This window comes from Panthera onca, chromosome D1 (assembly GCF_046562875.1).
Source record: "Panthera onca isolate mPanOnc1 chromosome D1, mPanOnc1 haplotype 2, whole genome shotgun sequence".
Classification (NCBI taxonomy): Eukaryota; Metazoa; Chordata; class Mammalia; order Carnivora; family Felidae; genus Panthera; species Panthera onca.
This window is the reverse complement of record NC_138348.1, coordinates 54,243,076-54,295,523: the sequence shown is the minus strand read 5'-3', so window position 1 is coordinate 54,295,523 and position 52,448 is coordinate 54,243,076. Positions and strand designations below refer to the sequence as shown.

General features: G+C 35.9%; 3 protein-coding genes, 1 non-coding gene and 2 pseudogenes across 4 annotated transcripts; 3 read left to right on the top strand and 3 right to left on the bottom strand.

Annotated features, from left to right (window-relative positions):
* Window positions 1–9,312: 9,312 nt before the first annotated feature.
* Window positions 9,313–10,256, top strand: LOC132662374 (olfactory receptor 52E4-like; annotated as a pseudogene).
* Window positions 10,257–22,759: 12,503 nt separating this feature from the next.
* On the bottom strand, window positions 22,760–23,779 carry LOC132662375 (olfactory receptor 52E4-like). The gene has a single exon (XM_060607849.2). It carries the CDS (start codon window positions 23,777–23,779, stop codon window positions 22,760–22,762), a length of 1,020 nt encoding a protein of 339 aa, XP_060463832.2.
* A 9,064-nt stretch (window positions 23,780–32,843) lies between these two features.
* On the bottom strand, window positions 32,844–36,647 carry LOC132662376 (olfactory receptor 52K2-like). Its single transcript, XM_060607850.3, has 2 exons — window positions 36,559–36,647; window positions 32,844–33,771 (listed from the first exon to the last, which is right to left on the bottom strand). Exons 1-2 carry the CDS (start codon window positions 36,645–36,647, stop codon window positions 32,844–32,846), a joined length of 1,017 nt encoding a protein of 338 aa, XP_060463833.3.
* A 3,118-nt stretch (window positions 36,648–39,765) lies between these two features.
* LOC132662377 (olfactory receptor 52E4-like) lies at window positions 39,766–40,710 on the bottom strand. The gene has a single exon (XM_060607851.2). The coding sequence runs from the start codon at window positions 40,708–40,710 to the stop codon at window positions 39,766–39,768; it is 945 nt and encodes a 314-aa protein (XP_060463834.1).
* Window positions 40,711–44,696: 3,986 nt separating this feature from the next.
* Window positions 44,697–44,781, top strand: TRNAR-UCU (transfer RNA arginine (anticodon UCU)). Its single transcript has one exon. It is a non-coding gene; the product is annotated as a tRNA-Arg (tRNA).
* A 2,234-nt stretch (window positions 44,782–47,015) lies between these two features.
* LOC132660602 (olfactory receptor 52A1-like) lies at window positions 47,016–48,861 on the top strand (annotated as a pseudogene).
* Window positions 48,862–52,448: the final 3,587 nt, after the last annotated feature.

Sequence of the window (52,448 nt, the reverse complement as noted above, 5' to 3'; positions counted from 1 at the left end):
GGGTGCCTGGGTGGTTCAGTCAGTTAAGTGTCCAATTTTTTATCTCAGTTCAGGTCTTGATCTCAGGGTTGTGAGTTCAAGCCCCACACTGGGCTCCATGCTGGGCATGAAGCCTACTTAAAACAAAAACCAAAAACCAAAAAAACAAACAAAATAAAATAAAAATTGATTTCTTTACATTTATACATTTTTATTTTTATAAGTTGATTTTAAATCTCCATTCAATACATGACCCCCTACCTTCAAAGCCACACAGGATTACCAACATGATTTCCTCAAATAAACTAAATTCGATGTCCTACCTTTTGAGGGAAAGTTCATACATATTTCCAGTTGGTCTGATTAACAGGATTCAGATATGCTAATCTGTAAGTAGTGATGTTCTCTATTAAAATTTTAATGGTTTCTTTATATTCATGTCCTAACTGTGTCTTTTATAGTCATAATGTTCATTGTCTCAAATCATCCCCTAAATTTCTTGATATAAATTCCATGCACTACGACTAAAAGCTAAGCAGTGTTTAGTGGCAACAACACTAAAAATATATTTAAACACTATATATAGGGTCAGTTCCCCTAACCCCTATGTTGTTGGGGATCAAGCACTGTGCCCCCCCACACCGATGCAGTTGAAAATCCACTTATGACTTTTGACTCCCCCAAAACTTAACTACTAACAGCCCACTGTTGACTTGAAGACTTGCCAATAATGTAAACAATTCAAGCATATTTTATATATGTTTTGTCTACTGTATTCTTACAATAAAGTAAGCTAGAGAAAAGTGAGTGTTAGTAATAAAATCATAAGGAAGAGAAAATATATTTATAGTATTGTACTGTGTTTACAAAAAAATCCACATGGACTCACGCAGTTCAAATTCATGTTGCTCAATAGTCAACTGAATATATATAAATGATATAAAGCGCACAGAAGAAAATTTACAGTTCTAAATTTCTAGATATCTCTGTTTATTAAATAAATTTCATCATTAATTCATAACCTTCCCCTCAAAATCAGGTTCTGATCGTTTCACTGATGAATTCTTCTGAACACTAAAGAAATTATATCAATCCTCTAAAATCACTTCCAGATTATAGAATCATAAAGAATATTGACTCATTTTATGAAGCTGGACATATCCTAACACCAAAGTCAGTTAAAGATATCCAAAAATATATACAGACCATTTCTCAAACTTATATCTCATGAACAGATGAAAAAATCCTCAATGAAATGTTAGTAAATTTAAGCTAATAATTTATCAAAATAACTATACAACATGACCAAATGGTGTCTATTTTTGGTATATAAGACTGATTTAACATTCAGAAAACAATGTAGCCTAGAACATCAGCCTACAGAAGAAAAATCATATCGATCATATAAATGGTCAAAGGAAAATTTTTTTAAATGGCAACAGCACATATTTCTAATAAAAATATGAAGCAAACAAGGAATAAAGGAGAGCTCCGTCAATTTGATTAAAAAAAATTAAAACCTAGAACTAAAACATATGTAAATTTAAAAAGTAATTAATAACCCAGTTAAAGCTTGAGTAAAAATTTTGTCCAGACACCCCACAAATAGAATATACAGATTGAAAATAAACACATGAAAAGACGCTCAGCATATTTTTCCATTAAGGAATTACAAATTAAAAAATGCAATAAGATTCCACTTCACACAATGGCTAAAATTAAAAATAAAGCAATATCAAAGGTAGGTCAGGGTGCAAAGAAAGCGAGAGAACTTTTCACTCATTTTTGGTGGAAATGCAAACTGACACAGTCACTTTAGAAAAACATATGGAGGGATGTCTGAATGGCTCAGTCGGTTAAGTGTTCAACTTCAGCTCAGGTCATGATCTCTCAATTCATGAGTTTGAGGTCCACATTGGGCTCTGTGCTGACAGCTTGGAGCCTGGAACCTGCTTAGATTCTATGTCTCCTTCTCTCTCTCTGTCCCTCCCCTACTAGCACTCTGTCTCAAAAATAAAAGTAAACATTAAAAAATTATTTAGAAAAGAAAAACATATGGAAGTTTCTTACAAAGCTGAATATTGTCTTACCATGTGATTCACAATTACATTCCAAAGAATTTACCCAACGGGTTTAAAAACTATGTCCACACATAAACCTGCACATGGATACTTACAGCAACTTTATTCATAAAGAATTAGAAGTAACCAAGATGCCTTCCAATAGGTAAATGAATATCCAAACTGTAGTACCTCCTACAATGGATATATTCAGCATTAATAAGATACCAAACCATGAAAAAACCACAAATGAATCTTAAATGCATATTCTGAAGTAAATGAAGTGAATCTGAAAGGGCTTTATATTGGGTGACTCTAGTGAAATTATATTATGAAAAAGCAAAGCTATCGAGACCACAAACATATCCATGCATCCCAGGGGGAGCAAGAGTGGGGAGATGTTGAATATGTGAAGCACATGGAAGGTTTTAGGTTCTATATGATACTATAAAGGTGGGTTATGATATGCATTTGGCAAAACTCTTAGAATTTGAGAACACAAAAGATGATCTTAATGTATGCAAATTTTAAAAAATCAACAAGGAGTTCAGGGGAATCCATGATGAAATACAAAAATATGAGAAACACTGTGTGTTAAAAATGTAGGGAAAAACCTCACTAAAATGGATGGGGAAAATGTTTTAACCTAACTAACTCGGGAAATGAGTGGAGTCTGTGAGACTAAAAGCAAAAGACCTATACATACAGCATTGTATTCTAGTGGATAATTTTTCCCCATAGGGTTATAGGTTAACAATTCTAATACAGCTACACTACATATGCATAGTGTTATTGAACAATTATGTAACTGTAGGGCATATAGTGGGGACCAGGTTTCTCAGTTTTGGAACAGCAGTTTACAGAGAAACATGAAGGGATACTAGAATAATTCTCGTGGTGACAGATTAGAGTTAGCCATTACTATGTTTAGTATTAGATAGACAACAGATGACAGAAAGATGATAGATAAATAGATGATGGATATTTATATATGTGTGTACATACACACAGGCTAGGATACACATATAAATTTCCTTGCTCTGCCAGCTGAGAGGGTCTTAAACCAACAACAGTCCAGTAGCAAAGCACACCCAGCATCAAAACTTTGTTTCCAGTAACCTTATCCAATTAAAGGAATCAGTAATCCTTGGAGAAATATCACAGTCTAAGATTGGGGCAGGTGATATATAGGATACACCTGTAGCAATTTATGGTTCCAAAAGTAAGGAGGTGACCCTCCCCCCCCCCAAAAAAAAACCCCACACAATTGTGAGGTTAAGTCAAAGGGACACAGGAGTCAACTGAAAGAGTTCCTAATAGCCAAAGCTGGTCAGTGTGAAAAAATAAAGTAGTATTGGATTACGGTCTAAAGTATAAAATAAATATTAGAGCCCATACTGATAAAAATAAATGATTGAATACATAAACAACTAAGGGACTAGATTAACTCTCATGCAAAATATTCCCAAACAATATTATGAGGATGCTCTATTCTAAAGGAGGTGGAGCGTAACTAGTCACTGTTTAATTTGTGGGCTACACATTGCAACTTACTGCCAAAGAGTAAACTTGGAAATGGGGGAGAGAGAGAGAATCCTGACAAACACATCCTCAGCCAGGTGATGAAGCTTAATATCAATAGTGATAAACTATGTTGATAGTATATACCCTTGATATGTTTTGACATAAGTAGTAGTATACCTCATCGATCTCCTTCTCCAATAATATAACTTTAGTCTAATCATGGAGGAGATAATCATACTAATCTCAATTAGGGGATATTTTACAAAAACCTAACTAGTACTTCTAAAAACTGTAAAGTCATCAAAATTAAGAAAAGCCTGAGTAGTAACTGTCACTGTCAAGAGAACCTAACAGAACTAACTAGGTATCACTAGTAACTGTAATTTGGTATCCAAGTACAACTAAGGGAATCTGAGTAACATATGAACTTTAATAAAATATGAACTTTAGTTAATATTGGTTTATTAATTATAAAAAATAACCATATAATGTATAATTTTACTGGTAGGGGATCTTGGGCAGGAAGGCCAGCCTGGTACTGCAAGAGGAGGCAGAACATTGTCCTTGGGAAGGTAGCCCAGGTTATATTTTTATACTTGTGGAAGGTCTCCCATGAAAAGGTTGAGATAGGCAGGGCAGTTCAGCACAGTAGACACTGAGGAGAGTTTTGGGAAGTTGTGCCAGGTAGTACCATTTACAGATATATCACAGATGAAAGGGCCCTTTATTTTCAGCTGCCCCACAGAAAGCAAGCACCCAGGCACTCTATGCTATGGTGAATTTCGCTGCAAATGTTAGCCTGGGTGAGTGATCAGAACCCAGAACCATGGAAATGGTTGCAAAACCATAGATACAAAGGAGAGGACTGACTTTCTCTCTGGATGTTAACAGAAAAGAAGCTTTCACCAAGTAGCCTCAAAAGTCTGACCTTCACGTTTATGATTCTCTTTAATTAAACTTTAAACCACTGAAATTTCCAGTTTCAAATGGATGTACTTATTACCAGATTATCAGCATGATTACCAGGCATCATCAGCACAACAACAAATAGAGTTGAGATACAGTCTTAGAGAATGACACGTCATATTTGCTATGTTTTAATTCCAACACCTTTTCCTAGCCAAAAATAGCTCCCTGAAATTCACTTGCCTTTGCTTTGTGTAACCCTTCCCTTCCCCCAAAAAGTCAGCATATTTTCATTGCTCTAGTTGCCAAGGTCCACTGAAATCCTCAGGCTTTTCTTTCCTTCCAGTCTTAGCTCTTCCTGGCCCTGGGAACACCCTGGACCCCCACCAAGTTTAGATCAGATGATTAATGGTCTAAATTGTCAACCTCTTTCTTCTTATTCTTGAAGAACACACATTACCTTTTTTATTTTATTGTCTGACTGTTAAACACTACAGAAAATAAAACAGGAAGAAAAAAATGAATATTTTACTATATAAAGTAATTTCCATACTTTACTATATAAAGTAACTTCCATGGATCTATAGGCTTTAAATAGCTGTACAGTTTTAAATAGAAGATTTATTTTCTTTTTAACTTATAAATTTACCTCTATAAATACTTCTATATTTACCTTAGCAAAAACACTATTGCTCAAGGTGAATTTAGTAACAGGGAGAGAGACACATACTCAATTTCTAATCATACAACTTATGTTTATGAGTTATCTAAGACAAATGCCTTAGACTCTCTTAACCCTAGCTTTATACTTGGTTTTATACTTTATACAAATTTATACTAAATTTGACTTTAAATCTGCTATAACAGCATCTACCTCAGAGAGTTGTTTTGAAATTTGAATGAGAATATTTATAAAGCATCAAGTAGTGTTTGGTAAGTATTATTTTCTTTGATTGACTTTTGCTGGCATAAAGTCAGTCAAATAAAGCAGAACAATAGCTATGTACATAGCTGAAGTAGAGAAAAATATACATCCCAAAGGCCATCTCAATTGGTATATTCCCAGTTGATGAAGGCTCTGGCTTCCTAAAATAAGTTTGAATTTTAATAATAGAGTAATATAAAATTTGATTGAGTGTGTCCAGGAAGATGTTTGAACAATTTTAGTAGGGCACAAAAATACCATACTACTAGCAAAACAAATGATACATTTAAGAAAGCTCAGAGGGAATAGTTAAGGCACATCCTCGGATATACTGCTAGCATGCTGTGTGGTTGTATACTTCCCATCGGATGTCATTATTCAGAATAATTTTGATCAGATTATTTGTTGCAAATAATCATAAAGAATATACCATGTTTAGTATTTGACTTAAAAGCTTATGTATGAGTATGAATAAAAAGGAAAATATCAGGAATAAATGTTAAGTTCTATTCCAAACAAAATCATAACCTTAAGATAGGTTATTTATTTTATTTTATGCTCCCTGAGTAGGGCTGTGAAATATTTTAGTTGGATTTTTAGCTCTGTATTAATTGAGGTAAATAATTCTGTATTTAAAATAAGCTCCAGGGCACCCTGGAGGCTGAGTTGGTTAAGTGTCCGAATCTTGATCTCTGCTCATGTCATGATCTCACAGTTTGTGAGTTTGAGCCCCACATAGGTCTCTGCACTGATGACGCAGGGCCGCTTGGGATTCTGTCTCTCCTTCTCTCTGTCCCTCCCTCCCTCTCACTCTCCCTCTCTCTCTCTCAAAATAAATAAACTTAAAAAAATAAAATAAAATAAGCTCCAAAACAGAATATTCTATTAAAGCAAATGATACCATACTTCATAAAAAGATGGCACTTATTTTCACTAGTTTTATGTATCAAACCATTTAATTATGGAGCATTTCAAACATCTACAGATGAACACAAATGCATAATGCTCTCATCATACAATGTCAACAACTGTAAACATTCTATTCTCTCCTGGCTTGGATTTTATTTTTTAAAGTAAAATTTGCATGTGTTTAAATATACAAATCTTATCTGTACAGTTTTGAAAAAGGATATACCTATATATCCCACACCTTTATAAAGATATAATATTTTTCTATCACCTCAAAAAATCCTCTTTGTTCCTTCCCAATCTGTCTGTGACCCATTTCAATCCCCAGGCAACCAGTGAATGGATATTTTCAGTACCCATTTTTTTTTAAGATTTTATTTTTAAGTAATCTCTACACCCAACATGGGGCTCAAACTCACAACCCAGAGATCAAGAGTCGCAGGATCTATTGACTGAGCCAACCAGATACCCATTTTCTTTGTATGCTCTGGATCTTCATATAAATGAAATTATATAATTAGTACTCTTTAGTAACTAGTAGCAGTCGATAGCTCAATATAATGATATAGAGTCATCTATGTTATTGCACATACAGTCAATCCATTTTTATTGCTGAGTAGAATTTCATTGGGTAAACATTCCAAAATTGATTTGTCTATCCACTGTTGATGAGTATTTGTGTTGTTTCCACACAGGGCAGGTGTGGATAAAGCTGCTACGAACATTCTTATACAAGTCTTTGTGTGGACATATGCTTTCCTCATCTTGAGTAAGCTCTTAGGAGTTCAGTCATAGGTAATTAGGAGAATCTGTTGCTCCACATCCTTGCCAAAATTTGGTGTTGTGCTTTTTAATTTTGGCCATTCTAGTAGGTATGTAACAAGATGTCATGTTAGTTTTAATGTACAATTCCTGAAGCCTAATAATTTTGAGACATTCAGTGTCATTTGTATATTTTTCTCTGCTAAATGTCAGTGTAGGTCTCTCCTTTTCCCATTGCTTGTTTTCTTATTTTGTTAGTTATAAGCATTGCCGTGTGTTCCTAACACAAATTCTCTTACAGAAGTAAGGGATTGTGAATGCTTTCTCCCAGTCTTTGTCCTCTAAGTCCACTTAACAGTAAATTTCAAAATTTAATAACATGTAACAAGGCTATTTCTTATGGTTATTGCTTTTGTGTTCTAAAAAAATATTACTTCCTACTGGGTTGCAAAGATACTCTTCTTCCTTTGATTTCACACATGTTAAAATTGGAGTTTTGTTTTGTTTTTAATACTTAGTTCTAATTTAGAAATGTAATTAATATTTGATTTTGTTGTGAAGTTGGAATCAAGGTTCTACATATATATGTGTGTGTGTGTGTGTGTGTGTGTGCGCGTGTATGTGTGTACACACACATGTATATATATAAAAAATATATATTCAGTTGCACCAGAATTATTGGTATAAGAAACTGCGCTATCTTCACTGAATTACTACATTGGTCACTTTAGAACATTTGACTGAAGAAGTAAAATATGTCTATTCTGTTCTTTCTATTAAGCACTCCCTATCTATTTGTCCGTTATCATAATGACTTACTATACTGTTTAAAGTTTGAAGTCTTTTATTTTAAGTTCCGATGTTTTGTTATTCTTTTTCTAATGAATTTAGGGTATTTGTATAATTATTTTAGAATGAGCTTAAATTTCTTGGTTATTGATTGAAGTTGTTTTATTAAGCAACTTAGGAAGAACTGATATCTTAACATATTTCAGTCTTTCAAACCACTTTTAAAACTTTTTTAGGTCTTTTTAATTACTGTCATGTTTTATAATTTTAAGTGCTTATGGCTAACTACTCCATGCTTTTGATGCCACTGTAAGTGGTAGTATGAATTTTCACAGAATTTTAACTTAAATTTTAATTTCTCATTGTTTGCTAACAGTATATAGAAAAGTATTGATTCTATACCTGATTAATTGATAAGCTAAATGGTTTTAAATTCTTTGATTTTTATCTAAGTGTTCATGTGGCTTATGAATGGGAAAGTTGACTTCTTTCATTCCAATCTTACTGTCTTTTTATTTATTTTTTCTTGATATATTGACCTTGTTGGAACTTCCAGTAAAATATTAATATAATTGATGCCAGTCGATATGTTTGTCTTATTCCCAATCTTAGAAACAAATCTTTCTGTGTTTCACCATTCAGTATGATGTTAGTTGCAGATTTTTCATATATTCCTTTCACTAAATTGAACCACTTTTAGTTTTTGCCTAATTTGCTTTAAGTTTCTTTTTTAAAGTATCATATATGGATGCTAAATTTAATTACTAGTTTTTACTTGTTTTAAAATTATCTTTTCTTTGAGTTGTTTATGTGGTGAATTTTTTACTGTAAAAGTAGAAAAATACTAATAATAAATTCACCAACCATAGCATAAAAGCACCATTTTATTAAAAGATATATATATATATATACAAACACAGTCTCATTAAAGCAAATAAAGGGAAAAGTAACACTTAACAAAGAAGGGACTATGACAGGTAAATAAGCCTTATATGTAGACATTCTTGATCCTCATATCCAAAGTTTCTTCCCATTCCAATTCCTCAACATATTGTAGTTTTTCACAACATATTGTAGTTTTCTCTTATGTTTCCACTCAACTAATCAAAGTAACTTGAAAATGTAATACAAGTTTTGCTTACTGGCAGCGTTTTCAGCTGGTACTAGTGAATATAGACGAGGATTTCACAAAAGAATGAGCTAAAGATGATCATGGATCACTACACCACACTACCACCAGAAAAGACTGTTTCTAACTTCCACAGTTCCCATGGAATATTAAGTGGGATAGTCAATAATTTGAATTTAATAGTCAATTGTCCTCAAATGACTTTCCATTATGATTTTTAGTGTCTAATTGGTATGCTACTATATATAGTGATATCCAAACACCATATATTGCCTTATGTCTCCCCAGAAATACTGAAGAAGAGCATAGAATATTTTCCAATAGTTCTCAGCAGGATGTCCTCTGTCAATGACACTGCTTCAAATCCCTCTGCCTTCCTTCTGCTGGGTATACCTGGTCTGGAAGCTTTCCATATCTGGATTGGTTTCCCTTTCTTTGTTGTTTATCTGATAGCACTTGTGGGAAATGTCACAATCCTGGTTGTGATCAAGACTGAGCAGAGTCTTCATCAACCTATGTTCTATTTTTTGGCTCTTCTCTCCTTTATTGATCTAGGCCTCTCCACTTCTACCATTCCCAAGATGCTCTGTATCTTCTGGTTCAACTTCAGGGAGATAAAATTTGAAGGCTGCCTCATCCAAATGTTCTTTATCCATACCTACACTGGCATGGAATCCGTTGTACTGCTGGCATGGCAACTGACTGCTTTGTTGCCATCTGTTATCCACTGACATATACCACTATTCTCACCAACAGAGTGGTAGCCATCATGGCCTCTGTTGTAGTGGGGAGGCCAGTCCTTCTTGTCATCCTTTTCTGCCCTCTTCTCAAATGATTGCCTTTTTGTGGATACTACATTATTCCTCACACCTACTGTGAACACATGGGAATCGTGCATCTTTCCTGTGCTAACATAAGGGTCAACATCATCTATGGCTTATATACCATTGCTGCCCTGATTTTTGACTTGATCCTTATTGCCCTCTCCTATGTTCAGATCCTACGAGCTGTTTTCCACCTTCCTTCCAGGGATGCCAGACTCAAAGCACTCAGCACATGTGGCTCCCATGTCTGTGTCGTTTTAGCATTTTACACACCAGCATTTTTCTCTTTTATGACTCACTGATTTGGTAGTAATATTCCTTGCTACATCCACATCCTCCTGGCCAATCTGTATGTGGTTGTTCCCCCTTGTTTAATACCAGTCATTTATGGAATCAGGACAAAGCAAATTCAGGACCGAGTTGTGAAAATATTTGTAAATAAAGAATGACCCAAATGTATTAAAAAATTAATAAATTCTTCTAGGCTAACCTTAAACTTGTACATCTCTCAGGGTGTCCCAAATTGGGATTATGTAAAGGTCATTCAGACATTACTTCAGCCTTTATTATAGTCTCTTAAACTCACACTCATTGGTGCCTTTATGTAATTTCCATTTTTTTCAATAGATTATATACTACTGTTTCTCACTGAAGGTGAGAGAAGATTGTGGGGCCTTGTAAAAGATGTAATCAAATTCTTGAATGAATGTGGACATTCCAGCAGTAAAATTTATGTACAGATTTGATAAAAAAGAAGATTTTGGTGGTATAAAATTTTTCAGGTTTTGGAAATATTCATGCATCAATATTTTAGAATATGTCCTTCAACTACCTATTTGTCTGCCAATGTTACTTTCATCTTGGAGCTATTTCTTAATTTCACTCAGAGGGTTATTGCAATGTGCATGCTAATTATCACTCAATTTATCTTCTTAAAGAGTTGAACCCATTCTATATTGCCATCTCTAAAATGTTACCAAAGGCAGAGGAAAACATTCATGAAAATAAAATTAGTTATCAAATTCCTTCATAAATGCAGCTATAAAAAGTATTAACAAAATTATGCAAATTGAGTTTAATGATATATAACATTATTCTGTATCATGACCAAGAAGCACTTATCTTACAAATTCAGGGGAAATTTTTGCATTTAAAAATCAATTAATGTTTCCCCCCATAATTTCAGACAAAAGTAACTACATGTGATGTTAATAAATGCATAAAAAACATTTGACAAAATCCATCATGAATTCTTGATAAAAATTTCAGAAAACTAGAAAGAGAAAGCAACTTACAAATAGGATAAAGGAAGCCTATGAAATTTGATAGATTACATCACAGTGAAGAAAGACTGAATATTTCTTCTCTGTTATAAAAAAATACAAGGCTGTCTGTTCTTATAATGTCTATTTGCTTTTGTACTGGGGATTCTAGCCAATGCATTAAGGTAAGTAAAAGGAAATAAAAATCATTGATATGAGGAAGAAATTACCTGATGATCTGGTTTTTTTCTATGTAGGAAAATCTTATGTAACATACTAAACCTACTAGATCTAATATGTGAGTTTATCGAGTTCAGAGGATACAAGTTTACTATACAAACAGTTAAATTTCTTATTTTAATGGAATTCTATTAGAAAGTTAAATAAAAATATTGCTTGCCATAGCCTAAAAAGAGAATATTTAGGGACACATTTGATTAAAAAAGAAAAGTAAGACCTGAAGAGAGATAACTAAAAAGTATTGCTAAGATAAACTGATGAAGGCATATATAAAAGTAGACATATATAATCATCATATATCCAAGTCTTGATATTGTGAATATTTCTATTCTTTCCAAGTTGATATATAGATTTAACCACATTTCAATATAATTTCCAGCAGACTTTTTCTTATAGAAATTGAAAAGCTGATTCTAAAATCTATATAGAAATGTAAAGTAACTGAACAACGTTAACAAAATTGGAGGACTTAATAAAGACAGAATGCTAGTGGCATAAAGATATGAAAATTAATCAGTAAATTAGCATAGGAAGCCCCCAAATAGACCTGCACATATAGTCTTAGTTGATTTTCAACAAAATGATAAGGTAATTCAATACAAAATGGATAGATTTGGAACAATTAGATGATCATATACAAAAATATGCACCCCAAACTATACCTTACATCCCATACAAAAATAAAGTAAAAGTGGATCATAAATTTAAATGTAAAACTTAAAATTAAAAAAAACTTCTAGGACACATTATATTAAAGAATAATAATCAGATATACTTTTTAAATTATTGAACTGAATTTCATAAAATTTAAGAGTTTTTGTTTTTCCAAAATACAATTAAGAGAATACAAACACAGGTTACAGAGTTCAAGAAAATTTTGCAAATTAAATATGTGATAATCGACTTTCATTTAGTATACACAGAGTAGTTTCAAAATTAGATAAAGAAAACTAACCATTCAATAGAATTGGAAAAGATATTTTAGTGAATTTTTCATCAAAAGGTATATACATATTGAAAATCACTGCATAAAACATTCTCAGTATCATTAGTAATTAGGAAATCTACTTAAAATCTCAGTGACATACAACACACTATTATGATGTCCAAAAATTAAAGATACTGACTGAAAAATGTGTTGACTATATTTATGGGGACCTATTTCTGGCTCTATTCTGTTCCATTGACCTATGTATTTATTCTTTTACCAATACCATACTGTCTTAATTATTGTAGACTGATAGTAAGTCTTCAGGTCAGGAAGTGTAACTTCTCCAACTTTGTTCTTTTCCTTCAATATTGCATTGGCTACTCTGGGGCTCTTGTTCCACTTCATATAAACTATAAAATCAGTTTTCCAGTATACACGAGTAACTTCCTGGGATATTGATTGGGATTATAAGAAATCTATACATCAAGTTGGGAAGATCTAACATCTTGACAGTATGTCATCTGGTTCTGGACTTCTGTTTATTGTTTTCTTTTGTTTGTTTTGTTTTGTTTTGTTTTTGTTTGTTTGTGTTTTCTTTTACTGATTCAATCTCCTTGCTGCTAATAAGTCTGTTCATATTTTTTTATTTCTTGCTGCTTTAGTTTTGGTAGGATATATGTTTCTAAGAATTTATCCATTTATTCTTAGTTGTCTACTTTATTGGCATATAGTTGTCATAATATTCTCTTACAATCATTTGTATTTCTGTGATGTTGGTTGTTATTTTGTCTCTTTAACTTGTGAGTTTGTTTATTTGATTTATTTCTTTTCTTTATAAGTCTGGCTAGGGATTTATCAATTTTATTGATCTTTTCAAAGAAACAACTATTGGTTTCGTTGAAAAACAGTTCAATAATAGTAATGAAACTATTATTTTCTTAGTTCCTATGTCAATTTTTTCTGGTATAATCTTTATTATTTTCTTCATTTTGCTAGGTTTGTGTTATTTTGTTCTTCTTTTTCTAGCTCCTTTAGGTGTAAGGTTAGGCTGTTTATTTGATATTTTTCCTGCTTTTGATGTATGCCTGTATTGCTCTAAACTACCGTTAGAAATTTTTTGCTGTATCCCAAAGATTTTGGACCATTGTATTTTCATTTTTGTTTGTTCCTATGCACTTTTCTTATTTCCTCTTTGAGGAAATACATCTGTCCATCGATGTATATGGGATGTTAAAGTCCCCTACTATTATTGTATCACTATCAATTATTTCCTTCATTAAAAATTTTTTTTATTAGTTATTTTTTATTTTAGAGAGAGAGAGAGAGAGTTTGTATGAGAGCAGGGGAGAGGGGCGTAGGAAGAGAGTGAATCCCAAGCAGGATCCATGCCCAGCACAGAGCCCAGTGTGGGGCTTGATCCCACAGTCCTGGGATCATGGCCTGAGTCAAAATCAAGAGTCTGATGCTCAGCCGACTGAGCCACCAGGTGCCCCTTTATGTTTGCTTTCCTGTTAGGTGCATAAATATTTACAATTGTTTTTTGTTTTGTTTTTATTTTAAAGAGAAAGAGAGAGCTCGTGAATGGGAGGGGCAGAGGAGAGAGATTCTTAAGCAGGCTCCACCACACCCAGCACAGAGTCTGATGCAGGGGTTGATCTCACAATGGTGAGATCATGATCTGAGCTAAAATCAAGAGTGAAATGCTCAACCAACTGAGCCACTCAGGTGCCCCAATATTTATAATTGTTACATCTTCTTGTTGGATTGCCCCCTAAATGATTGTATAGTGTCCTTCTTTGTCTCTTGTTACAATCTTCGTTTTAAAGTTTATTTTGTCTGAGATAAATATTGCTGACTTGGCTTTTTTTCATATCAATTTGCATTATAAATGCTTTTCCATCTCCTCACTTGCAATCTGCATGTGTCTTTAGGCCTGAAATGAGTCTCTTGTAGGCAGCATATAGATGGGTCTTTTTTTTTTTACATCCATTCTGTCACCCTATGTCTTTTAATTGATGTTTTTAGTCTACTTACAATCAAACTAATTATTAATAGGTGTGTATTTATTGCCATTTTGCTGCCTGTTTTATGGTTGTTTTGTAACTCTTTTCTGCTACTTTCTTTCCTTGCTCTCTTCGCTCACAGTAAGTTGGTTTTCTTAGTGATATATTTATATGGCTATATCTTTATTTTTTGCATATCTTTATTGATTTTTGATTTGTGGTTACCATTCAGTTTGTATATACCACCTTCCATATATAGCAGTCTATATTTAAGTTGATGGTAGCTTGGGTTTGAACCCATTCTTACTCCTCTCCTCCCCACCACTTTTTGGGAAAAAGTGTCACACTTTCCATCCTTTTATTTTGTGAGTCCCTTGATTGATTTTTATAGATATGCTTATTTTTACTGCTTTTGTGCTTCTTGCTTTTCTAACTCTTCCTTATGGTCTTTCTACTCAAAGATTCTTCTTTAACATTTCTTGTAGGGTGGTTTAGGGGTCATGAATTCCTTTAACTTTTTTTGTTCGAGAAACTCTTTATATCTCCTTCATGATAACCTTGTTGGATAGAGTATTCTTGGCTGTAGATTTTTTCCTATTTATTTATTTTTTATTTTTTATTTTACAGAGAGAGACAGAGCAGCATGAGTTGGGGAGAGGGACAGAGAGAGAGAGAGAGAATATCTTATGCAGGCTCTATGCCCAGTGCAAAGCCCAATGCAGGGCTTGATCCCAAGACCCTGGAATCATGAGCTGAGCCAAAATCAAGAGTAGGCCACTCGACTGACTGAGCCACCTAGGTGCTCCATTGGTTGTAGATTTTTTTTTCTTTTCAGCATTTTGAATATGTTTTGCCACTCCCTTCTGGCCTGCAAAGTTTTTGCTGAAAAATCAGCTGAGAGCTTTATGGGTTTTCCCTTATATATAACTGCTTTCTTTTCTCTTACTGCTTTTAAAATTCTCTCTTTATCAATACATTTTGCCATCTTAATTGCTATGTGTCTTGTTATAGACCTCTTTGGGTTGATTTTGTTTGGCAATTTCTGTGCATCCTGGATCTGGATTTCTGTTTCCGTCCCCAAATTCAGAATGCTTTAAGCTATTATTTCTTCAAGCAAATTTTCTGATCCCTTTTTTTTCTCTTCTCCTTCTAAGATTCCTATAATGCAAATATTATGACACTTGATGGTGCCACCAAGTTCTCTAAGTCTATTTTCATTTTGCATAATATTTTTTCCTCTCCCCTGCTCTGCTTGATTACTTTCCATTTCTCTGTCCTCCAGTTTGATTTGTTCTTCTGCTTTGTCAAATTTACTATTTATTCCATCTAGAGTATTTTTAATTTCATTTATTGTATTCTTCATCTCTATTTGGTTCTTTCTTATTCCATTGTTAAGGGTCTCACTGATGTCTTCTACTCTTTTCTCAAGTCCAGTATCTTTATAATGATGACTTTTTTAAAGTTTATTTATTTATTTTTGAGAGCAAGAGAGAGAGAGAGAGAGAGAGAGAGCGAGCAAGGGAGGGGCAGAGAGAAGGAGAGACAGAATCCAAAGGAGGCTCTGCAACATCAGTGCACAGCCTGGTGCTGGGTTCAAACTCATGAACTGTAAGATCTTGACCTGAGCTGAAATCAAGAGTCAGACACTTAACTGACTGAGCCACCCAGGTGCCTCTATGATCATGACTTTATATATCTCTATCAGGCATATTACTTACCTCCATTTTGCTTAAGTCTTTTGCTATGATTTTGTCCTGTTCTTTGATATATACTTTTCTGTATCCTCATTTTGTTTAACTCTGTGTCTGTTTCTGTGTGTTGGAAAAGATAGCTATATCTCCTGCACTTGAAAGTAATGGCCTTATGAAGAAGTCCTGTAGTGCTTTGCTGTGCAGTGTCCTTTGTTCACTGGAAACTGGCACTTCATAGGTGTCTTTTATGTGTGATGTGTGTGCCCTACTGTTGTGGCTGGGCCACTTTTTCCTTCAGTCCAGTCATCTGAAATGGCTCTCTTTGCCTTTTGTGGGCAGTGTTTGGTCCCTGTGGTGTTAGTGGGCCAGTCTGGGGATACCGTGGGCTTTAGTTGACTCAGATCAGGCATTTTCCAGAGACGCAGTAGCACCAAAGGGTGTTTTTCCTGTGGTGTCCTGAGAAGCTTTTTTTGTTGGGCGGAGCCTGCAAATCAGACCAGTTGTCTCCTTTCAGCCCACTGCTGGGTCTCTAACTAACTGGTATATGAGGTTATCTCTCCTTTTCTCTAGGGCAGGACTCACTTAGGAATGGTGTTGACACTGTAGTGCTGCTTGCACACTGCCTGGTCTATGGCACCTCTTTGTGTGGGCTCTTGCCAATAGCATATTGGAGAAGGCAGATCTGCTGAAGTACAATGCAGCAGGGTGCCATGTGCCAGGGCACCTACATCACCCAGACTGAGGCAGGCTGTCCAGAGGGGTGGATTGGTGGAACCACAGTGTGTGTGTGAAGCGGTGGAGGGTGAGGCAGTGCTAGCAAGTTAGGTAGGGAGTCCACAGTTGACGCTGTGTTTACCCTGGGGAAGGGAAATGGTGTTTGCCAGTTGTCTTCCTGGAGGAGTTCCCTAGAGATTTCTATCCCTCCAGGACACATTTTGAGATTAGTAAATAACTCACTCCTAGGCGTCTTTCAAACTGCTGCTTCTAGGTTGTTTGTTGTGCTGTCTCTTTAAGGGCAAGGACTCAGTGTCCTCTCCTTCCAGGCTCTCTCAGAGGCCAACACACTGTTTGTTTGTTTGTTTTTTAATTCCAGGTTTTAAGTCCTTCTGGTTGTAGGAACTTGGTGTTATGGTAATGTTATGGTGATTTGTCTTCTTCATGTGGGCCCCCTGTTGTGAGGGTTTGATTCTTTCCCCTCTATATGCCTGCAGCATCCCTCACTCTTGTGGACAGTCCCAAAAGTCTATTAGTTCCAACTGCATTGCCTTTCTACCCTTTTAGGTGTGGTCTCTTCTTTATATTTAGTTGTGGAGTTTCTTCTGCCAGTCTTCAGGTCATTTTCTGGGGTATTACCACTGATGTGAGAGTTATCTAGTTGTATCTGTGGGATGAGGTGAGCCCAGGGTCCTCCTACTCTGCCATCTTTCCAAGAAGTCTGGGAAGTAATTGACTTTTGTATATTAACCTTGTATCCTGCAACCTTGCTTATTACTGCTATGTAATTTTACCTATGATAATTGCATCATACGTCCACAGACAGTTTTATACACAAACATTCAGAGTTGCTTTATTCACAATGTCCAAAAACTGGAGCCAACTCAAATATTTATCAATTATGACTTGATGGAAAAACTCAGGTATATCCACATACTATAATACCATTGAGAATTATAAAGGAATAAGTTGATGATACATACCACATGTGGATAAATCTTAAAATAATATGCTTAGTGAAAAAAGAATATACCAGAAGAAAATAGACATACTGTATAATTACATCTATATAAAATTTGAAAGCAAAACAAACAAACAAAAAACAACCAAAACAAAACAAAAAAACCCAAACTAATCTACAGATGAACTACTATTGCTTGGGAAAGCAGGGTGGATTTCAGGACAAGACAATAAGTGTGTATTTCATAGTCACATGAAGAAATTTAATAAAAGGTATGTTTATTATCTTGGGAATTCTTTCACAGTTGAATACATATGGAAAAATATACTAAATTGTATATTTTAAATGTATTCACACTACTGTATATCAGAAAGGAATAAATTTGTAAAAGCATATGAAAAATATCCTCAGTGACTGCCATTCTTACTCATAATATAAGGCAAAGACATTAGCATTACCTGGGTGTTCTACATGTGGGGTTGAAATATCCTTGAACTTTTTCTTCTACTATTTCTCCTTTGCATTCTCCATATGACTCTCAAACTATATTCACTTCCTCATTTCTTTTAGATTTAAAAGACAGTGAAAAATGTAGTGCTTTTTTCTTCCAATTTCCTCTTATCAGAGTTTGCCCTGTTAAATCTCCTGTTGTTTTCAAATACTTTCTTACATACCATCTACTAAATGATGTTTTCTTGATAACCCTAAATAGAAATATACCTTCCACCACATACACAATAACCTCTCAGTCTGCTATCTTTATTTTTTTCCATAGCATTTATCTCTGTTTTACTATATTTATGCTTAAAATTTTGTATTGATAATACAGGCCAGTCTTGCCAAAATGCAATGAGTCCACCATAGCCAATTTCTCCAACAGATTAAAACTAAAATCTGAACAAAATACAAAACAGTTGCCACAGATTTCTATAAAGTTAGCAAATCAATCAAGTCAAAACAGGAAGTAAATTTTGAAGAAGCAACTTGTATCATGTAGGTTCTCAAGAAAATTTTTCCCCTATGTATTTCCTTCCATTGATTAGAAAGCAAGTATCCAACAGAGAGACAATAGATTGTACAGGGAGCAAAAATGCAAGATATACCTCATTGTTTTCTAGATAGAGAATCAGGAGAAATGTGTCTGTGAGCTGGAGACAAAGAGGAGGATCCTCCTATTTCTTCTTTGTTTTTCTACTAGATCTGACTGAAAGTTATATCTCAGTCACAGAATAATACAAACAGCTAAAACCCCAAGAGAAGGTTTATCTTTCTGGCCAGAAAGAAATAAAAAAAGAAAGAGAAATAAGGAAAATAAAGAAACAAGGAAATAAAGAAAAAAAGAAGGAGGGAGAGAGGAAGGAAGAGATGGATAGAAAAAGGGAAAGAAAGAAGAAAGAAAGGAAGGGAGAAAGGAAGGGGGAAGGGAAGAAAAGAGAAGGCTAATATTTGAGAATGTGTGTGAAATTCTTATTGTTATCCTTTGTTTTCTTTCTTCTTTCTTTCTTTCTTCTTTCTTTCTTTCTTTCTTTCTTTCTTTCTTTCTTTCTTTCTCCCTTCCTTCCTTTCCTACTTCCCCAAGGGCGGCCCAGTTTGATGATATGGTGATACATACCGCTAAATTTTACCAGAAAGGCTGTCTTTCTGGTCATGGAGATGCGAGAGGTGACTCCTGACAACTACAGAATGTGAAAATAATCCTGGAGAAGAGAGAGCTGAATAAGTAGCTCCTTAAATTCTGTATATGAACTGACACCAACTATGAGCTTACTCCTGAGCTGCACATGCATAGGACAGATCCAACAAAACACAGTAAAGGCACTGAGAACTCAATTACTATATAAACCATCTCCAAATGTCAGGAAGAGGGACAAAAGCATCCATTAGAAACATCACAGGAAGCAAGATAGGACTTGCAGTCTGAACATAACCAAATTGATTTCCCGGAAAAGATAAAATCAACCTTATACAAAGGATTTTAACAAGATCTATATTCAAAATGTTCATGATAAAATTTTTTTTAAATATTAAACATATGAAAAACCAGAAAACATGTGACTATCAAGGGAAGGAATGATCCACAGATTCCAATCCCAATATCAGTCAGACGTTGGAACTGTCATACAAAAACTCTAAAGCAGTTATGACAATTATTCTTTATGACTTAAAGGTAAACACTGTTGAAGTATGTGAAAGAGAGGTCGTACACAGAGATAACAAAGTATAAAAAAAGAACAATGTCATCATTTTATAAGTAAAAGTCTTAAATCTGAAATTCATCAGATTAGCTCAATAGCAGAATGAAGAAGAAAGTGTAAACTCGATTAAGAAAATGATTCAATCTGGAGAATAGAGAAAAAATATTAAAATCATGAACAGAGCTTCAAGGATGTAGAACACATAAAAATCTCTAATATTCATGTCACTGGTGTCCCAGAAGGAGGAAAAAAAAATATTGGGCAGAGAAATATATTTAGTGGAACAATAGGAAATTATTTTTAAACTTGGTATAAGGTATAAATTCATAGATTTTTAAAACTTCTTGATCCCTAAACAAGTAAACTTAAAGAACAGCATACATATAGAAAGAACATATTGAATTGGTAAAAATCAAAGATAAAGAAAATTTATTGCAAAAAGCCAGAAAAATAAGTCATTATGTGAAGATGAACAATTTGAATGAGTGTAATTTCTCATAAGGAAGCTTAAAGTCCGGAAGACAGTGGAACAGTATTTTTAAGCGCTAAAATTTATTTAAAAAAAACAGTTAACTCAAAATTCAATACACAGAGAAAATATATTTCAGGAATGCAGATGAAATAAAGGCTTTGCCAGCTGAGGAAAATCTGAGAGAATCCATCACCAGCAGCCAGTCTCAAAATGAAATTCTAAAATGACTTATGGTTGAAGAGAGGTTATACAAATTTGAAAATTAGGAGATCAGTAGTAAAGGGAGAGCAACAGAAATTATAATTATATGGTTAAATATGAAACTCACTTGCTCCAGTTGTTTAAGATAACTTTTACATAGCCTTTGTGGGGTTTCCATGCATGCAGATGTACATTTGACAACTGCAACATGTAGGGAAGTACAGGATCCCATAAAAGTAAGGTTCTTTTACATTTCACTTGAAGTGGTAAAATATTAACTCTAAGTCAATTGTGAAAGGTTAGGTATGTATGTCACAATCTGTATATCAGTGGTTCTCAGTCCTATTTGCTCCCAGTCAGACATTTGGTAATTTCTAGAGATACCATTAGTTGTTAGCAGTATCTAGCAGCCATAGACCAGAGAAGGTGCTAAACATCCTGCAGTGCACAGGACAAACTTTCCATCAAATTATTATCTGGCTGAAAATAGTAACAGTGTCACAGTTGGAAAACTGTGATCTAGAGCAATCCCTAAAAAATAAAATAAAATAAAATAAAATAGATTATAGCCAAAAACCAATAGATAAATTAAAACTCAATACTAAAACTACTTAAATCCAAAAGTAAGCAGTGGGGGGAGGGGATGAATAAGAACAACAAACAGATCAGACTTATGGGAAACACATACAAAAATGGTAAACTTAAGCTCAACCATATCATTAATCACATTAAATGGTACTGGTCTAAACACACCAATTTAAGACAGAGATAGTGAAATCGGATAAAAGAACAAGATCCAACTGTATTTGTGTACAAAAAAACTCCTTTAAATATAAATACATAGATAGGTTAAATTAAAAAGTTGGAAAATACATGCCATGCAGACAGTATGTAAAAGAGGTGGAAGTGGCTATATTAATATAAGACAAAGAATTCAGAATAAGAGATACTGTCAAGGATAAAGACGGATATTATATCAAGATAAAAGAAGATAAATGCATATGCACTTAAGTGCAGAATTCAAATTACATGAAGAAAATTGATGAAATGAAAGAAAATATTGTCAGATCCACTATTGTATTTGGAAAATTTAAGATTCCTCTTTCAGTATCCATCAGCAATCAAAAGGTGTGGGATACAACCAGAAGTAGATTAGACTAAAATTTGTAACATTAAATATTACTAGAAAAGTCCCCCTTATAATCAGTATACATTAATTACTTTCATTTACCATCTTTACTTATTGCCTATCAGCTTTACTAAGGGAAATAATTTGGCTTCTTTTGTTTACTGTCATGTCTTCTATGTCCATATAAGTGTTGGGCACATTACAGATACTTACTAGATACTTACTGAGTGGATAGATGAATGCAAAATCAGTCATCATTTTATTTTATTTGCTCATTTCAGGAATAACAGTTCTAATTCTTTGAAATTTTCCACAAGTTTGAAAGATACACAGTGTTTGCACTAGCAGTGGGAATGACTCACTTTGCAATCCATATCAATTCTCAAGGGAGTTCCTAACATGCACCCTTCTCATAAGTTGCAAGCTGAAAGCTCTATGGCCTACCCAACATTTTTCTCTTCTGCCCATCTCTCACCAACTTTCCCTATGGTTACAGTGAGAGGACAAATCAACCCAATGCAGACTGCCATCTGGATTATCTAGTTGAAAATTCCCCCATTAAAAAAGATAAAAAGGGGCATCTGGGTGGCTCAGTCAGTTAAGCGTTGGACTTTGGCTTGGGTCATCTCATGGTTCTTGAGTCCGAGCCCTGCGTCAGGCTCTGTGCTGACAGCTCAGAGCCTAGACCCCGCTTAGAATTCTGTGTCTCCCTCTCTCTGCCCTTCCCCAGTTCATGCTCTGTCTCTCTCTCCTTCAAAAATAAATAAACATTAGAAAAAAAGCCACAGTCAGATTGATGTTCTTATTTGGTTAATCTTATAAAATAAACTAATAAACATGTTTCATAAAGACACTGAGAAAACAAACACATAACACACAGAAGAATTATTTCACAGACTGAAATAATATCTTTATTAGGTGCTACAATATACTAGAAACAGTACTAAACACTTTGTAACCATTAACTTATGACATAGGTATTGCTGTATCTGTTTTACATATGCATGTTAGTTAAATATAACTTCCACTTATGGAAATAGTAAGTAAGAATTAAGATTCTAATACTTGGTCTTGCTGAAGCTAGAATCCAAGAAATTTATACCAAAGAATTACAGGAGGATGGGAATAAGTGGAAAAATAAGACCCAGAATTCTCAGCTGATTTTAGTCATGAATAATTGTTGAACACATTCTCGGATCTGTCTGGTCCTTACTCCATAGATGATAGGGTTCAGCATAGGTGGTACCAACAAGTACATGTTGGCCAGCAGGATGTGGGTGTGGCGTGGTATATGCTTACTAAAACGGTGGGTGAGGAAGGAAAAAAGAGCAGGGATGTAGAAGGTGAGGATGACACACACATGGGACCCACAAGTGCTGAGGGTCTTCAACCTGGAATCATTAGAAGGGAGATTAAATACAGTACGAAGTATCTGTACATAGGACAGAGAGATGCATGTCACATCAGTCCCAACAATTAAGACAATGACTGCCAAACTATAAAGACTATTGATGGAAATGTCAGCACAAGCCAATTTCACCACAGCCATGTGCTCACAGTATGTGTGGGGAACTACATTGGACTGGCAATATGGCCATCTCCTTACCAGAAACGGATGTGGTGTCATTAGTACTAACCCACGTAGAAGTGCCACTATGCCAACTTGAGCCACCACAGTATTTGTAAGAATGGATGTGTGTCTCAGCGGATTGCAGATTGCCACATACCGGTCAAATGCCATGGCCACAAAAAGCCCTGACTCGACCCCAGAGAAAGCATGGATGAAAAACATCTGAGTGAGACAGGCATGGAAGCCGATTTCATGATAATTGAACCAGAACATACCCAACATCTTGGGAAGAGTGGAGGTTGACAAGATGAGGTCTGTGATGGCCAACATGGAAAGAAAATAGAACATGGGTTCATGGAGAACAGTCTCAGCTTTGATGATAAAAAGGATAAGTATGTTTCCCATGAGCGCCACAATATACATTGAGCAGAAAGGGATGGCTATCCAAATATGCAAATATTCTAGGCCAGGTATGCCCATCAGGAAGAAGGTACTAGGATTGGTGAATGCAGTGGAGTTAAAGTCAATCATGGTGATTCTGGCTACGTGAAGATATAGTCTTGCTTTCTTTCCTTCCTTTGTCCCTGGAGTGGTCAAGTGCATATATACTCTGGTAAATATACAGTAGGATTACTTAGGTAAAATTGCAACTGAGCAATTTTATTCATATTTTAAGTCCTCCTTGGTGAGCTTCTCTGAAATTACATGTATTGCATTACTCACTGTCAGCTATTAATCTCATTAAGGACTAGCTTGAGTAAAGACTATCTCTTTAAGCTCAGAAACTCCACAACATTCTGCCTGACACTAAGTCTTCTCCTGTCTGTGATAGCCAGGCTGAGCAAAATCTCTTTTTCTTTTCTTTTCTTTTCTTTTCTCTTTTCTTTTCTCTTTTCTTTTCTTTTCTTTTCTTTTCTTTTCTTTTCTTTCTTCTTTCCTTCCTTCTGCAAAATTTCTGATAAATAACTCAAGTTCCTCACATTCTAACCAGGAACCTGTAACAATGCCTTCTCTGAGAAGTACCCCTCCAAAGTAATTATGGTGTTGGAGAATTTGGCATGAGATAAATTCTAAATAGAGATTTTTAAAAGCAAGGCATGAAGGAATAATAAGCATTCCACACTTGCAATGCTTCAAAGGACAATACTTTTGAAATTTGCTGCCCTGGTGAATTTCTGGCCATAAAAGAACCAGCATCTGATCACTTAAATGCATAATAGCTTTAAGATAGCAACAAAGTCATTGACCTTACATCCAAAAAGTATGCTCCCTGGATTTTCCAGGATCCCTGGAAAAATGTTACTTTGGCAGATTGTCCATGCTTTCATGATAATTCATACAAATATATATATATATATATATATATATATATATATATATATATATATGATATAAATAAATATATGCAATATTAATATAATATCTAATATACAAATATATAATATAAAATTTACATTCCAACATCTCAGTTGATACCAGCTGTTCACTGTGAAACTAATGGTTAGTATGTTATTTCTTACTAAATTATTCTTAAGCCCAGAGAATATACCTGCATACACTTACTTTCCCAGAGTTGGTGCCAGGTACCTTGTGGACCAGAATTTCTAAAGGATGATTGGGAAAAATGCCAAGAGCATCTTGATCTAACTTATTAGTGGCTAGTTCTATGTGGTGGGACTACACCAATTTACCTGTCAACAAGGAGGCAATCCAGAGAAGTCTCCAACTTATCTTCAGAGGGACCACCGTGTCTTCCTCTATTGCATGCTCTCAGTTTATTTTCAGCACAGCTGAGTCTCAAGAGTCCAAAGTAATTTGGAATATTTATGCCTGAGTTCTAGAAAGTCCTTCTTCACACCAATATGCTACAGTACCCTCATCACTGCCTCTCTCATGTCTTAGGTTTGAGTAAACATAGACAAGTTGTCTATATCCCTCCAGATTAATTGTGTTGTGTTGAATTAAAGCCAGGAATTCAGAGATTTGAATTATTCCCTCATGAAATGCTAACTTCAGATTTTATAGCTCCACTGGAGAGTCCCAACGGCTCAAGCACAGCAACAGATGTTTCTGTAGCTTCTGAGAAGTATAAATGGTGCCAGAGGAAGTACACAATTACTCTACTACATGATGTCCGTGGACAATGAAATTTGATTTGAGCGAGACTTTAAAATGGATTTTAAAAATCAGGAATAACTTTAAAAAGTTAACAAAGAGTCAGTGGAAATTTGCAACTAGTAATATGTTCTGGAGATTGTAATTCACTGCAAAATGATTATAGACAAAAATGTTGCTATTATAAACTTCAAGGTAGCTAAGAGATTAGATTTTAATTTTTCCTAACTCCAAAACAGAAATGGTAATAAGATAATAAAAATATACAAAATAAGATAAAAAAATAAGAAATGATAAAAAAGATATGATTAAAGGTGTTAGCTAATACTATGTGGTAATCATAATGCAATATATAAATCTGCCAAATTAACAACCGTACACCTTAAATTATACAATGTTATAAATCAACTGCATCTCCATATAGACACATTTTTTAAAAAGTTAATAGAGTTTCAGAAATCATAGAGATCTTAAAAGCAAATGGAGTAAAAAGATAGTTGGGGTGCCTGGGTGGCTCAGTCAGTTAAGTGTCCGACTTCAGCTCAGGTCATGATCTTACGGTTCATGGGTTCGAGCCCCACATCGGGGTCTGTGCTGACAGCTCAGAGCCTGGAGCCTGCTTTGGATTCTGTGCCTCCCTTTCTCTCTGTTCCTCCCTTTCTCTCTGTTCCTCCCCCTGCTCATGCTCTGTCTCTCTATCTTTCTCTCAAAAATAAAGATTAAAAAATTAAAAAAAAATACTCTTCGTGGGGCACCTGGGTTTCTGTGTCTCCCTATCTCTCTGCTCCTCCCCTGCTTGTGCTCCCTCTCTCTCAAAAGTAAAGAAATAAATATTTTAAAAAATACTCTTTGTACCTCAAATATGTGACCCATATCTTATGATAATCTATAGAGGGAAGGAAAGTTTGTGCCAGAAACAGGTATGGAGGGTGAGGATTTTGGAATTAGCCAGTAATATTTGTTTTAATCTTAAAATTCAAAAAGTGAAAGAAAGCGTAAACGTTACCCTAGGGAAAGAAAACACACTACCTAAAGTCATATTTTGCTCCATATATCCACTTCATAAACACCGCCCCGTAATTACTGAAAACAGCATGGATTTATTTTGCTGATAGTTTCACTAAACAAATAAATAAGAACAAAAAGAGGCTGATTTTCAAGTGAAAACTAGATAGTTATTGCCCTGATTATGTCTCTAAAACATCTTTTCCCCTATCAGGCTTATTTTTTCTCTTCATTGGAAGACTGTCGTTTTACTTAGAAACTGTCTATAAAAGCAAATTGCTATTTTGGATTGAAAACACTTACTGAACCTAGCATAAATCAATTTCTGTGAATGTGATCAGACTGATATGCAAAGACAAATATGAATATTTGGGCCATTTAAACGGACCTTGATTTATGGTTTTACTTGATCTTTATGTTACTCTCACTTTATAAAGTTCAAACAAAGCATCTAGCCATACCTCTCAGATGCATCGCCAGAGTGGCAGGCAGTGTGCACTACTTCAGAATTTAACTACCTCATTGACCATTACTTTTTGTCTTAAATACCTTTCAAACCTAGAAAACATTTTGTTCAGTTGCATGCACCAGTAAGCCCATAAAATATTACGTTTAATTAATTCTGTTCTTGTTTATAAATAGTCTCCATCTTAAATTCCCTAAGTGCTGCCTTTCCTTTAGTCACCTTACCCTCTATGGGAGACCCTGTAGATGCCCCTACAATTTAGCCATGGAAGTAAAGACTGGCATGGCAGGAGACCTTCCTGATGCTGCATCTGTGCTATGGTTGGAGTCCATTTGTTGCTCACTATCCTTGTCATATAAGCTATTAAGTATTTTTAATTCTTCTGTTTTTCTCTCGAGTAGAAATGCTTGTCTCACGTAGTCTATTTCTTCATCTGGCTGGGTTTTGCCTGGGGTTGCACTCATCTTGCAGACGCCTATAAGACAAACCAGCTGCCTGCTGCTTCTTGCTCTGGAGCCATAGGTTTTAGGAGGGTTATGCAAAATGAATGCCCCATGGGGATGGCTGTCAATGATCACCAATGAGAATGTCTCTCTTTGTTCTAGAGGAATCTCACTGACCAGACAGATGACAGACTTCTGAGACTTTTGCAGTCATTAGAGGACTAACCTCAGGAACCAATAATCAAAAGCGTGTGTGGGTACTAGGGTCACAATGATGATTGTTTAATTGTACTTTTGTGGAACTGAACATTGCAGATTGTATAAGGAAAACATCGGTCTTCACAGCATGAAGCTGAATAAACTTTCTATAGCCCCGCATTTTTGAACAGAGTTATCAGTATTGTTTAAAGCAGTGTGAATAAAGTGTTACCCATGCAGTGGCTGCCTCATAATCACCTGAAATGATCATCTTTACCCAGATATTCCCTAAAATTTCATATTTCCCCAGACGTTGCATGAGGTACAACAGCTTAGTTGATGCTAGTTCCTTATCTTAAAGAGGAGGATAATAATATCTTCTTTTCAGGAGTTATATAATATGAAAATTAATAAAGTAATTCCCCATTTACTGTTTGACAAATAAAAAGTCATTTTTTATTTACTATTACTTTAGTTATTTAATTTTGCCTTTCAAATGTAAGCCTGGGATTTCCATTTCCAAATGGATGTGAGGGACTAGGTAACAATGTCAAGTAGTGTAATTAAATTCCCTGTTGCTCTTTAGTTGCTAGCATTGGAAGGAATCTGTGAAATTAGAACTAACAAACACTGATGACCAGTGGATGAGGTATACCAGACATAAGCCAACACAGAAAACATAATGAGGCATTTTGTCCCCTTTTCTACCACTTCTCCTGTCCTTAGTCTTCTCTGACCAGTCTACACTTGCAGACTTCCCTTGCCATCCACTGTATCATTTATTTTGCCTCTGATGTTTATATTATCCATTGAGATAGCTTCACTAGAGTTCATAGGATAAATGATTTGCCAAAATCAAACAAAGAGCGACTAAGGATGTCTCAAAAGAACACATTTAGCACTGTGAGATTTAATATGTCAACTTGAATGGAAGGGAAAAAATATATATATAGTGCTATATAACATATTTTATCCCAGGATCTGAGTTTCCCTTCTTAAAGACAAAATTCCCTGTTTCCTTTTCTCAGTTAGTATGGTGTAAAAGGCCCCTATTTGATGTGTAAAGTACAAGGAAAGCATAGTGTTATTAACACCAGGAGTCTACTCCATAGATAGCGTTAAATATCAGGGATTGCATATCCCATTTCTTCTCTTCTTTTTTTAAATATTTAATTAAAAAGATATAGATATATCGATATGCAGATAAATATGCAGACATATATTTCTACATCTCTGATTACCAAAATAATCTAGAATACTTTGAACGAAAGGCTTTTAGTCTTCTGGAAACAGAGGGAACTAAGTGGCTAATGCTTCTAAATGGACAGAGCTTTGGTGTTAACACCAGCATTAGTGTCTTTAGGTAAAATGTGATGAACCTCATGCTGTAGAGGAAGACCTGTTTTCAGAGTTGGCTCTGCTAGTATTGGTTGTATAACTATTTTCATGTAATTTCATCTTTACAATCTCAAATTTCCTGAACTTTAAAATATGAATACTAGTAGTACATATATCATATTGTCTATATGAAGCTTAAATGAATTAATATGGTTATGGTGTTTAATACAATGAATAACATAATAATCACGTTAATAAGTGGTAGTGGCAACTAATCATGATGGGAATTGAAGTGGTAATAATAAATGGTACATAGATTGTCCTCCTCTGAGACTCATTGGATTTAAAGATTTCCTCATTGGAAAGGGAAATCCCTTACCCCCTACAGCCAGTTGCCTTTAGGGAGTTCCAATTATGTCAGCTGGTCTAGGCTATAAATTTGACATACAAAGATGGATAGCAGGGACACCTGGATGGCTCAGTCGGTTAAGTGTCTCTTTGTTTCTGCTTAGGTCATGATCTCACTGTTGGTGAGTTCAAGCCCTGCATCAGGCTCTGTGCTGACAGTGTGGAGTCTGCTTGTGATTCTCTCTCTCCCTCTCTCCCTGCCCCTCCCCTGCTCTCTCTCTCAAAATAAATAAATAAACTTCATAAAAAATGGATAGCAATAAAGCACTGACCATGGATGACTGGTAATTACGTCTAGATTTCATTACAATAAAAATAAAGGCAAAGTTCATGTAGATGAAAGCAACATCCCCCAAAAGCAGCTCTATTTTTAATAAAGGTATATTTAAAATAAAGTAGTTGCTTTATTTTTAAATATTTTTAAAATAATTTTTATTAGGGGGCACCTGGGTGGCTCAGTTGGTTAAGCATCTGACTTCGGCTCAAGTCATGATCTCGCAGTTTGTGAGTTTGAGCCCCGCATCAGGCTCGGTGCTGACAGCTCAGTGTCTGGAGCCTGCTTCAGATTCTGTGTCTCCTCCTCTTTCTGCCCCTCCCATGCTCTGTCTCTCTCTGTCTCTCAATAATGAATAAATGTTTAAAAAATGTTTAAATAATTTTTATTAAGTTTATCTATTTCTTTTGAGAGAGAGAAAGAGAGAGAGAGAGAGAGAGAGAGAGAGAGAGAGAGAGAGAGAACAAGCAGGGGAGGGGCACAGACAGAAGGAAAGAGTGAATCCCAAGCAGGCTTCCCACTGTCCACACAGAGCCCTACCTGGGGCTTGAACTCACAAAATGTGAGATCATGACCTGAACCGAAATCAAGAGCTAGATGTCAACCGACTGAGCCACCCAGGCACCCTATCAACCGAAGTATTTTATATCAGTCTATACAGATACACTGTGTGTGTTTGTATGTGCGTATGAGTGTGTCTGTGTGTGTTTACTCAATTAGTGAACAGTATGAGAAAATGTTTCACAATTTGTATAGTGAAGAATCAGATACAAGAATTTAGATAGTTGAGGATTTCTAAATTTGAACTTAAAGGAATATGTGGGGACATTTGTTTTTGGACAAGTTGGAGTAACAGGAATGTGCATGAAAGAACTAAAGTACCATAAAATATATGAAGTAAAGGCACTCAAGGTATTGGACATCAGATAATGAAAGACAATGGAATCTGTGGGATGGGAAACTAATGAGGTTATCCTTTCAATTGCCCAAGCTTACTGCATAGGGAAAGTTACCAAAACACATTAGGGAAAGGTAGAGCCCAGGCAGAGTACAACATGATTCTTAAATTCATGATCTGGAGGTGGGATTCTTCTTCTTTCCTCTTTCAGCTTTCTTCTTTTTTCTTCTTCCTCTTCCTCCTCTTCTTTCCCTTCCTCTTCTTCCTCTTCTTTCTTCTTCTCCTTCTTCTTCTTTTAAGATTTCTGTTTGTTTGTTTGGGGTGCCTAGGTGGCTTAGTCGGTTAACCATCCAACTTCCAAGCTTGGCTCAGGTCATGATCTCACAGTTAAGTTCATTGAGTTTGAGCCCTGCATCGTGTGCTGACAGCTCAGAGCCTGGGGTCTGCTTTGGATTCTTTCTGTGTGTGTCTCTCTCTATCTGCTCCTCCCCTGCTCATCCTCTGTTTCTCTGTCTCTCAAAAATAAATAAACATTATTTTTTTTTTAATTTTTGAAAAAAAGGAATTTATTTCTATTTTTATTTTTGAGAGAGAGTGAGTGGTGAAGGTGCAGAGAGAGAGAGAGAGGGAGATAGAGAATCCTGCTGTCAGCGCAGAGCCTAATACGAAGCTTGAACTCACGACCCCATGAGATCATAACATGAGCTGAAGTCAAGAGTTGGATGCTTAATCGAATGAGCCATCCAGGTGCCCCTGGATCTGGGATTCTTGGAAGAATAAAACAGAAACAGTAAATCAGTGTACCAAAGATAAGAAATCTGCAGAGAGACAACTTCTTTGTTCTTCAGAAGGACTGCTTTAAAAATTACTTCAATACTGATTAGTTCATTGTGAACTAATTAGTTCAGATTAGTTGGAGCAAAACCTCTGTGAACCAATCTACCCAAAACCACACACACAAAATTGGGACAATATTTGAAGCCAACCCTTTTTGAGAAGTCACTGAGGAATTTTTCATAATTTATTGTGATATAGGAAAATATAGGGAAACCAAACAGTGAGACAAAATGAGTACTAGATGAAATATTGCTCTGGTTTCACACTGTACAGCCTAAAACAAAACCTGACAAGCTTGACCAATATTCAATCTAATTAAGTCCCAGAACAAAGCCTGAAAACATAGAAATACAAAAAAGAATTTAGCATCCCACAGGGTAAAATATATATTGTTTTTTCATATTTTATATGTTTATATATGTTTTATATATTATCATATATAATTATGTATATAATCCATTCCAACCTATAAGTCATGAAAAGTAATAGAAAAACAAAATTCATAATAAGTAAGAAAAATTAATCAATTGAAACTGACCCAGAAATGACACAGATATTAAAGTTAATCGACACAGGCATTTAAAGTTTTTAGAAATGCATTCTATGTCTTTGAAAACCAGCATCCTAGCATCCAAAAGAAGGGACAAAATTGGTTTGGCAGTCCAAAAATCACCATCAAAATAAACTGTCACTATTTGACACAACAGGAAGCTTGAAAAATGCTCTATTCAAAAGGCTTGTTTTTATTTGACATGACTCAGAAATCAACCTATGAGAAAAAGGCATTTGTAATGGCAATTGTTTAACATTAAAGTGTCCTAAGACAAACTTACTAATTGGGTTAACAAAAGACTGACTATAAAACTCAAAACAAACCAGCCAACAAACAAACAAAACAAAAACAAGCAAACAAATAAAAACAGAGAATGAGATGTTCATAGGAGGATTTGAAAAGTTCCAACATATTTTTAGGAATATAGAAGGCCACCTACCCATGTGCATAGCGCATGCACAAGATTTCAAAAACAAAACAAAACAAAACAAACAAACAAAACCCTCTCCAAGTAAAAATCTTGCTTACGAATCAGACTTGATATCAGCTATTACAAATAAGTTCCAAGAACTAAAATAAACCAAGTCTAAAGAAGAAAAGGAAAAGTTTGAGAATCATGTGTCACCAAATACAGAGTATAAATAGACAGGAATTATTTAAAAAGAACCAAATATAATGGAAATGTATAATAAATGAATGTAAAATCCACAATAGGTGCTCAAAAGCATATTTAAACTTAGAGAAAAAAAATGAATAAGCAAGCTTGAAGAGAGGCCAATTGAAACTATTCAGCCTGAAAAGCAAAAAAAAAAAAAAAAAAAAAAAAAAAGAAAAAAATGAAAAAGTCTCAAAGACCCCTGTAGGATACAAAAAAAAAAAAAAAAAAAAAAAAAAAAGCCTATAAAGAAAATCCTAGAAGGACAGGAGAGACAGAAATAACATTTGAAGAAATAATGGCTGAAATTTTTCAAAAATTGATAAAAAAAAAAACAAAAAAACTTCAATCCTCACAAACAAGAAGCTCAACAAATTCTAAGCAGAACTGAAAACAAGATATCCTTACCTAAAGTATCAGTCAAATGTTTAAAAGAAAAAGACAAAGGGAGAATCTTGAAAGCAGCAATATATGCTTTCAAACACATTTGATTATTAAGAATTTAAAGAATCCCTCCCGGATTCTCTTGGTTTTTACACCATAAATAATAGGGTTCATCATAGGTGGAATAAGAAGATATATATTGGCTATAAAAATATGGGTATGTGGAGCGATGTGGTGGCCAAACCTATGAGTGAGAAAAGAGAAAAAGGCTGGTGTATAAAACACTAAGATGACCCATACATGGGAGACACATGTACTTAAGGTCTTGAGGCGGGCAGCTTTCGAAGGCAGATTAAAGACAGTGAAAAGAATAAGGACATAAGAACAGATGATCAATATGAAATCCAATCCCCCTGTCAGGAATGCCACAATTAGGCTGTAGGCTCTACGAATCTTGGTTTCAGTGCAAACTAGCTTTATCACAGCCATAAACTCACAGTACGTATGGGAGATGACATTAGTTCTGCAGTAGGAAAGCCACCTCAGTAGAAAGGGATGTGGACTGAGGAGTACAGCTCCTCTAAAGACAATGCCCAAACCGAAGCCTATAATCACTGCAGGGGTCAGGATAGTGGAATGTCTTAATGGGTGGCAAATGGCTATGTAGCGGTCAAAAGCCATGGCCAGGATAAATCCAGATTCCATAGTAGACAGAGAATGAATAAGATACATTTGAGTGAGGCAGGCTTCAAAGTAGATCTCTCTGTAATTGAACCAGAAGAGGCTAAGTATCTTGGGAAGTGTAGAAGAAGTAAGAATCAAATCAGCCACTGAAAGCATGCATAGAAAGAGGTACATAGGTTCATGTAGTTTGTGGTCTGTCTTGACAATTAATAGAAGGGCAACATTTCCCATTAGTGACATGAGGTAGACTAGACAAAAAGGGATAGAAATCCATATGTGAACAGCCTCCAATCCTGGAATGCCAAGCAGTAGAAAGCTGGTAGGGTGAAGACTGGTCCTGTTGTAATTTAACATTATGCAAACAGTAGATATTCCATGACCCTGTCCAAATTAAAAATCACAAAGATTATAAATATATGAATATCAATGTTTTTCTTCCATTACTATGGGTTTGGAGAGATGCCAGTTATTGAATTATTTCTTCAGTAGTATAATCTCGCAATGCATTAAATATATGGGATTGTGCTTTTTTGGGTAAGAAAAATTAGTAGAAAAGTATCTATCTATCATCTATCTATCATCTATCTATCTCCTTGCCTTTTTTTTTTCCAGAAAGTGTTGTTCAGTTAGCCAGATGCATTTCAGTAGTATTATAGTATTAGAGAGGTAACAGGTGATATATTGCTGAGTATGAAGATATAATTTTCTATAATTTGAGACAAGCAAAAAAGGGTAAGTCCAACCATTATGATTGAGATCAGTGATTTGTGATATTTAACCTCTCTCACCCCCTTCTCAATGATAGGGCTTATAGATATAATGAAAAGGTGACTTGGGAAATACTAAAGAACAATTGGGGAAATTAGCTAAAAAAAAGGAGAATGAAGAAGTATGAACCAAACTGGTCCTATTTTTAAAGGTGAGTCATTGAGCTAATAAATCAAGGACCCTTATCTTCATAAAATCAGCTCAACTGAACAATAAGAAAATCACTTAGCAAAGGACCATCCAATAGAAAAAATGACTAAGTCTGGAAAACATGGGTATTCAGATTACCAGATATTTGTGTTGTTTTGTAAAAGATCAATCAAATTCTTCCAGAAGGTGAATAATACATTTTTCAATCACACAGTACACTTCACACTGACTTCTGTTTCCAAAGCTAAAATTTTTTCCCTATATGCCCAATGCTGTGCCTTTTATTCCTATAACTTACTCATTCCATAACTGGAAGGCTCTATCTTCCATCTCCCACCCCTCTTCCCTCTAGCAACCATCAGTTTGCTGTCTGGGTTTAGAGGTCTGATTCCTTAAGAAAACTTTTAAATACAACTCTTGATTTCCAGAAATTGGCTTACCAGAAATCACTCCTTAGAGTTTGTGAGCAATTATTTTGGAAGGATATCCTAACAATACTAAATTTTGAATTGATAAATAATTATCTTGGTTCAAATATTGGTATATGGTGAGCTTTTATAACATGAAGTATCCTTTCACTCTGAATAAAAGAATTATTTTTAAAAAAATGTTTTGACCAGTTCAGTTTAGGACTAAATCCTAGAAGTAGATTAACAAAAATTATGAATGAACAAACTGTTCATTTCAGCTTAAATATTGAGTTCATCTTGTTCTACCTTATTTTTTGTCAAGAAGTTCAACCATCTTTCAGAGAGCCACAAGTGCTGTCTTCACCACTTAAGACTGGACCTAGAACCCCATCCTAGGTTCCATCATTCCCTTCTTATGGAAGCATTGAGTTTTCCAATCCCAACTCAACTACAACTCTGCAGCCTGTAACCAGGTTATCTTACCTCTATAATGAGATGGCCCCATTGTTCATCGTGAAGGTCAGCTTAATATATGCTATACTACAGCAAGTTTCATTATATCTCTTATCCTGGGGGACCAGATGCCTGCAAGGAATATCCTACCTATCACCTCCTTCGAGAATGTTGTCTGATTATAAGCAATTTCAATAATTTCTCCTAGTCTCTTCAGGAACAGTTTGGTCTCTTGAAGGGAATCAATCTTGTAGTGTCATTGCCACCCAAGCTAGCTCTGAACTTAGAAACCAAGAAGAGATGGTCTCTGGACTCCGAGTCTCTTGAGATACTTGATTTATTACACTTCTAGGGCTTAAGCACATGTAGGCACTGCGAATTAATGCCTTCTCACAACATATGTGATGAGAGCTAGACAGAATGGAGAATATCAGAGAGGCACATGGTTATTAATTAATTAGGGTATCCATATTAATATCCCCATATGTTTCCAGATATTAAGTAACTTACTTGAATCTTATCTAGTTCTGAAAAACAACCAAAGCTCCAGGATACTTTCTAGTCATGTTTCTATTACTGAATCCTCTTGAATTTTACTTGTTTAATCAAGTAAAGGATATTCATTATCCCTATATACAAAAGAATCATTATGTGCATTTTCGTTGCAATGTTATGCATATATTAAATATGTCTTCCTTATAAACTTGTCCTTCCTCAACTTCTTCTCCTTTTTCTGTATTTCAGGAGCATTGACCATTGCAGGCTATGTTTCCCAGGATCACAGATCATCTGTATTTATGCTGGGTTTGTTCAGTGTAGGTACTGGCAGGAAAATATTAGGGAAGAGGAAAGAAAGGTCAGGTTATTTCTCCCTATTTCTCACTCTCTTCAACTGCATCTGCTCCAGGGCTCCAGATCCTGCCAGAGAGGACTTCCATGGCTTCACCTTCCACTGGGAGACTCATATCTTTGAGTCTGGAACTGCTGGCTGCCCCCTCTGTTTCACTGACCTAGAGCTGGTATGGCTTCCTATAGTTCTTAATTTCTGGGAGTCTTTATTTTTAATATTTCACTTCTCAGAAGCTATATAATTATATAAATAATTATCAGTATTAAAGATGTCCTGTCCTAAATATTCAAATTTTTTTTGTGTCCTGGTTAGATTCTTACTAATATAGATACCTTTAATAATTCTATAGGGCTTTGGTAATTGGTTGATTTGAAAGAATGACGGTATTTCCTAGTTAACTGTTATTAAATATTAGAAAGAGGACAATAAAAAATGACCAGCAACCTCAACCTCAACATAATAAAGGCCACATATGATAAGCCCTTGTACTAACATTGTACTCAATGGTGAAATACTGAAAGTTTTTTCTTTATGATCAGGAACAAGAGAGATATGCCCATTTCTATCGCTTGTATGCAACATAGTTCTGGAAGTATTAGCTATAGCAATTAGACAAGAAAAATAAATAAAAGGCATACAAGTTGGGAAGGAAGATACAAAACTATGTTTGCAGATGATTTGATCTTGTAAGAAGAAAACCATAAAGATATCACACTTGTATGCACACACACACACACACACACACACACAAACATACCTAATATAACCAATAAATAAATTAGCAAAATTGCAATATTCAAAATCAACATGCAAAACCCCAAAATTGCATTTCTATACACTAACAATGAGCAATCTGAAAAGGAAATTACATAAATAATTATATTTATAATAAATTCCAAAAGAATAAAATAGGAATAAATTTAAGCAAAGAGACAAATACTTGTACACTAAAAACCACAAAACATTGTTGGAAGATATTAATGAAGACACAAATAAATAGAAAGATATTCCATGGTCATGGATTGGAAAACATAATGTTAATATGCCAATGCTACCCAAAGTCATCTACAGATTCAATGCAATCCTTACCAAAGTTGCAATGACATTTTTGTAGAAACAGAAAAATCCAATCTAAAATTCATACAAAATCTCACACAAAATAGCCACACACACAAAAAAAATCTTGAAAATAAGAACAAAGTTGAGGTCTCATACTTCCTGATTTCACAACTTACTACAAAGCTATAGTAATCAAATAAGTATGGTACTGGCCTAAAGACAGACATATAGACCTATACAAGAGAAAAGAAAGCTCCCAAATAAACTCTAACATATATGGTCAGGTAATTTCTACAAGAGAGCCCAGATCATTCAATGGGGAAAAAACAGTTTTTTTTTTTTCAACAAATGGCAGTGAAAAAACTAGATATCCACATGCAATGGAATGAAATTGAACTCATATCATACAGAAAAAAATTACTGAAAATGGATCAAAGACCTAAATAGGAGAGGTGAAACTATCAAATACTTAGAAAAAAAATAGAGAGAAAACATTATGACATTGTATTTGACAATTTCTTGGATAAGACACAAAAACATAGGCAACAAAAATAAAAATAAATAAGCTGGACTTCACCAAAATTAAAACTTTTGTACTTAAATACAGACAACAAACTGGTTGTTGCCAGAGGGGAGGTGGGTGACGAAATGGGTGAAATAAGTGAAGGGGATTAAGAGTCAACTTACTGTGATGAGCACTGAGTAATGTATAGAATGTTGAATCATTATATTCTACACCTGAAACTAATATAGCATTATATGTTAATTATATTTCAATTAAAAAATGAGCAGGAAAACAATACTTTTGTGCATCAAAGGGCACTATCAAGAGAGGGAAAGGCAACCCACAGAATGGGAGAAAATATTTGTAAACCATATATCTGATAATAAATTAATAGCCAGAATATATAAAGAACTTTTAAAGCTCAACAGCAATGACAACAACAACACAATAGATTAGAAAATGAGCAAATAACTTGAATAAAATTTTTTCCAAAGAATGTGTACAAATGGCAAATATATACATGAAAAGATGTTCAACATCACTAATTTTTAGGGAAATGCAAATCAAAACCAAAATGAGACACCACTTCATATATATTAGGATGGCTACTATTTTTAAAAAATTAAAAAAATTAGGAGTGCCTGGGTGGCTCAGTCGGTTAAACGTACGACTTCAGCTCAGGTCGTGATCTCACAGTTCATGGATTCAAGCCCCACATCAGGCTCTGTGCTGACAGCTCAGAGCCTGGAGCCTGCTTGAATTCTGTGTCTCCCTCTCTCTGTGCTACCCCCTCCTCACTTCCTGTTTCTCTGTCTCTTGAAAATAAATAAACATTTAAAAAAATTAAAAAAAAATCATTGGTGTGGATATGAAAAATTGGAAACCTTTTGCATTGCTAGTGAGAATGTAATATGATGCAGCTGCTGTGCAAAAAGAGACATGGCTATTGCTCAAAAATGAAAACACAGAATTACCATATAATACAGCAATTCCACTTCTGGGTATTTATCCAAAAGAAATTAAAACAGAGACTAGAACAGATATTTATATAACTACATCCACAATAGCATTACTCATAGGAGGCAAAAGTTGGAAGCAACCCAAGTGTCCATCCATAGATAAATGGATAAATGAAATATAGATAGATAAGAATCTGTATCTAGATATATGTCTGTTTTATCTATGTATCTATAGTCCACTATAATATTTATTGGAAATATTATTCCACATTAAAAGGTAAGGAAATTCTGACGCATTCTACAACATGAATGGACCTTGAAGAAATTATGTTGAGTGAAATAAGCCAGTCACAAAAAGACTAATACTGTATGATTCCACTTATATGAAGTACCTAGAGTAGCCAAATTCACAAAGACAACATAATGGTAGTTGCCAGGGAATGTGGGGAATGGGAAGTTAATGTTAATGGATAGATTTCAGATGGGAAAGATAAAAATCTCTGAAGAAGAATGGTGGTGATGACTGCACAGCAATGTGAATGCATGAATTACACTGAACTGGACAATTAAAAATGGTTAAAATAACAACTATTATGTTATGTATATTTTACCACAATACTAAAAAAGCCACCAGTAAATGTCCTTTAGTTACATTCTTATCTTAATTGCAAAAAGCATAAGTGGTGATGTTGGATAGATACATAGATACATGGATATATAGATCGATGATAGACTGATCTTCATGGTCTTTTCTTTATTACCAACATACAAATATATATTAACAAAGAGAAACATCAAGAGAAGCTTATTGCAGTTGTACACTGAGATGTTCCATAAATACAAGTGGGAAACTGTCCATCATTTAGTTCTCTATAGAAATCCTTTTTTTCTATATTGTTTACTTATCCTTTTTCTCCTTCCACTGTTCACTCTCTGTTTGTAATTATCCTCCATAAGACATACAGTTAGAAGGAGATTGACAATTTGTCCTCAAATATTTAATACATGAAAAAGCTGAAATAACTTGTTTGATTAGAATTTTTGGAATCACAGACATATAGTAAATAAAAGAACTTTCAGATGGTAAATGCAATTCTGCTTGTGAGAGTAAGAGCAGCTAGTTATTTTAATTATATCACTTCTTTTATTTCCATTTATTTTATCAATTCAACTACAATCAAGCAACTTTGACCATTAATGTCCTAATAACATGTTCCCGTATTTTCTTGGTCCTTACTCCATATACAATAGGGTTGAGAAAAGGGGGCACCAAAAGGTACATATTTGCAATAAAAATATGGACATGTGCAGGCACATTTTTCCCAAAACGGTGAGTGAAAATGGAAAAACCAGCTGTGGAATAGAAGACAAGAATAACACAGACATGTGACCCACATGTGCCCAGAGCCTTAAAGCTAGCTTCTCGGGATGGCAGACGGAATACAGAGCGGAGGATGAAGGCATAGGATACAGCAATGAGAATTGCATCACATGAGCCAATGATAGAAGCCATACTGAGGCTATAACTCTTGGTGGCCCCTATGTCCATACATGCCAGCTTCACCACGGCCATGAACTCACAATAGGTGTGGGCAATAATTCGTGATCTGCAGTAGGGAAGTTGTTTGAGCAGGATGGGATGTGGAGAAAAGAAGGCTACACCCCTAATCACCACAATAATACTCATTATGGTGATGCGTGCATGGGTGAGAATGGTAGTATGGTGCAGTGGATGACAAATGGCCACATAACGGTCAAAGGCCATGGCCAGAAAAAAGCCAGATTCCATAGCAGTAAAACTATGAATGAAGAACATTTGGGCTAGACAGACATCAAAGGCAATGTCATGGACTCCAAGCCAGAAGAGACACAGCATCCGAGGCAGTGTAGATGTGGAGAGGACCAGGTCAGTGACGGAGAGCATGCACAAAAAGAAGAACATAGGCTCATGGAGACTCCGCTCTGCCTTCACCACGGCCAGGATGCTCACATTCCCCACCACAGCCACCACGTACATGGAGCAGAAGGGAATCCCAATCCAGACATGCAGGTGCTCTAGTCCTGGGATGCCCATCAGCAAGAAGGTGACAGGAGAAGGATGAGAGGTGTTGAAAGGAGGCATGATGCTTTTTCCCGGGCTTATCAGTACTTCTAAAGATAAAGTTGCTATGACAGATGATCACAACCAGATGCTAAAAACATGGAGATTCAGTTCAGGAAGACCCTTAATGATCTATTGCTAAAAACAATTCAAATTCATAATCAGGTGTATTTAAATTCACTAGGACCATAATACCAAAATTAGTAATAACTAACCAAATGACTGTGTTTAGAAGTACAGAAAGATAATACTTATATTATATTATCCCAGGGACTTATAAATTACCTTGTCCCTTCATTTCCAGTAAAAGATTCCATCTGTAGTCATACCTGAATGTAAGTCAACTAATATTTACTGAATGTCTTCCTTGAGTTACCATTCATTATTTCCCGTATGTCAGTGGGCTTTCCCCTAACTAGAAGTGATCAAGCAGAGGCACTGTGAAAACATCAAGTAGTTATTGAAAGGACCCTTATAGTCCAATCTGGCATTCACATGGGGAATAGAAATAAATGGTCTTTGTCCCTCTCTGGACATGATACTGAAGTCTTTGACACAGCTTTTGAAGTAGAATCAACTCAGTCTTTATCTTTAGCCTTTCATTTACCACTGTGCACACGTGACTAATCTGACAAGATTACAACTTGCTTTTTTCCTATTGTTTATTTCTTTCTATCATGTACTGTTCAAGTAGGCACATATTATGTTCTTTTGAACCAACAGATATCTATTGGTAAGGATATTTCTTCAACGTTTTTTTTTTTTTTTTTTTATTTATTTTTGGGACAGAGAGAGACAGAGCATGAACGGGGGAGGGGCAGAGGGAGAGGGAGACACAGAATCGGAAACAGGCTCCAGGCTCCGAGCCATCAGCCCAGAGCCTGACGCGGGGCTCGAACTCACAGACCGCGAGATCGTGACCTGGCTGAAGTCGGACGCTTAACCGACTGCGCCACCCAGGCGCCCCGGTAAGGATATTTCTTAACATTAACCCCACTCACTACACTTTTATTCTCATTTTTTTCCCAGATTTAGATTATTTCACAGTACAGACGGATACTAATTGTGCTCCTTCATTTGTTGATCTAGAAACTCAAATTCTCAAACATGCACAACGGTTTATTTATTGGATTGGTAAATTTATACCTGATGATGCTTGAGATATCAGTTATGGACTATAGTAGATTTCTTTATACTTCGTCCTATAATTCCAAGCAATAGTCAAATCCCCATAGCAGAGAAGTTCTGGGATAAAGTGGGTGAGCATGAGGCAGGAGTTGAGAAGGTTAAAGAGAAAAACTAACTTCTAAGTCGCCACAAATGCTTCAGTTGTAGAGTAACCCTTGGTTACTAGTTTTCTGCTTCTCCTAGCTCCCATCAAGGCAGTACATAGTACTTATGTAGAACTTCCATCAGTTTTTAAAGATAATATGCTCTCCTTCTGTCCCAAACAAATCCTTATAAATATAATATGTACTAATAAGAACTTACACAGAGTTACCAATACATATGCTTTCCTGAATCATGCCAGAATACTTATTATATCCCCCATATATTATTAACCAAACAATTTTTTCCAGGCTTTTATATGTACTATAACCTAGCTTTATTACAGTGAAAAACAAAAATATGTCTTTTTCCTGATTTAGCTTTAAACAAGTAATGGTAGTGTAACTTTCAACACATAATTTATATGGCCAAAACTTATCCCAAAGCTAAGGGAAGGATGAGTTATACAGAAATGATACCAAAGGATCAAATTAAGCTTCATGAGTCAAAAAAAGTCTTCTTGAGTAAATGGAACTTAGGTTGGAATGTGAAGATTATATGACTTGGTCCTATGGAATCTGAATATAGATATTTAGGTATAGATAAAGATAATATGTATCCGTCTATCTGCACCCACATGCACACACACATAAACAAAGCAAAGGAAAGAGGCATAAACAAAGTTCCACTGGGAAGAACAATCATGATGTAATGAATTAAATCTAGTGTAGTTGAGACTCAAAGATTACAAAGCGATGGGGTGCCTGGGTGGCTCAGTCGGTTAAGCATCCCACTTGAATTCAGGCCATGATCTCATGGTTTGTGGGTTCAAGCCCTGTGTCATGTTATGTGCTGACAGCTTGGAGCCCGAAGCCTGTTTTGGATTCTGTATTTCCCTATCTCTCTACCCCTCCCCTGCTCAGGCCCTGTCTCTCTCTCTCTCTCTCTCTCTCTCTCTCTCTCTCTCTCTCAAAAATAAACATTAAAAAAAATTTAAAAAATGATTATAAAGAAATTAAAGTGAGATAAAATTCTGTGGGTAAACAAAGGTCCCTACACATTCATGTGTAAGCACATAACCAGCAGGAAATTTTATAATCTAGACCAATTCAGTGGTTGTCAGGTGCTTACTAGTAACTGTTGGAGTTACAGATACAATGCAGAGCATTGTAAGCACAGAAGTAGAAAGTGCACACACTCAGAGATACACACACTGGTTTCTAAAACACTTTTTTTTGTACAAAAACACATGATATAATAACTGTGAGATCATCTCCCTGAAAATGCCAACCTGAGGTTGAGTATGGAGATCATGAGGTATCCTTCTTCTTGTTCCTTCAATAGATTCACACAATATGAAATATGGTCAAAATGAGAGAAAACTTTCTATGAGATCCTTAAAAAAGATCTTCGTTTCCTACAATCTATTTTTTTCTTCATTTCATCCATAAAGAATGAAAAATGTGTATTCCCTCTGTTTCAAAGAATTATATCTTCTTTCTTGAAACTAGGACATTTGGAAAGTAAAAAGATGTTAAGAAAATCCCATGTCTTTGAAAGTTTTCCTTAGATTGCTCAGACTATCTTTCTCTCCATCCTTCTTTAGTTTCATAACCTTAACTATCTCACAAGGAAACGGACTCGGAACCAAGAAGCAACCTAAACATGTAGTTTCCATATATAGTAGCTTCAGCATGGTAATCTCAGAGGATAAGCAAGAATAACAAGTGACACAAACAGGTCCTCATGGAATCACTAAGAAAGGGGAGGGGGGTATTTGTATTGTTGGTAAATATTTGATAATCTTCCTAATTGCAGGAATCATAGTTTATCTGTACACTCCCTTGGGTTTACAGTTGCAGATATAGCCATCTCTTAGTATTTTGATATAATCTGTCAACCACTTAACAGGACTTGAAGGGAACTGAAAAGATAGAGAACACATTCTTTATTCCTTTAACACATCAGCTTCATTCCATTGCAACTTGGGACATAAACTTTGCAGGCCAGAACAGAGGGGGGTGCTATATGTAAATTATTAAAAAAATATTCAAGAATTCCTTATCTAGCAAAAGTGCCCTTCCAAATGAGGACAATAGGATATTCCCAGACACACAAAAGCTGAGAGAGTTCATTATCTCTAAACCTGCTTTACAAGGAATGCTAAAGGGAGTCCTTTCTGTTGAAATGAAAGGAAGCTAGAGAGTAACTCAAATCTATACAAAAATATAAAGTTCTTCAGCAAAGATAAATACATACACAGGTATAAAAATCAGTATTATCCCAATTTTGGTTCATAACTCAACTTTTTATTCTTCTACAGGATATGAAAGACAAAAGCACAATTATAAATCTAAGTTAATGCATACAAAATATATAAGGATGTACTTTGTAACATTAATAACATAATGTCATTATGTGGGTGGTGGAGTTCTAAAGAAGGGAGTAGAGCTTTTGTCTGGGACTGAAGTTTAGTTTAAAATATATTGTTATAACTTTGGGATGTTATATGTAATTCCTGTGGCAATCACAAAGAAAATATTTGTAAACTATACACAAAAGGAAATGTCAAGGAATCCAAAAAGTGTCATTACAAAAATTAAGCAAACACAAAGACAGGCAATAAAAGAGGAAACGAGGGACAAGAAAGTTATAAGACATAAAGGAAATAAATAACAAAACAGTAATGGTAAATCCTTCCCTAGGAATAATTATTTTAAATATAAATGTTTCGGGGAGCCTGGGTGGCTCAGTCGGTTGAGCATCTGACTTCTGCTCAGGTCAGGATCTTCCAGTTTGTGGGTTCAAGCCCCGTGTCGGGCTCGGTGCTGACAGCTCGGAGCCTGGAGCCTGTTTCGGATTCTGTGTCTCCCTCTCTCTGCCCCTTCCCTGCTCATGCTCTGTCTCTCAAGAATGAATAAACGTTAAAAAAAAAATAATTAAAAAAATAAAAATAAAAAATAAATGTAAATGTTTTAAAATCCCCAGTCAAAATGAAGAGTGGTAGAATGGATGAAAACAGCAGGATTCAGACTTCAGTTTGAATCTCCAGTCTGGCATATGAGAATATGGAAGTTCACACTCTACCCTAACAACAAGTAAAAAGCTGAACCAACTGAGAAGTCAGCAACTCTTCCTAGACTCAGAGGTAAGGTCACAGGGCAAACTGCTGTCCCCCAAACTGGAGAAACCAATAAGTGAAGACAGAAAAATTATAATTTACCAGAGCAGAAATCTCTAAGAGAAGCAGTGCCAGGATAAGAAAATACAAACTACAGGGGCGCCTGGGTGGCTCAGTGGGTTAAGCGTCCGACTTCAGCTCTGGTCACGATCTCGCGGTCTGTGAATTCAAGCCCCGCGTAGGGCTCTGGGCTGATGGCTCAGAGCCTGGAGCCTGCTTCCTATTCTGTGTCTCCCTCTCTCTCTGCCCCTCCCCCGTTCATGCTCTGTCTCTCTGTGTCTCAAAAATAAATAAACTTAAAAAGAAAAAAAAAGAAAATACAAACTATAATTGACAAGTTGCTGGGGGCTTAGTCTGGGAAAACATGAGAGATAAACTCCAGGCGAACGCAGTCATTGATGGGTCCCTACACTTTTTTGAGTTTTACTTCAAGAACCATTAGCTCAGTTGTGACATTCGATGTGACATTCGATATCAGGTACTACTCATATTGTAAGACATCACAGTCAGAGGTGCTTCAGGATTTAAACCACAGCTAATCATTCACAATACAGTGTAAAGGTATTAAAAAGCAAAAGTAGAGAGTCTACCATGCAAAACAGGATATGCAATCTTAACCAGAGCTCAAGAAGTCTAGTGATCCAGTGATCTTTAACAGGGAAGAAAACATAATTACACTAACCTAGCTTCAGAGTATGTCTAAAGTAGCCAGATTCTGCTTTTCTTTTATTTATTTATTTATTTATTTATTTATTTATTTATTTATTTATTTTTGAGAGAAGGAGTAGCAGAGTAAGTGCAGAGAGAGAGGGGGACAGAGGATTCGAATTGGGCTATGTGCTTCCAGCAGAGAGCTTGACTTGGGGCTCTAACTCATGAACCATGAGTTTATGACCTGAGCCAAAGTCGGAGGCATAACTGACTGAGCCACCCAGGCACCCCTGCTTTTTTTTTTTTTTTTTAATACACTACCCTATTTTAAATTGTCCATTCTTCTTGAATTTGGTAACTGTTCATCCTTTTCTTTTTTTTTCCCTTCTCTTTCTTCTTCTCCTTCCTTTTCCTAAGCCCCAGTAAAAACAGACTATTTCACATTCCCTATTCCACAAATCTACCCTAAATAAGTGAGCCTTAATTACTTTAGAGAATTAATTTCATCTGGCTGTATCTGAAAGATGAACACCCTCTTCAAATTTCTTCTAAGGACCACGTTGAGTGCCTGGAAAAGCAGTAGTTTGTTCAACATTTTGATAAACGAATGAGTTAATATAAGGAAGATAAACCCTTCTAACAAATCCCATGGGGAACCAATGTTAATGACTCTGAGATAAATAACTCCCTCTCTGGCACCAGGAGTAATATTGAAGTAATATTGAAGGCTCTCATAGGATTATATATTAATGCACACACAGTGACAGAAACAAGATTTCTTCTAGGACATCAAGACTGCCAGGAGAATTTCCAACTGCAGTGAAACTGGGTTGGCATCTAGGTAGATAAAGAAGGAACACTTAATGGTGGCTTTCAGGCAAACTAGGCTAGAGCTGATGACAGATGGCAAAAATCAGTGTTCTCCATCTCATGGTTTCCATTTCCACAAAAACGAAGGCAGGAATACTGAAATGTTCCCATTTTTTAGCTCAGGTTAAGGTCTGCAGGATTGTTTGCTTCTACCGCTCTGACATTATTATTATAGAACTTCATCAGAACATTCTGGCCATACTGCCATCCATAGATCTGAACTTACTTGCTCAATGCTCAATGGTTGAAAGATAATGGTTGAATGATAGTGAGGGATGAAGCCTCTTCATTTCTCATCCAAGTTTCCTTCTGCAGGTGTCAGAATCAGCAGCAAGAAGACAGAATACCAATGTCTATGGCATCCATCAATACATCATATTTGACCCCAGAACTGTAATCTTAATCAGAATTCCTGGACTAGAACATGTGCAGTTTTGGACTGGGTTTCCCTTCTTTGCTGTGTGCATAGTGGCTCTTCTGGGAAATATTATTTTACTAATCATCATTGCTACAGAACGCAGCCTGCATCAGCCCATGCATAACATCCTGGCAGTGCTGGCGGCCACTGACATAGGACTCTGCGCAGCCATTGCTCCCAGGATGTTGGCCATCTTCTGGTTCAGATCTTGTTCCATGGCCTTTGACAGCTGCCTGACCCAGCTGTTCTTCATTCATGCCTTACAGTGCATGGAGTCTGGCATTCTGTTGGCCATGGCTTTTGACCGCTACATTGCCATCTGTGATCCACTGAGACACATCCATCCTCACGCCTTCCATCCTGGATCAGATGATAGCAACAGTGGCGATCCAAGCTACAGTGCTGGTTGGTCTGTCACCCACTCTAATCAAAAGATTTCATGTTTTTCATTCCATTCTGATTGCCCCACTCTTACTGTGAGCACATGGCCATGGTCAAGCTAGCTGCAGAAGACATCCAAGTCAATAAAACATGTGGTCTCCTAGTAGGTTTTACAATACTGGGATTTGACATGATTTTTGTCCTCATTTCCTATATCCATATTTCCAGGCTGTTTTTTGTCTACACCAAAAGGAGGCACGGCTCACAGCATTTAACACATGCACAGCTCATATTTTTGTTTTCCTTGAGTTTTATATTCTTGCCTTCTTCTCCTTTTTCAGCCACCGTTTTGGACATGTAGCTCGCCCTACCCACATTCTCCTGTCTACCATCTATCTCCTTGTGCCACTCAACCCTATTGTCTATGGTGTAAAAAATAAGGTAATTCGTAAGCATGTGGCATGGATTTTTCTTCTGAGTCATGGATCCCACCGTGATCTATCAAATGTTTGTGGTCAGGTAGAGAATACCTTTATTTCCTAGAGATGGAGAGAGTTTGAACTCCGTGCATTCACTGTTGGGGATTCACATCATTAGGCTCTATCTTAAAAGCTTTTAGCTCCAAAACCACAGCTAGGTTGACATAAAAAGTATCCAAACTAACAATGGTACTTTCTATCTGTAATGCATTTGACTTCTAATCCAATCTTTATCGTGTCTTTCCTTTTACTTTCTTTGTGTTTAATTTGCAGTTCTTTTTACTTATTCATAAAGAAGCTTTGATTATTGGTTTTCAAACTTTCCCTTTTGGAATTTATGCATTTTCAAGTAGGGATTTATTTTAACCATTGCTTTTTCACATGCTACACATTTTGATATCCTCTGTTTTTACTTATTCAATTACAAATAAAATTAATATTTATTGTGACTTCTGTTAACCGTGAAATATGCAATATACTCATACGTGTAAGGTCATTTGTTTTTTGAAGAAGATAGATAAGTGATGTAATGGAGATTAGATAGTCTTCCTGAAATGGAGAGCTGGAGCAAATAATTGTATGAGAAAATGAACTTGACATCTACCTCATATGACATAGCAAAATTAACTTAAGGTGAATCATAGACCTAAGCATTGATGAAAAAAACTATAAAGCTCCGGTCTGTTAACTAGACCTCATTAGAGAAGGAAGAGCCTTGGATCACTGAGAGACAGAAAAGTGGCTGTGATACTGCTTCAGTGGAACGTGCCACAAGTCCACCTTGTAGGATGCCAGGGCTCATGAGGAAACGGCTGGCCACTGGGTGCTGCCTCCTTCATTTATTGCAGAATTTGGGCCCTGGAGGATTTGCAAGAGCTGCAGGAGCCTACTGTCGACTACAGATGGCAAACAAACTGCACTGAGTCTGTGGAGTGACCATGTAGGAACCAGGAAGCAAAACCCTCCCCTCCTTCAGTTCCTTACCCATGCCATCCACGGACAAAGTGTAGCATTTCACGAGCTGTGAAGACAAAGTAATCAGAGGGCCAAGGCACATTTTCACAGAGAAGGCAAAAAGTGAACCTGGAGCTGAGAGGCAATGAATCATTAACCAGCACGCGCTTCATGGCAAATAATAAAGTTGTTGGTACATGCACTGGGAACACAATATACAAGCAGGACCAGTCAGCCATTTATCTTTAGTGAGTGTTGTGCTCACAGCAGCCATCACCTATATAGCTGACAATCAAATATTCTTTTTGCCATCTGCTAAAGAAAAAAAAAAAAAGTAAGAAAGCACAGACTAAGCATAAACACTCAGCTCTCCTGACATCAAAAGTGAGGATATTTTTAAGAGCCAGGCTGGAAGGGGCAGCTGTGTTTTCTAATTGGCTATGTGAGTGATATTCCTATTTTGCTCATGACTAGATATTTATTTTTTATTTTTTGCTTGAAAAAAATATTTATTTATTTTAGGGCAAGTGCAAGCAGGGGAGGGGCAATGAGAGGGGGATAGAGGATCCAAAGCGGGCTCTGAGCTGACAGGCTGACAGCAGTGAGCTTGATGTGGGGTTCAAACTCACAAATCCTGAGATCATGGCCTGAGCCGAAGTCAGACGCTTAACTGACTGAGCCACCAAGGTGCCCCTGGATATATGCTTGTTTGTTTGTTTGTTTATTTATATTTTTAATTTATTTTTATACTTTTAAAAATGTTTTTATTTATTTTTGAGAGACAGAAAGAGACAGAGCATGAGTGAGGTGGGGAGAGGCAGAGAGAGAGAGGGAGACACAGAATCTGAAGCAGGCTCCAGGTTCTGAAATGTCAGAACAGAGCCTGATGTGGGGCTAGAACTCACAAACTGTGAGATCATGACCTGAGTCAAAGTTGGACATTTAACCAACTGAGCCACCCAGGCACCTGTAGATATTTATTTTTTAAATGAAGATTGCACATAGAACTTTTGAAAATTCTTTTTCTGCATATATTGATATGAACTTTTGTTTCTGGTTAAATCTTATTGTGTTGGGTTCCTATTAAAATATCCAGAACAAGTGCTTCTGGCCACCTCATTTACTAAATAACTACCTGGTACAAACCATTAATTTTTTTCTGGACATTGCAGTCACAATGTAGTAGATTGTATTATTAGTCCCTAATATTTATGAAACTTTCTTAATAATGTCACCCATATCAGTCTGTGCCATATTAATCACATTTTTTTCCATATTAATCGCATCAGTATTACATCATGTGACTTCCTTGTCAGTGAAATAGAAATGGAGAGACTTATGTCACTTATGAACTAATAATTTAAAATTCATCATTTACTGGGGTGTCTGGATGTTTCAGTCAGTTAAGCGTCTGACTTCAGCTCAGGTCATGATCTCAACGCTTGTGGGTTCAAGCCCCGGTCAAGCTCTGTGCTGACAGCTCTGAGCCTGGAGCCTGCTTTGAATTCTGTGTCTCCCTCTTTCTCTGCCCCTACCCTGCTAGCACTCTGTTTCTCTCTTTCTCTCTCTCTCTCTCAAAAATAAATAAACATTAAGTTCATCATTTACTTTCATAGTCTCTCTTTCTCTTTCTCTGGTGACACAACAATAGCAGTGGTTAATAAAAGGGCTCCGCCTCCAGCCTAAGCCCTGGATCAAAGCAGCAAAACTGACACATAGGTGAGAAGTATATCTTTGTTGCTACAAGTTCCTGAGATTTAGGGAATTTATTTTACTACAATATTAGTTGGTCTATGTTGATTGATGCAGGTTATAAATGGCTCCCTGTCTCAACTATTTTCCACTTATATCAATTACCAAAGGAATAGCCAGGAAGCTTACTTAAATACAGTTGAGAACATTAACACTTCTCTACTACAAAACCAAACTCAATTTCTCGCTTTTTTTTTTTTTTTTTTTAAGAATTAGAGCCTAGGTCTTACAATTGCCCCACTCTTATCTCTCAAAATTATCTTTTATTTTAGTTTTTAATGTTTATTTTGAGAGAGAAGGAAAGAGCATGAGTGGGGGAGGGGCAGAGAGAGATGGAGAAGAGAAATTCCAACCAGGCTCCATGGTGTCAGGGCAGCTAGATCAGGAAGCGTGAGGTCATGACCTGAGCTAACATCAAGAGTTGAAATGCTTAACTGACTGAGTCACCCAGGCACCCCTCGAAATTATCCTTTATAAGTGAATCCCCCTTGCTCATTCCTTTCCAGTTACCCATGCCTCCTTACAGCTACCAAGCATGCATTGTATATTCAACTTCAATGTCTTTGCATTTTCTGTTGTCCTTGACTGCATCACCCTTCCCCCAGTATCCATGAGGCCCATACATACCCTATACTGGAACACACTATTGCAATTCACCTGCTCTCTAATCCTTGTGTATACCCTTATACGCATGTGTGTAGACACCCACACACACACATTCAGAAAGAGAGAGATCGAAAAAACTTGTTCCTACAGTTTTAACCCTCATCATTAGGGGAACCTAATATCCATTTTTAAAATTAATCTCTAAGAAATGAATAGTGAGAGAATGAAAATGTGAGGCATTTGACAATGTTGGCATAAAATAAATATAGTAAGTAATTTCAAAGTTTGTGTTAGTCATGTAAAAGAATTATGAACACGGTAATAACTTTCATGGAGACAAGGAAGCACTTGCTCAGGTTGCTAATTATAAGCATGAGTGGCCTCAACAAAATGAGTCCAAATATTTAATAGAGACAAAGAAAACAATACAATGTTGTGATGAAAACAAGAGTAACTGGGAAATGAAAACTTTGCTTTAGCAAAAAGGGGGAGATAGTTTTATAGAGGTCCTTTAGTTTCAATTTTAAGTTTCCAACATAATTTTGCATGCTATGAGTAGTATTTATAAAGATAAGCATCTTTTCTATTCTCTTAAGCCACAAGTCTGGCCATAGGCCAGAGGGTGAACTAAATTGTCTTCCCTCTTTTCCATCTACAAATTTTCCACTTCCTAGATGTCCCCCCCCCCCCACATTTCTAATGATCTCAGATTCACCATGATCTGAACATAACCCATAATTTGAGATTCCCTGATTTTCATTCTTTGAAAATAACTTCTTACGGAGTAACAGTACTTTCTGGCTATGTGCCCTCCAGCAAAAGATACCTTTCTCCTCCAAAATGGGGCTGAGTTTCAGTCAGGTGGTGAGCTCTCTAGGCCAGGTCTGAAAATTGCCCTGGGATCACCTCAAATTCAAAGGCCAAGAAAAGCAACAGCTAAAGACAGATGATAAAAGACACTTAGCTATTAGTACCTTTCCAAATCAAAGCCTAGCGAAAAAAAAAAAAAAAAAAAAAAAAGAAGAAAAGCTGCTTCATCCATTGATCTTACATTGTAGCCAGCTCTCTCTTTCTCTGGGTAAATTTCTTCTCCACTAACTGGGACCTGAGTATGGCTCAGTGTTTCTAATTGTAGCAAATTTTAAGAGGAACCAGAAAGGACAGTGAATTAGATGATCCTAATCCTGCGTCTTTCAGT

What these genes read in the sequence shown, in the direction of transcription:
- LOC132662375 (XM_060607849.2), bottom strand. Translation starts at nt 23,779, where the DNA reads ATGCACTTGACCACTCCAGGGACAAAGGAAGGAAAGAAAGCAAGACTA.
- LOC132662376 (XM_060607850.3), bottom strand. Translation starts at nt 36,647, where the DNA reads ATGTTGCATACAAGCGATAGAAATGGGCATATCTCTCTTGTTCCTGAT. An exon ending in ATTTCACCATTGAGTACAAT is followed by an intron (nt 33,772 to 36,558) that starts GTTAGTACAAGG and finishes AAATTACAACAG; the next exon opens with GACCAGTCTTCACCCTACCA.
- LOC132662377 (XM_060607851.2), bottom strand. Translation starts at nt 40,710, where the DNA reads ATGCCTCCTTTCAACACCTCTCATCCTTCTCCTGTCACCTTCTTGCTG.